This window comes from Balaenoptera acutorostrata, chromosome 1, assembly GCF_949987535.1.
Source record: "Balaenoptera acutorostrata chromosome 1, mBalAcu1.1, whole genome shotgun sequence".
Lineage (NCBI taxonomy): Eukaryota > Metazoa > Chordata > Mammalia > Artiodactyla > Balaenopteridae > Balaenoptera > Balaenoptera acutorostrata.
In genome coordinates this window covers 31827562-31884593 of record NC_080064.1, presented here as the reverse complement: position 1 = coordinate 31884593, position 57032 = coordinate 31827562, and the positions used below count along the sequence as shown (strand labels likewise).

At 41.5% G+C, this 57032-nt stretch overlaps 1 protein-coding gene and 1 pseudogene across 2 annotated transcripts; one reads left to right on the top strand and one right to left on the bottom strand.

Moving 5' to 3' along the window:
- Positions 1–459: 459 nt before the first annotated feature.
- Positions 460–53452, top strand: RHBDL2 (rhomboid like 2). Of its 2 annotated transcripts, XM_007164737.2 has the most exons (8): positions 460–663; positions 25230–25496; positions 30007–30155; positions 33985–34097; positions 46221–46321; positions 47984–48044; positions 52195–52256; positions 53025–53452. In XM_007164737.2, the coding sequence occupies exons 2-8, from the start codon at positions 25251–25253 to the stop codon at positions 53202–53204; spliced, it is 912 nt and encodes a 303-aa protein (XP_007164799.2). In that variant the 5' UTR covers positions 460–663; positions 25230–25250; the 3' UTR covers positions 53205–53452. The 2 variants fall into 2 exon arrangements, with proteins under 2 accessions (XP_007164799.2, XP_057396631.1); XM_057540648.1 differs by lacking the exons at positions 46221–46321; positions 47984–48044 and having other exon boundaries at positions 543–663.
- Positions 28693–29559, bottom strand: LOC103019774 (protein LTO1 homolog; annotated as a pseudogene).
- Positions 53453–57032: the final 3580 nt, after the last annotated feature.

Sequence of the window (57032 nt, the reverse complement as noted above, 5' to 3'; positions counted from 1 at the left end):
TTGTGTGGTAGTCCTATGTGAGTAACGGAGAAACACAGGAGGGAAGACCGTTTTTTTTTTTTTTTTCTTAGTCGCCCTCCCACCATCCATTCTCTCTACCCGGCTCTGCCTTGCTCCGTGTCTTGGGGCGCTGACCCCTGTGGATTGCATCAATAAGCTCTCTTGCCCTCCGGCTTCTTGTTGAGTTGAGCCAGTGAGAAGAATCAGGAAATAGGAAGGCGGGAAAAGAAAGAAGTCCTCCTGCTGAGGTCTTTCCCCAGAGAGCTAAGAACGCCGGGCAGGAGACCCAGGAGGGTAGGACTTGGAAGAGGATCGGAGTTCAGGGCCTCGGCCAACGAGAAAGAGCAAAGGGGCGGTCACAGGCTCTCTGGCTCAGACCCAGGCAGGCGGAGCGAGAGAACTCATTCATCCAGGGCCAGCCCAGGGCTGAGACTGCCGAGCTGGCTGGACCGGCCCAGGCCCGTCTCAGGGCTGGGAGCAGATTTCCTCGGGCTCCCACCCCCGGGGGCTGGGTCGGAGGGAACCTGTGCGGAGGATTTTAGTTTGGGGAGGGACCTAGGAGTGCCTGGCAGGGAGGGAGCTTCAGGGCAGCTGAGGCAGTCCCTTGGCCTGGAACACGGGGAGCAGCTTGTCCTGCCTGGAACGGCCCTTGGCCTCCCCGAGGTAAGCTGTGGGAGCTGGTAGCTGGCGGACCGGGTCCCTCTGTCTGGCGGGTTGGGGGAGAGCCCGAGGCCCAGAGCCAACCGTGGGGTGCCCCCTTGGCAGCCTCCTTCCGCAGTAGCCTTCACGAGTGGCCGCTTGGGATCCTGCCACTTTCATTTTAAAAGTTGGCAGCACGTTGGGCCAGGAGTCAGGGGGCTGGCTCTGACTCACCCCCCCTCGCCCATGGCCGGAGGACCAGGTAATGCCATTGCCCCTCCCAGTGCTGGTCAATCACTGGCCTTCTTTCTCTCCCTTCATCCCATTCTCCTCAGTGACTTGCCTCCCAGTTTTTTCCTCCCTCCAGCTGAGCCAGATGCTAGTCCTCCTGCGCTGCTGGACCTCTGCCCCGGAGACCACAGCCAGGGGAGACATCTCTGGCTTCTTCCTGCACAGCAAGTCTCCAAGGTTATTTGTTTCCTCCTTCCTGGTACGGGTGTCTGAGGGATTCTGTTCACTCCTTCATCTGTTACTATTCATTCGTTTATTCATCGTTCTTTGAGCAAGTGGCTGGATCCTCTCTGGTGGGTAGGGCTGGGGTTGGGTAGGGGTGGGGTTAGTTTGGGGTGGGACACACAATTTCCGCTCTTCCTGGGAATAAGAAAACTGAAATTTATTTCACAAATGTGTAGTGATCATCTATAATCTGGTGGCCAGCGTGGCAGAGTGGAAACTCATTTTGGAGTCATAGACACACTTGGATTTATATCCCACCTCTTCCTGAGTCTCAGTTTCCGTATCTCTAAATAGTATTGTTATGAAGATGACATGAGAAGGTACATGTCAAGCACCAAGCCGAGTGCCAGGCACACGGTGGGGCCTCAAGAAACATCTCTACTCTTTCCTTCTTCTTTGGCCCCCTTCCTGCCATGCCCCTCCCTAACTGCCACCTTCTCTATCTTGTAAAGATGTATCAGACACCCGTGGCCTTGAAGGCACTTGGGCAGACCTGGAAACACTGAGCTGGGAGTGAAGAAGGTGGTGGTGAAGGGAGGGGCTGAATAGGGAAAGCGCCTCCTGCCGGTTTGAGGTAAGAACACCTGCCAGGGCTGGAACCTCTAGTTGGAAGGAAAGGAAGGCTCTCCTGCTGTGTTTCTGAATTTGCATACTCACACCGAGCCAAAGATAGGAACTACCAGTTCCTAAAACCAACTCTGCCTGGCCTCAAGTTACAGGCTTTTAAATGCATAATCTCATTTAATCATAACCCTGTTACATTATTAACAGCCCCATTTTACAGATGAGGAAATGAAGATACAAGCAAACAAAGGGATTTGCCTAAGGTCACACGGCTAATAAGTAGTGCATCCAGAATTCAAATCTAGCTCAGACTCTAGACTCCATGGGCTCTGTGTAACTCCTTGCTGTCCTTCAAGCTTCTGTGTATCAGAAAGAACAAAAGGGCATCAGCATTCCCCCAACTTCCTAGACATTGGCTTCCCACTTCCTGTACATCTCCTGCTCTGGGCTGCTTCATCCAAGTGGGAAAGAGCACACTCCTTCCCTGATTCGTTTATTAATTCACTCATTCATATTTGATTCATTTAGTCAAGTGCTCTGTTAGTCCCAAGAGGGCAGGGACCATGTCTGTGTTCACAGTTTATAACAAGCACCGTATATGTCCCTGATAGAGAAATGTTCAGTGAATCCTTTGTGAGTAAATGAATTCAACAAACATCAATTGATGCATTCTGTGGGCTCCATAATAGGTATTCAAAGATGAAGAATCCCTATTAAGAATCTATCTTCAGGGCTTTCACAGCCTTGTGGAGGAGACAGTGATAATACAAAGAAGACAACTGTACCTTAGACAGGAGCAGAGGTTGCTGAGGGGACTAAGAGCGGCATTTAATTTTACCATGTCTGCTTTGTTCGCTACTGCATCCAGTGCCTAGCACCATGGCATGCACACGGTAGATGCTTAATAAGGCTTTGCAGAGGAGGTTTAGGACAGTCTTGAAGACAGTGTTAGGCCTTTGCCAGAACAAATTAGAGAGAGAAGATATTCTAGCAGAAGGAGATGCTCCTGAAAAGGCCTAGTGGAGGGTGGGAGCTGGAATTGCATGGGGCTTAGTAAGGCTGAAACTAGTGGTTACCAGTGGGGAGAGGGGAGGGGGAGGGGGAGGGGGAAGGGCAAGATAGGGGTAGGAGATTGAGAGGTTCAGGCTACTCTGAAAAATAAGCTGCAAAGATATATTGTATAGCACAGGGAATATAGCCAATATTTTATAATAACTTTAAATGGATATAATCTATAAAAATTTTGAACCACTATATTGTACCCCTGAAACTAACATAATATTGTAAGTCAACTATACCTCAATAAAAAAATTAATTAATTAAAGGCAACAAGAAAAAAAATGAAGGTGGAATCTCTCACAGACAGAAAATTATTCTGGTTTGACTCACTGGCTTGGCAGTGAGGACTGGTTTTGACAATTGGATTGTATGGTAGACATTTTCCATAAACTGAACAGGCTAAATCTGTAGCTCCAAGGCTTGGATGAAGATATATCTAAAGCGTGTCTCTAATAAAGACTATGCCAGAAAATTCTGTCTTGGAACCAATTTTAATTTGTGAGAAATAATTTTAGTTGTTGACTTAAAAATGTATGAGAGTAACATAGCTTGTCCAAAATTCTTATGGGGATTCATGAGCAAAAAACATGAAGACTACAGGCGTATGGCATAAATAGCATCACCGGCCAGGTGCATCATGGTGGGGATCCTGATCAGGTGAGGTGAAGTGGCTTGCCTGGAGGTAAGCAGGGGGCAGAACCGGAGCAAGAACCAGGGTTTTCTGAGTGCGGCAATTGTAGTGCTCTTTCTATGACCCCAAACTTCCTCCTTCCTTCCTTCTTCCACTTACTTGATGGTTTATTCAGCGAACACTTAGTAAGCACCTTTAGATGGAGTAAAAAAAAGAAACATTTCCTACCTTCCTGGAGCTTACAGACAACAAATAAACAAACCAGATATTTTTAGATAGTGGTAAGTACTAGAAGTGAGTTAGCAGGGGGATATGATAGCGAATGTGGGGTGGGCGGAGGTTGGCCTGCCACTTCAGAGAGGCCCGAAAAGGAGCTAGCCTTGAGGAGGGAGAGAGCTTGGTGTGTGCCTGAGACAGGAAGACGGCCGTGGCAGCAGCACAGAGATGTTGGGGGAGTGGTAGAAGGCTACAAAGAAGGCAGGAGCTAGGTCACGCAGCATTTATCAGCCATGGTAAGGATCCTGTATTTATCTTGAAGACAATGGGACACCGCTGAAGGATTTTTAAGCAGAGAGTTGATGTACTCTGATTTATGGTTTGGTTTTGTTTTGGAAGGGGGGCAGGAGCGGAAGCAGAGATGGAGACTAACTGGGAGGTGCTGGCAGGTGAGACACCTGCAGTCTACCCTGCTGAGGGGTATGAAGATGAACAGTGTTAATGGGAAGGCAGAATGGTCTGGGACGTCATGTCGTCTTCTAGTTCTCCTGAGGAGTGCTGGTAGCTATTGCTGTATAACAAATCACCATGAAACGTAGTAGCTTCCAACAACAACCATTTGATTTTGTCATGATTCTGTGGGTCTGGAATTTTTCAGCTGAGCAGTTCTGCTACATGTGGTGTCAGCTGGGGTCATTCCCTTGGCTGTATTCAGTTGGTGGCTGAGCTGGGCTGGAAGGTCCAAGAAGGCTTCACTCATAGGTCTGGCACCTTGGTGCTCTTCTATGTGGCCTCTCTCTCCGTGTGAGTAGCTTGGGCTTCCTCATGGCATGGTGGCCTCAGTGTAGGTTGACCTTCTTATATGGTGTCAGGCTTCAAAGAGGGAGCATTCTAAGAAGAACAAAAGTGGGGCTGCAGATCTCTCCAGGCCTGGCCTTGGGAGGTACCCAGCACTACTTCTGCTGCGCATTATCAGTCAAAACCAGTCACAGGACTGGCCCAGATTCAAAGTGGGGAAACAAACCCACCTTTTACTGGAGGAATGGCAAGTATTATGCTCCGTCTCTAATCTGCCACACTGGGCTTCTGGAAACTGAATAACCACAACTACCCTGATGATGTTGACCCACTTTTAAATCTAAACCACAGTTTAGTAGTCTTGCCCTCTTACCTGTGGTTTTGCTTTCCCCTGGTTTCACTTACCTGAGGTAACCTTGGTTTGAAAATATTAAATGGAAAATTCCAGAAATGAACAATTCATAAGTTTTAAATTGTGCATTGTTCTGAATAGCTTGATGAAATCTCGAGCTGTCCTGCTCCATCTGGCCCGGGATGTGAATCATCTCTTTGTCCAGTGTATCCTGCCCGTTCACCTAGTAGCAGTCTTGGTTATCAGTTGAGGTATCGCAGTGCTTATGCTGAAGTCACCCTTATTTTACTTAATAATGGCCCCAAAGCACAAGAGTAGTAATGCTGGCAATTTGGATCTGCCACAGAGAAGCCATAAAGTGCTTCCTTTAAGTGAAAAGGTGAAAGTTCTCGACTTAATAAGGAAAGAAAAATGGGGACTTCCTTGGCAGTCCAGTGGTTAGGACTCTGCTTCCATTGCAGGGGCACTCTGCATCCCTTGTAGGGGAGCTAAGGTCCCACAAGCTGAATGGAGTGGCCAAAAAAGTAAATAAGGAAAGAAAAAAAATCGTTGCTGAGGTTGCTAAGATCTATGGTAAAAATGAATCTTCTGTCTGTGAAATTGTGAAGAAGGAAAAAGAACTTCGTGCTAGTTTTGCTGTCTCACCTCAAACTGCAAAAGTTACAGCCACAGAGAGTGGTAAGTGCTTAATTAAGGTGGAAAAGGCATTAAATTTGTACAATAAGGTATTTGGAGAGAGACTGCATTCACATAAATTTATTACAATATATTGTTTTAATTATTCTATTTTATTATTAGTTATTATTTTTAATGTCTAATTTATAAATTAAACTTTATCATAGGTATGTACCTATAGGAAAAAAAACATTGTATGTCTAGGATTTGGTGCTATCGGCAGTTTCAGGCAACCACTGAGGGACTTGGAATGTATCTCTGTGGATAAGGGGGGACTACTGTATACTGTGTTGGAACAATTTATAGTCTTTATTCCCCACTGGATAGGGAGGGCCTGGGGAACAGGAAGTGGTTTTGTTTTTGTTTTTTTCTTTGTATTTCCAGAGCCTAACATATACAAGGCACTCAGGGTATGTTGTCCAATGAAGTCACACATCACATAAGAATTCATTGGTTATCAAACCATAGTGTATATGAGAATCCCCTGGGAAGCTGTTAAAGAGACAGGCAGATTCCTGGGCAAGACCCCAGCCCAGAATCCAAATCTCTAGGGCAGGGGGTTTGAGTCTTGGCTGCACATTAAGAAATCCCAGTGCCCAGGCCCTAGCTCCAGAGGCCCTAGCTCCAGAGGCCCTAATTCCACTGATCGGGGTGAGCTCAGACATCAACACTGTTTTACAGTCTCCTCAGACAATTCTGATGCGTATCCAGGGTTAAGAACTACTGCCCTAGGATTAGAACCAGCCATCTTCACCTGACTTCTCCAGATGATTCTGAGGTAGGTGGTGACCAGCTGTCCTTGGTGTGCCCAGGACTATCCTGATTTTAGCACCCTAAGTCCCATATCCCAAGAAATCCCTAGTCCTGTGCAGATCAGCACAGTTGGTCATTATCAATGGACCGTTATTTAAGAAACATTGTAGATGAGGCAGTGAAAGCCTTTTTGAAAAATACCTGGAAATATCTAATGAAAGCAACGATTCTGCCTCCTTACTTAAGGGACTGAAACAGTATCATAATGTCATCAAACAGAGCCAACTCCTTGAATTAAGGAGGATTGTTGCAGAGCGCCGTGCTCTGGTGGGCTAGGTCATTAACCTAGTTAAATAGTGTGTCTGTCTTTGGGAATTCTTCCAGACTCTATTCCTTAGTGTACATGAGGCAGCTCTGAAAGCCTGACCACAATCAATAAGGATGATGTGTTGAGGATAGCATGAGATACAAGATGAAGTTTTTGTCTCTACACCGGTACGTATTATTATTACTATTATTCGTATTATAATAGAGTACACAAATATATGTAATATCTTAAATAGCTCTGTGGGGTGGCAGTGGGGTATAGTAGAGCAGCTCAGGATCTAGCCTCAGAAGAATGGGATTTTGCTCTGGCTTTGCTGTGACTAGGTGTGCAATCATGGGTGCCTTTTTGCCTTAGTTGTTCATCTGTAAAATGGGAATAAAAATGGTGCCTTCTTCACAAGGCAGCTGGGAGGCTTCATCAAAATAACATAAGTGGGACTTCCCTGGCGGTCCAGTGGTTAAGACTTCACTTTCCAACGCAGGGCGTACGGGTTTGATCCCTGCTCGGGGAGCTAGGATCCCACATGCCTCGTGGCCAAAAAACCAAAACATAAAACAGAAGCAATATTGTAACAAATTCGATAAAGACTTTAAAAATGGTCCACATCAAAAAGAAAAATCTTAAAAAACAAACAAACAAACAAGAGATGGGAATTCCCTGGCAGTCCAGTGGTTAGGACTCAGCACTTTCACTGCCGTAGGCCCAAGTTCGATCCCTGGTTGGGGAACTAAGATCCTGCAAACTGCATGGCATGGCCGAAAATTAAAAAAACAAACAAAAAGAAAAAACAAACAAATCCCCACAAGTGAAAGTGGTTCTGTGGATTGGGAAGGGGAGGTATCATGATTGTCTTTGAATGGGAGAGACACAAAAGTTATTCCACTGAGAAGTCTTGTACGTGACCAAGGTCCTGGTGCCCCCTCCCGCGGAACCGCAGCCACAGCTGTGGGATTCCCTACCTTAGCTGCCCTCACAATTGAGGGCAAGTGTGCTTTGCTTCAGAAGGAAAACTTTTGGAAAAGGCGGTTTGCAAAGGCATTTTTTTCTTTTTCTGTTTTAAAATCCTTTGCCTATTTGTTTCAGGTGTATCCTCAGAGATGTAGCAAAAAGAAAACAACCACAACCACAAACCCATACATTTGAAAAGCTGGTTCTTAATTTCTGGAGCTAAAAAAGCACTCTTTCAGGCTATAACCACAGAGTGATTGCTGCAGGCCTCTGGGATGGGGCATAATAATGGTTTGCAGTGTGATGAAGGAGGCTGTTAGTTTCTGTGGCCCCGAGGCCAATGTGGCCTCTCCAATTACCAGGTTGCCTAGCAACACCATCAAAAGTCTCCCCATTAGGCCCAGCTGGGCAGCAATTGGGCACACCCAGCCTAGTCTGTCGCCCAGCCTCCTGGGCACCCTGGCCACATCAAGGCTGGACTCGGCCTCTGCAAGGGCCTCCCTGGTACCAATGAGTGGGTGGGCCAGCTGTTTAAAAAAAACACAATTCAGATGTTTGAAACCTACTTGTTTGAATGCAGCTGGGAAACAGCACAAGTGAATGATCGAAAGCCTCTTCTGCCAAAGGGGAGTTGTCCTAAGATTGGTGCCCTTGGCAGCGCTCTCCTGAGTGAGGTGAAGAAGGGAAGGTGAGCCTGACTTAGTCCTCGTGTTCTCAGAGAATCAAATCCTTTTCCTTTCCTGGACGCCTGTCTCCATCTTGATTCCCTGTGGCAGTAATGGGGGTGGTGGGGATTCCCAGCCCTGCCTGCCAGTTCTTCTGTAGCTCCCATCTGGGAACTCTCAGGGTCTAGTCTGGGCCTGTTTGGGGAGCTGGAAGAAGAAGAGGGAGGTTAGGGAAGAGGGAAGGATGGGATGAAAATAATCAGAATAAATATGCACACTTCTTACCTTGTTACCTAGAGATCACAGGGCAGAGCAACACACGGGGTCTTTGGAGTCAGACCCCTTCAAAGGCTCCTGTCCTAGCCTTCTCCTCACTAGCTGTATGACCTTGAGCAAGTTACTCTGGAAGCCTGAGTTTCCTTATCCATAAAATGGGAATGTTATTATCCCACCTTACAAGGTTGTTGTAAGCAGCAATGAAGTGAGTGCTCGTAAAGTGTTTAGCACAGAACCTGGCACACAGTAGGCGCTCACTATTATGGCAACTATTTCATTTGATTCTTACAATAATTCTGTAAGATATTGAGCGAAGTAGAACTCGGGTCTTCACAGTGCCAAGCACAAGGACTGGTGCTCCTCAAAGACAGGTGACAGTCCCTTTTGTAACCCCTACGGCATGGTGGCTCTGCAGGTCTCCTCTGACAGCTCAGTGATGGCAGAATGATGTTGGAGGGGGAAGGGTGTGTGCAGAGGAAAAGTGTGAGGGGAGGTGCTTTTCAATATAAAGGAACACAAAACTCTTAGTTAACGTGGTGTACGTGGAATTCCTCTCTCCTTCCCGTCTTCCTTCCAGTATTCTTTTAAATAAACTTCATATTTTGGAACAATTTTAGATTTACATAAAAGTTACAGAGAGTTTGTTTACCTTTTACTCAGATATAGGTATTTTCTGAACACCTGTGCACCAGGAACTTTCTGGGCATGAAGAATACAGCAATAAAACTGTGTCTGCCTTCCGTTGGAAGATCACAGAGATTGTGAGATGGAGTGGACCTTGGAGAGCCTTGTCTGTGGTTCTCAAAGGTGCTGAGGCCTCCACTTCACTGGTATAAGTGTCAGAAATTTACTAAATCTATTAAATTAGTTTCTTCAGGACTGGGGCCCAGGAATCTGTATAAAAGCAAATATTGAAAAACAAATGCCTGAGGGGATTCTAAGGCATAGCCAGTGTGGGGAACTGCTGGTCTAGTCCCCAGTGTTCCCTGTGCAGGTGAGAGGACTGTGGCTCAGAGCTGGGAAGGGACTTGCTCCAGGTCACACAGCCCGGAAGTGGCAGAGTGAGACCGAAAAACAGATCCCCTAGTTCTGTGCTGTCCTTACACTGTGTCTCCCAGACACAGAACAAGAAATGAGTTTAGCTTGTAACAGGAAGACCCCAGATAGAGTTTAGAAGAGTTTCTTGGCTATTTAGGTGTAGTAGTTAGGTTCTTGGTTGCAAGGGATTCTGATTCTGATTCTGGCTGATTACACCAGTAAATGAATTTTATTGAATGCCCATTGGGTAGTAAAATTTAAAAAATCTATTTCGCTCATCGTACTCACACTTCTGGCACCAAATGTGTGGGTTTTCCACACCATGCAATTCTGACACTGGCTACCCCACAGATTAAGGGCTCAGTCCCACAAGACTGCTCCCTACTTCAGATACCAACTGCAAGCCTGGGTTTCCGGTGCTTCTGACCAAATGGCTATAAATTCGGGGCTTCTGTGACCTTCCCCCCGCTTGTGTTCTATAATTTGCCAGAATAGCTCACAGAACTCAGGAGAGGGCATTACCTACTATTATCAGTTTAGTATAAAGATTACAACGCAGGAGCAGCCAAATGGAAGAGGTGCATAGGGCAAGGGGAAGGGATGCAAAGCTTCCGCACCCTCTCTGGGTGCATCACCTTCCCAGCACCTTGATCTGTTCTCCAACCTGGAAGCTCTCCAAACCCATTTCTTTAGGATTTTTATGGAGGTTCCATCACATAGGGATGATTGATTAAATTATTGACCGCTGGTCATTAAACTCAATCTCGAGCCCTTTTCCCCGTCCCACAGGTGGGGACTGAAAGTTCCAACCCTCTAATCACATGGTTGTTTCCTCTGGCAACTGGGTCCCACCCTCTAAGAATCACTTCATTAGCATAAACTCAAGTACAGTTGAAAAAAACTTACTATGAATAACAAAAGATACTCCTCTCACCCCTATCACTCAGGAAATTCCAAGGGTTTTAGGAGATCAGTGCCTGGAGCTGGGGATGAAGACCGAATATGTATTTCTTAGTATATCACAATATCATGGTAGATCACAAAATCACTGGAAGGAAGCAAAGTTTGGGAAATAAGCAGAAACACACGGAGACCAGGCACCTACCAGTACACCAAAATCACAGAGCCAGGTAGGCAAAGACAACCCCCTTGTCGCTGCTGCGTGCTCATTGCTTCAGCCTGCATCAAAGACACAGCTGGCATTGGATTCTGGGTGCCACACTGACTCCAATGGCAAGGCTGGATGGACACCAGATACTGCTGCCACCGCTTTAAAGTGCACTGCTGTAAGAATCTTCCCCATCCCCAGCTCCAGTCCCCAAAATTCTAAGCAAATGCAGCTGATTGTTCAAGCCTAGGTCACATAGCTGAGCTCTAGCTGCCTAAGGACCTGGAAAAGTGAGTACTGAGCATTTTTAGCTTTTATACTGGGAAGTGGTCCCTGCTGCCCACCCAGATTCATGAGATGAGGAATTCGCCGAGAAAACTGACAAATGACCATTACATGTGTTATCAAAAGAATACAGTGGAAGTGTTATAGAACCAAACCTGGGTTGACTCGCCTACACGCTAAAGTCAATCTACTGACACCAGGTTTTGGTGAAGGAAAGTGCAGTGTTTACTGCAGGGCACCAAGCAAGGAGTCCAGGGCAGCAAGTGCTCATAACACCTGAATTCCCCGATGAGTTTCAGCAAAGCATTTTTTAAAGGCAAGGTGAAGGAGGGGTGACCCAAGGTATGTGATCAGCTGGTGCACAATTCTCTGATGGTGAGGTAACAGGGTGGAAATCACAGGAGTTAACATTATCAATCCTTAGGCTCCAGTAGGCCTGGGGACTATGTGGTCACGATCATCAGGTAGTTAATGTCTTCCATTTGGTGGGTGTTTTAGCATCTGCAAAACAACTCAGGAAATGTGCATCAGATACTATTATCCAGGTACTTCAGAGAGGAGCTAAAGCAGAGGATATGAGGGAGAGGTCTGTCCCGGGAAGGCCCCATAGGGTCCTGCTCGGTTATGGAAGTCATTGACTTAAAATTTTCTGGCTATAATTTATAACAATTTTGGGAGACACTATGTGGTATTGAAACTGCTAGGTGGCATTTCGGGGGGCTCTGAGGACCTCCAGTCCTTTATGTCTCAGCACATTAAGAATTCAGCAAGAGGCAAAGTGATAGATAAGAAGTGATTTATTAGAATAGGACGCTTGTGATGCTTACAGTCGGGCGGGTGAGAAGGTGCTGTGCCGGAAGGACTCAGTGAGCTACAGTTTTATAATCAAAGGAAAAGTGGGGAGGGGGAAAAGACCACCTTCCTCATTCTTGAGTAGACATCACACTTCCATCATCAGCTCCTCCTCTATGTTGGGGCGGGGAGTTTTCTTGTCCCTACGTGGTCAAGCCGGGACTGTCATGGCACTATGGAAAAATTATTTCAGGTCTCAGTACAATGAGGGTCTTTCACTTTGAAATGTCACCTTTCCATAAATTATTGTTTTTTTATGTGTGCAGAGAGCATGTCCTAAGGGTCGTTAACTTACTGAGCTCACTGGACAGGATGTGGGTCTCATGCCACCATTGTGTTATTGTTTTGGGGCATGTCTCATGCTTCTGTAGCATGGTTTTGCTGCTAAGCAAGCCTACTTGGTTTTATGGTTAAGCAAACCTGCTTTCTTGAGTGATCATTAACTTACAGGGGTCTCCCATAATTTTTTCTTTACTTACAATCCTCTGGTGGAAATAGCTATTTATCTACTTTGTCCCTTTACTCTGTCCATATCAGTATATAGTGAATGAGGGCACCTAAAAGCTCTTTGGAAAAATCCCTTGCCAATGTCGAGTCTCCTGTGTAAATCTTTTTTTGGCCACACCACGTGGCATGCGGGATCTTAGTTCCCCCACCAGGGACCGAACCCACGCCCCCTGCGGTGGAAGTGCAGAGTCTTAACCACTGGACTGCCAGGGGAGTCCTAAATCTTCTTATGGAAATCTCTTTTGCTACAGATTTTTTTTTTTTTTAAAGGCAGATGATTGTTCTGGATAAATGAGCACAGCCTGCTCTTTCCAATCCTTGGCCAACACACTGGCTCCATGACTTGTAACACGAGCAGTGCTTATACCAGTTAAGGTCAGGAAGTAGGAAAGTTCTTTCCACTTTTCCTCTTCTTAAGAATAATTTCTAGCTTGAAGGGAAGGTCTTTGGTTCTTGAACGTCTCCATTTTTCTTTTTTTTTTTTTTAATTAATTAATTAATTAATTAATTTTTGGCTGTGTTGGGTCTTCGTTTCTGTGCGAGGGCTTTCTCTAGTTGTGGCAAGTGGGGGCCACTCTTCATCGCGGTGCGCGGGCCTCTCACTGTCGCGGCCTCTCTTGTCGCGGAGCACAGGCTCCAGACGCGCAGGCTCAGTAGTTGTGGCTCACGGGCCCAGTTGCTCCGCGGCATGTGGGATCTTCCCAGATCAGGGCTCGAACCCATGTCCCCTGCACCGGCAGGCAGACTCCCAACCACTGCGCCACCAGGGAAGCCCTAACGTCTCCATTTTTAACCAGAAGGCTATGAGTCTTTTCTACTCTTCCAACATTCTTTTTAACAATCTACCTCCAGTTGTTCCCTAAGGGTAGGATGAGAACATTTCACATCAGTGCCACCCACTTTTGATCTGAATGTGTGTGTGTGTGTGTGTGTGTGTGTGTGCGCGTGTGTATTTCAACAAAGAGTTGGCAGCCACTTGCTGCAGATAAGAGGTAGGAGGTGAGGCATAATATCAAGTCAACATTAAAGAAAGCTCAAGAAACCTGCATGATCTTTGCTTAATGAGTAAGAAAGCACAGTCAGTGTAGTAAACAATTTCACTCAATGAGTAACACTGTGATGAGAGTGACCAAGTAAATAATTTGATAGCCGTGAATGTTTTTATATCTCTGTGAGACTATAATGTGTTGTAATCATCTCTGGCTTGTTTTGAGGCTCTTGTGCTGTCAAACTGAGCCTCTGAAAATTCTGGTAATCTAGAAAATTCAGATATTCTATCCCAACTATGACCTATAGAACCCATGGAGTATACAGGCCACACCTACACAATTAATGACATGATCTTAGATTAGACTTACTTTGTGAGGCCCTAGAGAGGGAAACCTTGGACCCAGGAGCAGAAGGGCTGGTGAGCAGATTTCAGCACAGTGTAAGGATGAACTACCTAAGAAGTAGAACTATCAGAAAATACAACAACCCGATTAAAGGACATTCAGGTTCTTTGTAATGTTTCACTACTCTGAATAGTTCTGCACTGGACATCTTTGAAAGATAGCCTTGAGTACTCGCTCAAATACATTTGTAGCATAGATTTCTAGAAGTAGAAAGGTTCTGTTGAAAGGTATACACGTTTCATATTTTATAGATACTGCCCAATTGCCTTGTGAAAAGGCTGCATCAATTTACACCTCATAAACTGCACCCATTTCCACACAGCCTTGTAAGTATGAATCAGTCTTTTTCATTGTTGCCAATCTGGTCAGTAATGTTTCCAATGTGGTGAATTGTGCTCAGAAACTCAGGTGTGGATGCAGAAGATAAACAGGAATGGCAGGGATGGGGAATGTCAGACTAGAAGCAGCACCTGTGAACATCAAGCACTAGATGCTGGAGATGAGATGAACCAGAGAGAGGCCTCTTTCCTCAAGGAACAGGCACGCAGACAGGTACGGAAGTCAGAGCGTGACAGTGTCTGACCGAGAAGAGAGGTCAAATCAAAATGCCACGATCACTACCAACATGTTCATCTATTTCTGGAATCTACAGTAGGTAGGTCTAGACGTCAGATCCCTTTACTGCACGTGCCAAGGAAGAAAGCAGACACACAGTGAGTCTTAGCTAAACTGAATGGGTCAGATACCTTTGCAGCACAGGAAACATATTTCACTAAAATACCTAAAATGATGGGCTTAAAGTCGTAACATTTCTGGAAATTTTTTTTTTTTTTTCTGGAAATTTTGAAATCTGGAAAAAAAGAGAAAAATTGCGGGGAAATGTAATCCTTGTTTTTCTAGCTCCTTTTATAGATATAAAGTTGTGTTATTCACAATGTGGAACTTTCCTCATGAAATGATCATGTATGATATTTAAATTTACAATAGGGCTTATTAGCACAATGTTAATCACTCCTAATTGAACTTATTTTTAAAAATGCCTTAATATTTGTGTTTAAGAGCTGCTGATCTTAAATCCATACTCGTTTTGTCATTTATGAGACATGAAAGAAACTATAAATAATCATCAATATGCAAGGAAAATTAATAAAATAGTTATCTCTACAGACTTAATGTCTGTCCCTGGGAGGCTGGGTGAGTGGGAGGTAAGAAGCCTTTATTTTCAGCAAAGTTACTGGGGAAAAATAAATAAAAGGGGAGTTCTCTTCTTCCCTAAATTTATTGGATATAACCTATTGTAATGTGGGACCTTGCCTAATGGAATACATGTGAAAATGAATTGTGACCTGATTCCTAGTAACTTGCAGCATGAAAATAGACCCCAGACTCAGCCCCATCCCTTCCATCTGTCCATCCATCCATCCACATACCCACTCATCCATCCATCCATAGCCAGTAATAACTAATAATTGTGGAGTGTTTACTATGTGCCAGAAACTGTTCTAAGTGCTTTACATGCATTGTCTCAAATAATTTTCCCCATAATGCTATGAGGTAAGTGCTATCATGATTCCGACTTTAAAATGGGATCTGAAGATTTTCCAATAAATTAAACATAGAATTACCATATGACCCAGCGATTCCACTCTTAGGTATATACTCAAAAGAATTGAAAACAGGTATTCAAATAAAAACTTGTATGGGAATGTTCATAGCAGCTCTATTCACAGTAGCCAAAAGGTGGAAACGATCCAAATGCCCTTCAACAGATGACTGGATAAACAATATGGTTTTGTTTGTATATCTATCTATACAATGCAATATTATTCAGCCATAAACAGGAATGATGTACTGATACATGCTACAACACAGATGAACCTTGAAGACTTTTCTAAGTAAAAGAAGCCAGACTCAAAAGGCCACATATTTTATGATTCCATTTATATGAAATATCTAAAATAGGTAAATCCATAGAGACAGAAAACAAATTAGTGGGTGCCAGGGGCTGGAGGGAGGGGGCAATGGGGAGTGACTGCTTAATGGGTATGGGGGTTTTGTCTGGGGTGATGAAAAAGTTCTGGAACTACATAGTCGTGATGGTTGCACAACACTGCAAATGTATTTAATGCTACCGGATTGTACACTTTTAAATGGTTAATTTTATGTTTATTTTACCACAATTCTTTAAAAATGTAATTTGAGGCTCAGAGAATTTAAGTGACTTACTTAAGGTTACTTTACAGCTGATAGGTTGTAGAGCTGTGTTTTAATCCCAGTCATCTGGCTCTATGGCTCATGACTTAAAAAAAAAATTCCAGTGAAAAACTTTATTTTGGGCCATTTAGGAAGTTTAGATACACTGGACTAAGCTGAAAACATCAGTAGCATTGGATACCGTTGATTAAGCCCATGCTGGTGACAAACAGTATAATCTATCTAGTCTTCACAGTGACCTTGAAAATTTAATATTATTGTTTAGTTTGTGTGTGTTTGTGTGTGTGGTAAAATATACACGACATAAAATTTACCATTTTTATCATTTTTAAGTGTACAATTCATGGCATTCACTGCATTTACACTGTTGTACAACCATCACCGTCATCCATCTCCAGAACTTTTTCATCTTCCCAAACTGAAACTCTGTATAGTACCGATTAAACATATAACTCCCCATTCCCCCTGTCTCCCAGCCCCTGGCAACCCCCACTCTATGGCTCATGTTCCCAGGTCCAGGGCTATTGTCTGGGGTTGCACATAAAAATAAGACATGACCACTTTCCAGGTCTGTCTAGCCTGTGTACCTGCCCTCTAGTGACCCTGACACTGTGTCTTTCCCCACCACATTAGGGAAGTCCAGATGCAGCACGACAGAGTCATTAAAGTGTGCAGAAGATCCTCTGTGGCCTGTGGCTGGGGAGCGGGAGAAGGAAGCCAGGCGATGGAATATGGTTGGGATGAAAGGCAGGGATGAAGGGATTGCAACAGGAAGCTCTGTTAGGAAGGGTGAAGATGAGAATTGGGAAGATACTGCTTGTCTTCTTTCTTCCCGGATTGTTAGGAGGAGTACGTGAGAATTTGCATGAGGATGTGCTTTGAAGAGACTGGGGTGCTCTGCACACTTCCTTAGGACTCACATCACGACTGAAGCGGACTTGTTTTAAGGGCATAACTCAGCAGAGCAGTTTCAATGGGGGATGCAGACGATAAGATGTTTAGTGGATACAAACTCCTCCTTCAAGACACTAGGCCACGAGGGGAGGGAAGAAATAGTACAGTGCTTGAGACTTTAGGGTCCAGCAAAGGTCTCATAGATATGACTTTGTTTTTATTCTATCTTATTTTTTTTAAGTTTAAGGTGTACAGCATAATGATTTGACTTACATACATCACGAAATGATTAGACACAACATTAAAGAAATAGAAAATAATTTTTTTCCTTGTGATGAGAACTCTTGGGATTTACTGTCTTAACAACTTTCATTTATAACGTACAGCAGTGTTCATTATCTTTATCATGTTGTACATTACATCCCTTGTACTTGGTTACCTTATAACTAGGAGTTTGTACCCTTTGACTACCTTCGTCTAATTCCCCCTCCCACCCACCCCTTTGGTAGACACAAATCTGAACTCTTTTTGTGTGACTTTGTTTTTGAAGCATAATTGACCTACAACACTGTTAGTTCCTGGTATACAACACAGTGATTCGTTATTTCTGTACATTTCAAAATGATCACCATGAAAAGTCTATTTGTCATCTGTCACCATACAAAGCTATTACATAATTATTGACTGTATTCCCCACACTGTACATTTCATATCTGTGACATTTACTTTGTAACTGAAAGTTTGTACCTCTTAATCTGCCACCTTTTTCTCACCTCCTCCCACCACCACCCCTCTGGCAACCACCTGTTTGTTCTCTGTATCTATGACTCTGTTTCTGTTTGGTTGTGTTTGTTCATTTGTGTTTTTTTTATTTTACTTTTACTTTTTATTTATTATTTATTTATTTTGCTTGCATCAGGTCTTAGTTGCAGCATGAGGGATCTTTAGTTGCGGCATGTGGACTCTTAGCTGCGGCATGCATATGGGATCTAGTTCCCCAACCAGGGATTGAACCTGGGTCCACTGCATTGGGAGCTTGGAGTCTTACCCAGTGGACCACCGGGGAAGTCCCTGTTTTGATTTTTAGATTACACATATAAGTGAAATCATACAGTATTTGTCTTTCTCTGTCTGATTAATTTCTTTTAGCATAATACCCTCTAGGTCCATCCATGTTGCTGCAAATGGCAAGATTTCATTCTTTTTCATGGCTGAGAAATATTCCTGTGTGTGTGTGTATGCACACACACACACCACATCTTCTTTATCCATTAATCTACAGGCTCCAGACGTGCAGGCTCAGCAGCTGCGGCTCACGGGCCTAGTTGCTCCGCGGCATGCGGGATCCTCCCAGACCAGGGCACAAACCCGTGTCCCCTGCATTAGCAGGCAGATTCTCAACCACTGCACCACCAGGGAAGCCCCTGTGCAAAAGCTTTTAATTTTCATTAGGTCCCGTTTGTTTATATTTCCATTTCTCTAGGAGGCAGATCAAAAAGGATCTTGCTGTGATTTATGTCATAGAATGTTCTTCCTATGTTTTCCTCTAAGAGTTTTATAGTGTCTGGTCTTACATTTAGGTCTCTAATCCATTTTGAATTTATTTTTGTATATGGTGTTAGGTAGTGTTCTAATTTCATTCTTTTACATGTAGCTGTCCAGTTTTCCCAGCACCACTTATTGAAGAAACTGTCTTTTCTCCATTGTATATCCTTGCCTCCTTTGTCACAGATTAGTTGATCATAGGTGCGTGGGTTTATCTCTGGGCTTTCTATCCTGTTCCATTGATCTATATTTCTGTTTTTGTGCCAGTACTATATTGTCTTGATTACTGTAGCTTTGTAGTATAGTCTGAAGTCAGGGAGTCTGATTCCTCCAGCTCCATTTTTTTGCCTCAAGACTGCTTTGGCTATTTGGGGTCTTTTGTGTCTCCATACAAATTTTAAGATTTTTTGTTCTAGTTCTGTAAAAAATGCCATTGGTAATTTGATAGAGATTGCATTGAATCTGTAGATTGCTTTGGGTAGTATAGTCATTTTCACAATATTGATTCTTCTAATCCAAGAACATGGTATATCTCTCCATCTGTTTGTATCATCTTTAATTTCTTTCATCAGTGTCTTATAGTTTTCTGCATACAGGTCTTTTGTCTCCCTAGGTAGGTTTATTCCTAGGTATTTTATTCTTTTTGTTGCCATGGTAAATGGGAGTGTTTCCTTAATTTCTCTTTCAGATTTTTCATCATTAGTGTATAGGAATGCAAGAGATTTCTGTGCATTCATTTTGTGTCCTGCAACTTTACCAAATTCATTGATTAGCTCTAGTAGTTTTCTGGTGGCATCTTTAGGATTCTCTATGTATAGTATCATGTCATCTGCAAACAGTGACAGTTTTACTTCTTCGTTTCCAATTTGTATTCCTTTTATTTCTTTTTCTTCTCTGATTGCTGTGGCTAGGACTTCCAAAACTATGTTGAATAACAGTGGTGAGAGTGGACATCCTTGTCTCGTTCCTGATCTTAGAGGAAATGCTTTCAGTTTTTCACCATTGAGAATGATGTTTGCTGTGGGTTTGTCATATACGGCCTTTATTATGTTGAGGTAGGTTCCCTCTATGCCCACTTTCTGGAGAGTTTTTATCATAAATGGGTGTTGAATTTTGTCAAAAGCTTTTTCTGCATCTATTGAGATGATCGTATGGTTTTTCTTCTTCAATTTGTTAATATGGTGTATCACACTGTTTGATTCGTGTATATTGAAGAATCCTTGCATCCCTGGGATAAATCCCACTTGATCATGGTGTATGATCCTTTTAATGTGTTGTTGGAGTCTGTTTACTAGTATTTTGTTGAGGATTTTTGCATCTATATTCAGGAGTGATATTGGTCTGTAATTTTCTTTTTTTGTAGTAACTTTGTCTGGTTTTGGTATCAGGGTGATGGTGGCCTCATAGAATGAGTTTGGGAGTGTTCCTTCCTCTGCAATTCTTTGGAAGAGTTTGAGAAGGATGGTGTTAGCTCTTCTCTAAATGTTTGATAGAATTCGCCTGTGAAGCCATATATTCTTGGACTTTTGTTTGTTGGAAGATTTTTTTCATCACAGTTTCAATTTCATTACTTGTGATTGGTCTGTTCATATTTTCTATTGCTTCCTGGTCAGTCTTGGAAGGTTATATCTTTCTAAGTATTTGTCCATTTCTTCCAGGTTGTCCATTATAGTGGCATAGAGTTGCTTGTAGTAGTCTCTTAGGATGCTTGGTATTTCTGCGGTGTCTGTTGTAACTTCTCCTTTTTCATTTCTAATTTTATTGATTTGAGGCCACTCCCTCTTTTTCTTGATGAGTTTGGCTAATGGTTTATCAATTTTGTTTATCTTCTCAAAGAACCAGCTTTTAGTTTTATTGATCTTTGTTATTGTTTTCTTTGTTTCTATTTCATTTCTTTCTACTCTAATCTTTATGATTTCTTTCCTTCTGCTAACTTTGGGTTTTGTTTGTTCTTCTTTCTTTAGTTCCTTTAGGTGTAATGTTAGATTGTTTATTTGAGATTTTTCTTGTTTCTTGAGGTAGGCTTGTATTGCTGTAAACTTCCCTCTTAGAACTGCTTTTGCTGCATCCCATAGGTTTTGGTTTGTTGTGTTTTCATTGTCATTTGTCTCTAGGTACTTTTTGATTTCCTCTTTGATTTCTTCAGTGATCTCTTGGTTATTTAGTAAAGTATTGTTTAGCCTCCACGTGTTTGTGTTTGTTATGTTTTTTTCCCCCTGTAATTGATTTCTAATCTCATAGTGTTGTGGTCAGAAAAGATGCTTGATATGATTTCAATTTTCTTAAATTTACTGAGGCTTCATTTGTGACCCAAGATGTGATCTATCCTGGAGAATGTTCCATGCGCACTTGAGAAGAAAGTGTAATCTGCTGTTTTTGGATGGAATGTCCTGTAAATATCAATTAAATCTATCTGGTCTATTGTGTCATTTAAAGCTTGTGTTTCCTTATTAATTTTCTGTTTGGATGATCTGTCCATTGGTGTAAGTGAGGTGTTAAAGCCCCCACTATTACTGTGTTACTATCAATTTCCTCTTTTATAGCTGTTAGCAGTTTCCTTATGTATTGAGGTGCTCCTATGTTGGGTGCATATATATTTATAATTGTTATATCTTCTTCTTGGATTGATCCCTTGATCATTATGTAGTGTCCTTCCTTGTCTCTTGTAACAGTCTTTATTTTAAAGTCCATTTTATCTGACATAAGTATTGCCACTCCAGCTTTCTTTTGATTTCCATTTGCATGGAATATCTTTTTCCATCGCCTCATTTTCAGTCTGTATGTGTCCCTAGGTGTGAAGTGGGTCTCTTGTAGGCAGCATATATATGGGTCTTGTTTTTGTATCCATTCAGTGAGCCTGTGTCTTTTGGTTGGAGCATTTAATCCATTCACGTTTAAAGTAATTATCAATATGTATGTTTCTATTACCATTTTCTTAATTGTTTTGGGTTTGTGTTTGTAGGTCCTTTTCTTCTCTTGTGTTTCCCACTTAGAGAAATTCCTTTAGCATTTGTTGTAGAGCTGGTTTGGTGGTGCTGAATTCTCTTAGCTTTTGCTTGTCTGTAAAGCTTTTGATTTCTCCATCAAATCTGAATGAGATCCTTGCCGGGTAGAGTAATCTTGGTTGTAGGTTCTTCCCTTTCATCACTTTAAATATGTCATGCCACTCCATTCTGGCTTGTAGCATTTCCACTGAGAAATCAGCTGTTAACCTTATGGGAGTTCCCTTGTATGTTATTTGACGTTTTTCCCTTGCTGCTTTCAATAATTTTTCTTTGTCTTTAATTTTTGCCAATTTGATTACTATGTGTCTCAGCGTGTTTCTCCTTGGGTTTATCCTGTATAGGACTCTCTGTGCTACCTGGACTTGGGTGGCTATTTCCTTTCCCATGTTAGGGAAGTTTTCGACTATAATCTCTTCAAATATTTTCTCTGGTCCTTTCTCTCTCTCTTCTCCTTCTGGGACCCCTATAATGCAAATGTTGTTGCGTTTAATGTTGTCCCAGAGGTCTCTTAGGCTGTCTTCATTTCTTTTCATTCTTTTTTCTTTAGTCTGTTCCGCAGCAGTGAATTCCACCATTCTGTCTTCCAGGTCACTTATCCGTTCTTCTGCCTCAGTTATTCTGCTATTGATTCCTTCTAGTGTATTTTTCATTTCAGTTATTGTATTGTTCATCTCTGTTTGTTCTTTAATTCTTCTAGGTGTTTGTTCTTTAATTCTTCTAGGTCTTTGTTACACATTTCTTGCATCTTCTTGATCTTTGCCTTCATTCTTTTTCCGAGGTCCTGGATCATCTTCACTATCATTATTCTGAATTCTTTTTCTGGAAGGTTGCCTATCTCCACTTCATTTAGTTGTTTTTCTGGGGTTTTATCTTGTTCCTTCGTCTGGTGCATAGCCATTTGCCTTTTCATCTTGTCTATCTTTCTGTGAATGTGGTTTTTGTTCCACAGGCTTCAGGACTGTAGTTCTTCTTGCTTCTGCTGTCTGCCCTCTGGTGGATGAGGCTATCTAAGAGGCTTGTGAAAGCTTCCTGATGGGAGGGACTGGTGGTGGGTATAGCTGGGTGTTGCTCTGGTGGGCAGAACTCAGTAAAACTTTAATCTGCTTGTTTGCTGATGGGTGGGGCTGGGTTCCCTCCCTCTTGGTTGTTTGACTTGAGGCAACCCAGCACTGGATTGTACCAGGCTCTTTGGTTGGGCTAATGGCAGACTCTGGGAGGGCTCACGCCAAGGAGTACTTCCCAGAACTTCTGCTGCCAGTGTCCTTGTCCTCACAGTGAGACACAGCCACCCACCCCCCGCCTCTGCAGGAGACCCTCCAACACTAGCAGGTAGGTCTGGTTCAGTCTCCTATGGGGACACTGCTCCTTCCCCTGGGTCCCGATATGCACACTACTTTGTGTGTGCCCTCCAAGAGTGGTCTCTGTTTCCCCCAGTCCTGTCTAAGTCCTGTAATCAAATCCTGCTAGCCTTCAAAGTCTGATTCTCTAGGAATTCCTCCTCCCATTGCCGGACCCCCAGGTTGGGAAGCCTGACGTGGGGCTCAGAACCTTCACTCTAGTGGGTGGACTTCTGTGGTATAAGTGTTCTCCAGTTTGTGAGTCACCCACCCAGCAGTTATGGGATTTGATTTTATTGTGATTGTGCACCTTCTACTGTCTCATTGTGGCTTCTCCTTTGTCTTTGGATGTGGGGTATCTTTTTTGTGAGTTCCAGTGTCTTCCTGTCGATGATTGTTCAGAAGTCGGTTTTGATTCCGGTGCTCTCACCAGAGGGAGTGAGAGCATGTCCTTCTACTCTGCCATCTTGAACCAATCTCTCTCTATGGCCGTTTTTCAATTGGGTTGTTTTTGTTTTTTTGATGTTGAATTGTATGAGTTCTTTGTATATTTTGGATATCAACCCCTTGTCAGATATATCATTTGAAAACATCTTTTTCTATTCAGTAGGTGGCCTTTTCCTTTGTTGATAGTTTTCTTTGCTGTGCAAAAGCTTTTTAGTTTGATGTAGTCTCATTTGTTTATTTTTGCTTTTGTTTACCTTGCCTGAGGAGACATATCCAAAAAAATATTGCTAAGACTGATGTTAAATAGCAGACTGCCTGTGTTTTCTTCTAGAAGTTTTATGGTTTCAGGTCTTACATTTTAGGGTTTAATCCATTTTGAGTTTATTTTTGTATGAGGTGTGAGGCCATCTTTTCCCCATTGTATATTCTTGCTTCCTTTGTTGTAGATTAATTGCCTGTATAAGTATGAGTTCATTTCTGGGCTCTATTCAGTTCCATTTATCTATGTGTCTGTCTGTTTCTGTGCCAGTACCATATTGTTTTGATTACTGTGGCTTTTTATATAGTTTGAAATCAGAGAGTGTGATACCTCCTGTTTTGTTCTTCTTTTTTAGGATTGTTTTGGCTGGATTACTTATGAAACTAATAAAGCTTAAGCTTCAGACTTGTACTTGCATGGGCTCCTTCTAAAGCAGTGTACATTTATAATTTTTTTATTTTGTAATTTTAATTTTATATTATTTTTTCCAAAGAAACCCCCCTCCCAAATTGTTTAAGCTTCAGAGTACACAAAATCTGTACCTACTCCTGCACAGAGGGCAAAAATCTAGTGAAATCCTATCATGCAGATATAATCATGGTTAATTCTCCAGATGTTTTCCTGTGTAACAATATATTACTTTTTACAAAAATTGGATTGTACTCTATGTAGTGTCTGGCAATATTATTTTTTCCCCTTAATATATTTGAGCCTCCCCCATCCCTTTTTTTGACCTGAAAACATTTGATTGAAATATTTAAATAGTTCAACCAGAAGTAAAATATTACAGAACTAAACCGAATGGAGAAGGACAGTACAGCTAGCACCATGACACAGGGAGAGGAAAGAGTATGTAGAGCAGGCCTCACTGTTACAGACATGCTGCCTCAGTAACCTATGTATCTGCTTGGTATCACCTAGCACAGCTGTAACTGTACAATTATTTGTGTAATTTTTGTTGACCTCAGCCTCCTGCATGACATTTTAAACACTTTGGGATAGGGATGGTGGCCTGATACAGAGTAGGTGTTCAACAGATATCTGTTGAATAAATCCTTGAGTGTTTGGATGTTGAGGATTGAGTTCAAGGGAATACTGGATGTGGAAATTAGTAGGAACTCAGCCAAGAGTGTCAGATGTCAGAGAATTGTTGGGAAGATGTGTTTTAGCGAGGGTGTTAATGTTGTATCTGGAGAACCAGTAAGGAAGGGTCTACTTAACTCCCAAGTGCTACAGAATGGGCAGGGTGGCATTTTAGAAAGGACACTGATAATTTAGAAGGAGAAGATGTGGGTTTAAATCATTTTTGAGGGGGGAATGGGAAGCGAATTTTTTAACCTATAATGGGGCCCCTAGCATAGTACCTAATATATAGTCAATGCTCAGTAAATTATTTTTGATTCTGAATCAGAAACTAGAGATCTGTGTTTGGCCTGGGAGCAGAAGCAAGATGCAACTAAGAAGGGAAAGGAGATTATTTACTTAAGCTGGACAAAACTGAGTTCAGTTATGCAGTGAGCGTGGTTTGGGCTCTGAGATACATCACCTCGTGGCAAAGCTACTTCTTACACTAATGGTTGCTTTGAGAGTCAGTGGCGGAGGGGAAGGAATTGGTATATGAGGTAGATTTGCCATCCCAAAGTTCCAGTCCGTCCTTTGGGTGGTGTCAGTAGGTGAATCCATAAATGACTTCTGGGGAGTCCTCTCCCTCAATTGGGGAGACTCTAGTACTTTTTCACCATTACACACTGGTGACAAGGGTATGGATATTATGTGTATTTGGGCACCAGATCTTCAGCTGCCTTCTATTAACACACAGGAAAGGCATTGGAAACCAATGGTTGTGCCAGAGACCCCAGGAAAGAGCCATGGCCCAAAAACTATAGGGTCATTTATTTTTCCCTGACATTCATGTCCCTTTCAGGTGGAGGGTGGACCCAGGACAATGGCTGCTGCTCATAATTTGGAGATGGAAGAAGATGTGAATCTGAATAGGGATAGAGAGATGAAAGAAATGCTGGAAGAGGAGAAAATGAGAGAGTACAGGGCAGGTAAAGATCCCTTCAAGCCTAAAAAGGTCCAGAGGATTGTCTCAAAATGGATGCTTCCTGAACCGATGCGAAGAACATACCTGGAAAGAGCTAACTGCCTCCCGCCCCCTGTGTTCATCATCTCCATCAGCATTGCTGAGGTAAGCGTTCGGGGTGGTGGGCACTGGTGCAAGGACCCCTGGGGAGTTGTACACACACACTGGGGCTTTAGATCAGGTCTAGATAAGAGACTGGAAAACGTAAGAGGTGAGCTTGGCGACGGCAAGTACAGCACACACAGAACTCGACCTCACCCTCTCCAGAGTTCCCTTCCCAGGTTTTTCTTATGTTCCCAGTCACTTTTAGCCAAGGGTTGAGTTTTATTTTTCAAACAACTTCCCTGCCCAGCAGTGACCACAGTTTTAGTGGTTTTGCTTCATTTTAGTTTGGGGGACTTTAGAAATCAAATAATTTTGGGGTTGCAAATTGGTTTGATCTCATGAACCAACTTTGATTGATTGGTAAGGTCTATCAGGAGCCATATGTTTAGAAGAATTATAGGTTGCCTCCAGATTTCAGTAGGACAAAAATGGGATCCTCTAATGATGTCTACTATGTGCAGCATGTAGTGGGTTTCAGACTCTGGTCTAGTCAATCCTTCTGTTTTCCAGAAAAGCGTGCAAGGCCTAGAGACGTGGGGCGATTTGCCCAAGGCCACCTACTTAGTTATTTGGCCAGGACTGGGCTTCTCCTGAGCCTCATCTCACCCAGCTTTTTCTCCCACACCATGATGTCTCATAAAGGAATTGACAGAGGATGGCTGCCTGTGGAGTGTGACTTTAGGGCCATTAGGAAGTCCCTAATGTCATCCTCTTAATTCCCACTGATGCCTCAACTTCCTTATCAGTGACGGTATTAGTCAGGATTCTTTAAAGAAACAGAACCAATAGGATGTATACACCCTCATACACACACACATTATCTATCTATCTATCTATCATCTATCTACATACATATGTATATGGAGAGAGAGAGATTGATTTATTTTAAGGAATTGGCTCATGTAATTGTGGAGGCTTGGCAAGTTTAAAATCTACAGGGTAGGCCAGGACTGGAGACCTGGGGGTAAGAATTACAGTTGAAGGCCAAAAGCCATTTTTTAAAAAAATTTTATTTATTTATTTAATTAATTTTTGGGGCTGCGTTGGGTCTTAGTTGCGGCATGCAAGATCTTTTTTTTTTTGTTGCACCGTGCGGGCTTCTCTCTAGTTGTGGCGCACAGGCTTAGTTGCCCCACGGCATGTGGGATCTTAGTTCCTCAACCAGGGATCAAACCCACGTCCCTTGCATTGGAAGGTGGATTCTTTACCACTGGACCGCCAGAGAATTCCCTAATTAAAAAATTTTAAACAAATTTGGGAATTCCCTCACAGTCCAGTGGTTAGGACTCAACACTTTCACTGCCAGGGGCCTGGGTTTGATCCCTGGTTGGGGAAGTAAGATCCCACAAGCCACATGGCATGGCCAAAAAAAAAAAAAAATTCTTTTTTAAAACGAATTTTTTATTTTGGAATAATTTTAGCTTTACAGAAAATTTGCAGAGATAGTGCAGAGAGTTCCTGTATATCCCTCACACAATTTCTCCCATTGCTAATATCTTGTATTTCCATAGTACATTTGTCAAAACTAAGAAACTCATATTAGTATATTAGTATTAACTAAACTCCAGGCTTAATTTGGCTTTTACCAGTTTTTCCATTAGTGTCCTCTTTCTGTCCCTCTTGTACCCTCGAACCTAGGGTATCATGCTGCATTTAGTTTTCATATTCCCCCCAGTTTACTCTGATCTGTGACAGTTTCTCAGTCTTTTTTTTTTTTTTTTTTTGCTTTAAAATATGCTGTTTATTTTTTCTCCAATTATAAAAATAATACATTGTCCAAACAGATAGTTTAGGAAACACAAAAATCCACCCGGGAAAATGACAACAAAAGCCCTTTCATCCCACCAGCCAGAGATGAGCTCTGCTGGTGTCTGTACAAAGGCACATCTGAGGCTGTGCACCCAGCCTTGGGCTCCGCAGAACTGAGGTTGGGACTGCAGGCCAGGAACCTACAGCGAGACACACATAAGACGGCCGAGCAGGATAAAGGCGGAGTCTTGTCCTCCAACAACTAGAAGCCGTTTCTTCCTCCTCGGCACATGGTGAGGGCCAGCGTCCCAGGCCCTGCAGAGACCCCCCCAGCAGCTGCCAGGCGAGCACAGTCTACCCAGACGCTCTGGAATGATTTTGAAATCTGGAGCGGATTCACGGCTACCCGTGTGCTAATTTCACTCACGGCTTCCAGATCTGCTCCCTGGGCCAGTAGCGGGTGGGGAGAGGGCTCTGGCCGGGGTGCCCGAGGGGCCTGGACACGGGCCATCACTTGCAGAGAAACGCCCGGGAGCCACGCATCTCACCGGGGACTGGCCTGCCGGGACCTCACCACGTATAGACGATGCCTTTAAGTCCGGGCAGAAGACAGAGAACTCACACTAAAAGAAAGGCTGCAGTAAGGCTCCAAAGTTTCTGCACATAGAGCGATGGCCTTAAAATCCCCTCCCCTTGACCATTTTTGATGCTGCAGAGCCCCATCCACCCAGGGACACAGGAAGAGCACGTCTGGGCTCCCTGGGGACAGGGCTGGCCTTTCCTCCTCTCAGCCAGACGCCCACGTCCATGGCCACAGACGACACCCCAGGGCTCCACAGGGCACAGTGGGGATCTGCGGGCAGGGACCCCGAGGCTGTGGGTGCGACCGCAGGTTCCAGAGCGGGCACCAGGAGATGGGGGTTGGATTCCCAACTCTGCCGCCTGCTGCCTTTGGACCAGGCAGTCTCTTGGGGCTCCGTTTCCTTGACTATAAAACAGGAATAACGCCCACCTCATGGGCTCCTGAAGGGAGTACCCATCACAGTACCCATCACTCTTTCCCATTAACCTGCTTCGTGTCAACCCTGCGGCTCTCATTTTTAAAAAAACTGTCCCTCTGAGCACTGACCAAAAGCCTGGGGGGATAAATGGGAGGTTTATCCTATCCAGAGCCAACCCGAGTCTATATCCAGCCTGGCCTGCCAGGTGGCGAGAAACTGTGAGCCCACGGCCTGGACCCTGGATCAGAGACAGCAGCCCGGCGAGGGCTCTGCCAGGGCTGTGTTCAGACTGCAGAGCAGACAGGGCCCAACAAAGGACGGGTTTGTGCGGAGGGGCCCTGTGGGGGGCACCGAGGCGATGCAGGCAGACCTCGGGGGAAGGAAGCCCTTTCACCGGCCAAGCTGGAACCCTCCCTGCAAAACACTGAATCCCCCATCATTGTTTTGCCTTTAATCACATTTTTAAACACTTAACATACGAACATCTGTTCCTTGATGTTTTGTCTGTTCGTCTGTCATCAAAATGAAAGTCCAGAACCTTCCGTACTAATTTTAAAGTCGGGCTGAACGTTTAGTAATGAACAAAGCTGCTTAAATTTCCCTCTAATTTCGTCTAAGTTTTCGTGAAGTTTATCATAAGTAGGGTCATCATAAGGGAATTTCTGAATCATTGCAATCAGCGATTCTAAGACCTTCACCTATTTGCTGTCTTTCTCAGTGGAGCAACTGTGCAGGAGACATCTCCGAGCAAAAGCGAAACCTTGGTAGCACCTGATCTCAGATCCGATTTTAGCTCCATGAAACGTGCCATGCTGCCTTCCTTCAATCATACCCAAACTACTTCCTTCTTCATAGCCTTCCTGATACCCCTCCCCGTGAAACCTCTCATCCGCCATCACGATGGCGTCGAATGTGTCTTGACTCCCGGCCGTGGCGGCAGCCGCCCCGCCCCTGCCCCCGCCCCTGCCCCTGCTCCTACCCCTGCCCGTACCCTTACCCCTCGGGCTCCGCCGCCCTGTGCTGCTGCCGCAGAGCCGTGAGGCTCGTGCACGGACGTACCGCTCCTGTGCACGGACGTACCGCTCCTGGGGAGGCGAAGTCCACTTCCCAGTTTCAGTCTTGGCTTTCCATGGCTTTGATAGTCTTGAGGAGTACTGGCCAGGTATCCTGTAGAATGTCCCCCAATCTGGGTTTGTCTGATGTTTTTCTCGTGATTAGACTGAAGTTATGGGTTTGAGGGAGGAAGACCACAGAAGTGAAGTACCCTTCTCATCAGATCACTTCAGGGAGCAGAGGATAGGGGACATCCACATGACATCCCTGTGACATTAACCTTCATCACTTGGTTAAGGTCGTATTTGCCAGGTTTCTCCACTGTAAAGTTACTATTTTTCCCTTTCCCTCCTCTATTCTTCAGAAACCAGCAGTGACTTAATTTCATCTTAAGTTGTAAATGAACGACCAAATAGTGAGTTTGGGAAGATGAGGGCAGTGGGTATTTAAGAGAGGAAAGTGGGTTCGAAAGATTCTTCTTTGCAGTTTGGTCTACAGCTGCTCCTAATCGCTGGAGGAAGTGCCCACAGTTGTATATGGTCAGATATATGGCAGGGAATTGAATTCCTGTCATCTTCTGAGCACATGCTAGGGAGTGGCCCTCTTGAGAGCTAATTGTTTGAAACAGAGGTAGTGCCCGTGGGCTTTAATGGGGCCTCTCTCTGCAGAAGGTGTGGTTAACGTCTGTGTCTGCCCCTCCCTGTCAGCTGGCAGTGTTTATTTACTATGCTGTGTGGAAGCCGCAGGAACAGTGGATCACCTTGGACACAGGCATCTTGGAGAGTCCCTTTATCTACAGTCCTGAGAAGAGGGAGGAAGCCTGGAGGTTTATCTCATACATGCTGGTGCATGCTGGGTAAGGACTGACAGTTAAGTCACTGATGTCAGAGGTGACTATAAGTCATTGTAACCCCGAGCATTTGTTCGGTGCTTTATTATTGATCAGGCACTTTCACGTCCATAATCTTGTTTGATCCTCATGGCAACCCTAGGAGGCATGTATTACTCTTGCTGTTTCGTGTCTGAGGCTTACGGAATGTAGACTCTTGCTCCGTGTCACACAGCTAAGTTGTAGAGTGAGGATCTCAACCCATTAGTGCTAACTCTAGGTCCAGTGTACTTTGTGTTGCATTGTAACTGCCTAATATTGGTATGTCTGTAGGAATATTAATGAGAAGAGAAATCGTTACCAAACCAAAAGTGTGTTCCTCAAGCTGTGTGATGTTGTTAAATGTTCTTTTGAAAATGTGAATCATCAGTGCCATCCTCCCCACCTCTGCCAAACACTTAAAAAATTAATTCATGAGCATTTCGATGAGTGTATAATAACGTTCATTTAGAATAATACAAGCAATAGGTGATGTAGAGCCTGCCATTTTTGCTTACAGTTTTTAAAAAAAATTTATTTATTTATTTTTGGCTGCGTTGGGTCTTTGTTGCTGCCCGTGGGCTTTCTCTAGTTGCAGAGAGTGGGGGCTACTCTTTGTTATGGTGTGCAGGCTTCTCATTGCGGTGGCTTCTCTTGTTGCGGAGCATGGGCTCCAGGTGCACAGGCTTCAGTAGTTGTGGCTCACGGGCTCTAGAGCGCAGGCTCAGTATTTGTGGTGCACGGGCTTAGTTGCTCCGGGGCATGTGGGATCTTCCTGGACCAGGGCTCAAACCCGCGTCCCCTGCATTGGCAGGCCGATTCTTAACCACTGTGCCACCAGGGAAGTCCCTGCTTACAGTTTCTTAAATGCTAATAGCCTTCAGTGACCTTGCTCAGAATCCGTGATTCACCATGCCCACTGCAGACAGTGAGCAGCTTGCTACTGGCCCCTCCTCTCTGGTGGACTCCTGGGGTTTCAGATGATGCCAACTTCATGTATGCAACCTACCCAGCCCTGGACCTTGAAAGATAACTCTGGCCAGTGGCTAAATAGGGATCCATGGCAGGACACAGGGCTCAGAGACTTGACAAGTTAGGGACAAAATCACCAATTGCCCCATTTCTGTGGATACTTCCACACTTTAGTTTTCCATTTAACAAGTATGTTCGAAGCAAATGTGGCTTCTGCACTCAAAGACTTTAAAATTATAAGGGGTAACAGTCAGTTAAATAGTAATGCAAGGCAGTATAGTATTACAGTATACTGTAATTATTTAACCTCTTTGTGCCTCAGTTTCCACATCTCTAAAATGGGGTAATAGTACCTACCTCATAAGGTTGCTGTGATTAAATGAGACAATGCTTTTAACAATTTTTACAGCGTCTGACACATATAGTAAGACACTCAAAAAGAATTTGCAAGGCTGTGTAGGACATGTCACATATGGGTTGTATAAATTAGGGATTCTTTTGGATGCAAGTGACAAGAAAATATAACAGGGGCTTAAACAAATGTAGGTAAATCTTTTGCCCATATAAGAAGCCCAGCGGTAGCTGGTTGGTTCATCTGTTTAACGAAGCCAAGACTCGATCCTGTGCTGACATTTCTGCTTTTCCCTTCGCCTTTCTGTCATGGTTGCAAGTTGGCTGCTGTAGCTCTGCATTCAAAGCAGGAAGGGGGAAGAGGTAGTACCAGGTACTGGTGACATCTATCCCTTTTGTTTCGATAGAGGCTCTCTTAAAAGTCTCCTAGCAGTGTTCCTACCTAAGTCTCATTGGCCAGGACTATGTGACCTGGCTACCCCTAGCTAAGAGAGATTGGGAAAATCAATACCAGCCCTTCTACCCTCACTAGAGGAGGTAGACAAGGGATAAAGAAATGGATGTTGGATTAACTACAGAAATATAAACAGAAAAAGGGGATGATCAGGATGGGGATGGCTTCACAGATGACATGGATTCAAGTTGGACCTTGAAGGGTGCATAGAATTTGGATGACAAAAATTAGTATTTCTCTTCTGGGTATATGATAGGATCTCAGCATTATGCCACTTCTACTCTAGCTGTTGAGCAGCGGAAAGAGTGCTTGGGGTGATTCTTTGCGGTTTTGTGCTATTAGTCACTTTGTCCTCACACTGTTCCCAGAGGACAGGATGGGATAGCTTTCTTTGAACTTCTTGTTCCAATTCACAAGGTGCACATATTTCAAAAACCTGTTTATGTATGAGGCCTCCATAAGATTGGTATAACTGTCCTGGCTAGACTGTTCTGTGCTGAATTACGTGTTACCTCTCACATGTCTTTGAAGATGGCTTGTACAGTGATAGTTGTGGCTGGATGCACATGTCGCCTAAAGGTAAGTAATCTGTTCTGTAGGGTTTGCCCAGAGAACCTCTTCAATGGTCTGCTGGATATCTGTTAAGTAAATTAGAATGCAAAAACACAATCCCTAAAACTAATATGAAAGCGGCTGCACTTTGTGGAAGATTCAACACCTGTGTTATTTTTTAACTTTTTGGTTTAACCCAAAATCTCTTAAAAAAAAATAAAGCATTGTGTTACATGGCAAGTAAATTAAGGATTACTGTAATGTGGGAATTTGCTAAATTACATTCAGAGATTCTCCAGAGATGCTTGTGGGGTTTGACAAGTAAAATAATGTGAATTTCACTTAAAAATATTTTTCCCTATTTAAAAAGTATAATAAAAAACATCTGTACTCAAAAATGTTATATGCCAAATTATAGTACATGGGCGATACCAACTTTAGCTATTGTTACTAGGTAAACTTTTTGTTTTCATTCTGGTAAACTTAAAAAAAAAAACCTTTTTAATGTAGAACTGGGAATGAGGTTTCTCTTCCCATCTCTGTTTCATTAAAGACTATCCTGAAGGTTGTTTTCAGGATTTTTAAACATCCTGAAGGTTGTTTAAAAATCTATTGAAATTTCGGGGCTTCCCTGGTGGTGCAGTGGTTAAGAATCCACCTGCAAATGCAGGGAACACGGGTTCGAGCCCTGGTCTGGGAAGATCCCACCTGCCGCGGAGCAACTAAGGCCATGCACCACAACTACTTTGCCTGCGCTCTAGAGCCCGCGAGCCACAACTACTGAAGCCTGGGAACCTAGAGCCCGTGCTCCGCAACAAGAGAAGCCACCACAATGAGAAGCTCACGCACCGCAAGGAAGAGTAGCCCCCGCTCCCCGCAACTAGAGAAAGCCTGCGCTCAGCAACAAAGACCCAACGCAGCCAAAAAAAAAAATCTATTGAAATTTAGACTCAACATGAGTGAATTAGTATTTTCTCAGTACTACTGTGCAACCAAAACAAAAGCAGATGTTGAAGCTGACATATGATGGTAGTTGTCATCTAAACCCCGTAACTGCAAGCTTATTTTCCTTAAAGAAGCCTCATTGCTCTTTGTTTGACATTATCAGTAATTGTTGTAAAACAGAGCTTATAAAATAAATGTATACTTCTGGGGCTTCCCTGGCGGTGCAGCGGTTGAGACTCCGCACTTCCACTGCAGGGGGCACGGGTTCGATCCCTAATCCGGGCACTAAGATCCCACGTGCCTCACAGTGCGGCCAAAACAAAAAACAAAAGTGTACTTCTAAAATATCCTTTTATCTGCTTTACATATTGAAGCTTCATGTAAGATTTTATTTTTTTAAAAAGTCGCCTAAAAAAACTGGAAAGTGGAATTCAAGTTAAGCAAGTTCTTAACTAGAAACAACACATCAATGCCTGTTAATCTCCCAAGGAAATAACTGCCTGGGCTAGTCATAATGTTTGACAACTGTGTTTGTCTCTGCAGAGTTCAGCACATCCTGGGGAATCTTGTTATGCAGCTCGTTTTGGGTATTCCCTTGGAAATGGTCCACAAAGGCCTCCGCGTGGGGCTGGTGTACCTGGCAGGAGTGATCGCAGGTTAGTGCTCTGAATGCAACACAGAATCAACACCTCTGGACTCTTAGGAGGTAATAAACAAAGGTAATAAACATTTAAATCAAGATTTGTTGCATTCCTCATATGTGCTAGGGTACCTGATAAGTTAGGAAATACGTTAATTAGAGATAAGATAAGCGTATAGAGAGGTCTTTGTGCCCATTCTCAGGTATGTCACAGTCACACAGGGTTTTGCACCATTGGAAACTGAGTAGTTTGGTGTTCAGGTGTATATATTGGATAAAGGACTAAAGCCAGAAGGTCCTTATTTGTCAAGACTAATGATTTGGGGAAATAAGGTGATCAAGATTGCATTTAAGAAAGATAACTTCAAGAGAATGTTGAGAACAGCTAAAGGGACCCAAAGACTGGGTAGGGACTATCCCCCTGGGCCTAGCAGCATATGCCAATGATCTCTCATGCTGGGTGTGCCAAAGATGATTCATTAGGGTGTGGGCAGAAAATATCAGAACTCCTATCTATCCATTTATTTATTAGAAACTTTAAAAAATTAAACTTTTTATTTTGAGATAATTATAGATTTACACTGTAAGAAATTAAGTACCTAGAGGTCCCATGTACCCTTTAACCAGTTACCCACAATGGTAACAGCTTGCAAAACTATAGTACAGTATCCTAATCAGGATATCTACACTGATACAAAGTACAAAATATTTCCAACACCACAAAGATTCCTCACAGTTGCATTTTTACAGCCATACCCTCTTCTCTCCCACCCCTTACATGTTCCTTTACCCCTGGCAACCACTAATCTGTTCTGTTTCTATCATTTTCTCACTTCAAGAATGTTATATAAATAGCATAATACAGTATATAGCCATTTAGGATTAGCCTTCTTCGCTCAGCATAACTCTCTGGAAATTCATGTAGGTTGTTGCATGTTTCAATAGTTCATTTTTATTGCTGAGTAGTATTCCATGGTGTGGATGGAAAACCACCACAAGTTTAATCCTTCACTCACTGGAGGACATTCCAGTTTTGGGCTATTACAAATAAAGTTGCTATAAACATTTGTGTACAGGTTTTTGCAAACATAAGTACAGTTTTGTGAACATGAGTTTTCATTTCTCTAGGTTAAACATCCAAGAGCAAGTTGGTTGCGTTGTATGGTAGTTGTATATTCAGTTTTTTAAGAACCAGCCAAAATGTTTTCCAGAATGGCTGTTTCATTTTACTTTCCTCCCAGGTTTGTATAAGTGATTCAGTTTTCTGCATCCTCACCACCATTTGTCACTATTTTAAATTAATTAATTAATTAATTAATTAATTAATATTTTTGGCTGTGTTGGGTCTTCGCTGCTGCTCGCGGGCTTTCTCTAGTTGCCACGAGCAGGGCTACTCTTTGTTGTGGTGCACAGGCTTGTCATTGCGGTGGCTTCTCTTGTTGCAGAGCATGGGCTGTAGGCACGCGGGCTTCAGTAGTTGCGGCACACGGACTCAGTAGTTGTGGTGCACGGGCTTAGTTGTTCCGTGGCATGTGGGATCTTCCCGGACCATGGCTCGAACCCGTGTCCGCTGCATTGGCAGGCGGATTCTTAACCACTGCACCACCAGGGAAGTCCCTGTCACTATTTTTAATTTTAGCTGTGCTCGCACGTGTGTGATCTCATCATGGTCTTAATTTGCATTTCTCTAATGGCTAATGATGTTGAACATCTCTTCATGGGCTTATTTGCCATCTGTGTATCCTCTTCAGTGAAATGTCTGTTCATGTCTTTTGCCCACTATCTAAATAATTAGATTTTTTTTAACTGTTGAATTTTGAGAGCTCTTCATATATTCCAGATCCCAGTCCTTTATCAAATATGTAGTTTATAGATATTCTCTTTCAGTCTGTAGCTTGTGTTTTCATTGTCTTAACAGGGTCTTTCACAGAGCAAAAGTTTTTAATTTTGATGAAGTCCAGTTTATCAAGTTTTCCTTTTATGAATCGAGCTTTTGGTTTCATGTCTAAGAACTCCTCACCGAGCCCTAAGTTTTGAATATTTTCTCCTATCTTATCTTCTGAAGTTATGTTTTGCACTTTACATTTAAGTATGTGATCCGTTTGAGTTGGTTAGTTTTTGTATAAAGTGTGATGTTTAGATTTTCTTTTTGTTTGTTTATTTGCCTATGGATATCCAAATACTCTGGAATAACCTGTTGAAAAGACTATTCTTCCTTCACTGAGTTGCTTTTATACCTTTGTCAAAAATCGGTTGGCTGTAGTTTTGTGGAACAATTTCTGGGTTATCCTTTTTGTTTCATTGATCAATGTGTCTACCCCTCCACCAATACCACATAGTCAGTACCACTGTAGCTATATAATAAGTCCTGAAATCAGTGAGAGGGAATCCTCTCACTTTTTGCTCATTTTAAAGATTACTTTATGCATTTTTCTTTTACATAAAGATTGGTGTCTAATTTTCTTTTTCTTCTGCGATAACAAAAAGCTTTCAGTAGTAAGCTACTTAACAGATGTTGCTGAAAAGACAAACACAAAATATGTCTCTTCAAAGACATAACAGTATATTTCTCTTAAGGAGTGATAATGTAACTACTTTTCCAAAAATACTCATGCTATGAAAGGGGCATTTTGAAAACTGGTCAATGGAAATCATTCCATCATTATGTGATTTTGCTCCTGAAGAAGATGCAATAACTCTCACAAGTTCACACTTAAAAAGCCAGGAAACAATTTTCTCAATTGATTTAAAATTTCTCAGTGAAGAGTTCTAGTGGGTTTTTAAACTTATTGACTGTAACACTTTCTGATTAGTTTGCAAGAACAAATGACTGATGTTAGGGAAGGTGGGAATTAATCGCCACATGACAACAAAAGTTTTGCATAATTGGAATAAGTATAGGCAATGATGCAATTCTTCCATTTGAAACTGGACATTGTTTTTAAATTTTATATTTTGGTAATGACAGTGATTAAGAGAAAACTTCCATGGAAAATAATTGAACTTAGAAGTATATCTTTGCATTTCTGTCATGATATTTAACCAGGATTTTTAAAAATAATGAAGCTTATTTAATAACACTGCTCACTGAAAGATCTTCTTTTTAAAGACTATTTTTTAGAGCAGTTTGGGGTTCACAGCAAAACTGAGAGGATGCTATCGAGATTTCCCATTCATCCCCTGCCCCCCCACAGGCACAGCCCCCTCCATTATCAACAGAATGGTACACTCTTTACAACTGATTAACCTGCATTGATGTATCACAATCAACCAAAGTCCATGAAAACTAGGGTTCACCCTTGGTATTGTACAGTCTATGGTTTTGGACAAATGTATACTGACATGTATCCATCATCACAGTATCATACAGAGTAACTGCACTATCCTAAAAATCATCTATGATCCACCCATTCATCCTTCCCCATCCCCCAACCCCTGGCAACCACTGATCTTTTTACTGTCTCCATCGTTTTCCTTTTCCAGAATGTCATATAATTGGAATGTCATATAATTGGAATCATACAGTATGTAGCCTTTTCAGATTGGTTTCACTTAGTAATATGCATTTAAGTTTCCTCCATGTCTTTTTATTGCTTGATAAGAATTTTTTATATCATTAATGAAGTAAAAATAATTTTAAAATATTGTGTAACCAATATATCCCATCCTTTAAAATTCTGTTTTTGTGTTTTTAAACACATATACATGTAGTGGTACATATACATGTAATTTATAAGTGAATATATCTATACTGCAGTGGTACATATACATGTAATTTGTAAGCGAATTTACCTATACTGCAGTGGGTAGTTGTATTAGTTTCCTAGGGCTGCCACAGACTGGATGGCTTAAAACAGTAGAACTGCATTATCTCACAGTTCTGGAGGCTAGAAGTCTGAATCCAGGTGTCAAGGGCCATGCTCCCTCCGGAACCTATGTGGGAGACTCTGTCCTTGCCTCTGCCTGGCTTCTGGTGGTGGCCATCAGTCTTTGGAGTCCCTTGCCTTGCAGCTGCAGCATTTCAACCTCTGCCTCCATTGTCATATGGCGTTCTCCCTTCATGTGTCCCTGTCTCCTCCTCTTGTAAGGACACAGTCATGTTGGTTTAGGGGCCCACCATACTCCAATATGACCTTGTCTTAACCAGTCACATCTGCAACAATCCTATTTCTACATAAGGTCACATTCCGAGGTGCTGGGGGGTTAGGACTTCAACATATTTGGCGGGGGGGGGGGACACACACCATCTGACCCATGGTGGTGCTCAAAATTTTACCCATCACAACTGTACCTGCTTCCCAGAGCAGCGGGGACAGAGAGCAGGAAACCATCATGAGACATGGTAAAGAGATAGGCTTGGCCAGGCTTAGCGATGCAGCTCCCCATCCTACTTCCCTCCTACCTTTGTGGATCTTGTTCTTCCACCTCCTCCTTCTGTTCCTGCACACACCCGTATTTCCTGGCTCCAGCATCTATACCTGTTTCTCCCACAGCTTGATTTCAACCTGTGGAATCAGCTTTGCCCCAGTTTCAGAGTAGAGAGAGAGGAGAGAACGTGAATAACCTGTTCCCATCCTCTGCCTATTTTTGCAATAACTTTTGGCAGGTATCTCTTTGCCATGCCAGTCTCTCCTTCACCTGCTGCTGGTCACCTTCCTCAAACACAGATTAGATCATATTACACCCTTCCTAAAACATTTACAGTGGCTGATAGAAAGCTGAAATGTCCAAGATTGCTCTGCGTTACCCTCCACTGTCTGGCTCCACTGCCTTTCATTCTTTTCTTCTTCTTCTTCTTCTCCTCCTTCTCCTTCTTCTTTTTTAAGGAAGAATAAACTTTTTTATTATGTTTTAAAAAAAGAAATTATATATGAAGAGGTTAGAGGGAGACGACGTAAAACTTTTTTAAAATCGCTTTTGAGGTGTGATTGACATACAAAATTTTGTACATATTTAATGTATACAACTTGATGAATTTGGACATAAATATACACCCGTGAACTCATCACCACATTCTATGCTGTAAACGTATCTATCACCTCTGAAAGTTTCTTCCTGCTCAGTGTCTTTCTTGTTTTGCTTTTTTTTTTTTTAAATGAGGGAAGCGGTAATACTTTATTTTTACCTTTTGACCGCTTTCATCCATTTCTCCCATTGCTTTGCTTTTTTCCTAGATTCCTTCATATGTAACATCATTTTAGTTTCCCTACCCTTGCTCCTGGCAAAGCGTGGTCTTGAATTAGCAGTATTGGTATCAACTGGGACCTTGTTAAAACGCAGAATTTTGAGCCCCACACCAGACCTACTAACTTGCATTTGAACAAATCCACAGGTGACTAGTAAAGATTGAGGAGCGCCGGCCTGCACTCCGCTCAGGGTCCCCCAACCTGACTGACGGTCAGAAGCACCTGGAGAGCTTGTTAAAGCTAAAGTTATTCAGATCCCACCCAGATCTACTGAATCAGAATCTCTGAGAGCATGGCCCTAGGATCTGTGTTCTTTTGTTTTTCTGTTTAGTGAGGTATAATTGACGTATAATAACTGTTGATGTTTTGATATGTGTATATAACCATGAAACTATCACCACAGTCAAGGTAATGAACGTTACTCCCGCCCCCCCCGCCCCCCCCCCCCCCCCCCCCAGTTTCCAGTAACCTGTTGGAATCTCATCTTCCTGCCTCTCTCTGTCCCTCCCTCACCTTCCCCTGGCAACCACTGATTATCATAGGTTCAGGTGTATTTTCTAGAATTTTATATAAATGGAATCATGGAGTATTCTTTTTTTTTTTTTTTGTCACTTCTGTTATTCAGCATAATTATTCTGAGGTTTGTCCATGTTGTTGTGTGTATGAATAGTTGATTCCTTTTTGTTGCTGAGTAGTAGTTCATGGTGGGAATATACAGCAATTTGTTTATCCATTCTCCTGTTGTTGGACAAACAACAGGGTTGTTTGTTGTTTGTTGTTTGTTTGGGTTGTTTCCAGTTTGGGACTATTACAGATGAAGCTGCTATGAACACTGGTGTACAGTCTTCGTGTGGACAAATGTTTTCAGTTCTCTTGGGTAAATACCTAGGAATAGAATGGCTGGATTCTATCATGGGGTTACTTTTAACTTTTAAGAAACTACCAAATTTTAAAATAGCTTTACTGAGATATAATTCATATGCCATACAGTTCACCCATTTAAACTGTATAATTCAATGTTTTTTAATTAATTTACAGGGTTATGCACCCTTTATCACAATCTAAATTTAGAATATTTTTGTGCCCCAAAGAAACCCTGTGCCCATTAGCAGTCACTCCCCACTCCTCACCCCAAATCCCTTCCCCAGCCTTAGACAACCACTAATCTACTTTCTGTCTCTTTAGATTTACCCATTCTGCACATTTCATATAAACGGAATCATAAAATGTGATCTTTTTTGACTTTTTTTTCCACTTAGCATAATGTTTTCATCCTTCATCCATGTTGGAGTGTGTATAAGTACTTCATTCCTTTTTATTGCTGGACCACATTCCATTGTATGGATATACCACATTTTCTTTATCCATTCACCATTTGGTGGACATTTGGGTTGTTTACACTTTTTGGCTCTTATTAATAATACTGTTATAAACATTTGTGTACAAGTTTTTGTGTGGATCTCTTGTGTATATACCGATGAGTGGAATTATTAGGTCGCATGGTAACAAAGTGGTACCATTTTACATCCCCACCATAAGTTCCAGTTCCTCCATATACTCATCAACACTTGGTATGGTCAGTCTTTTAATTTTAGCCAGTCTGTTGGGTATATAAAGGTATCTCATTGGGTTTAAATTTGCATTTCCTAATGAGAATGATGGTGAACATCTTTTAATGTACTCAGTTGCTATCCATATATCTTCTTCAGTAAAGTATCTGTTTAAATCTTTTGCCCATTTAAAAATTGAGTTACGGGGACTTCCTGGTGGTGCAGTGGTTAAGACTCTGCGCTCCCAATGCAGGGGGCCTGGGTTCGATCCCTGGTCAGAGAACTAGGTCCCACATGCATGCCACAACTAAGGGTTTGCCTGCCACAACTAAGGAAGCCCACATGCTGCAACTAAGGAGCCTGCCTGCCGCAACTAAGACCCAGCGCAACCAAATTAAAAAAAAATTGAATTGCATTCTTTTACATTCCTTATTATATATTATTATTACAATTTCTTTTTTTTTTCTTTTGGCTGCGTTGGGTCTTCATTGCTGCATGTGGGCTTTCTCTAGTTGCGGCGAGTGGGGTCTACTCTTCATTGCAGTACGTGGGCTTCTCATTGTGGTAGCTTCTCTTCTTGCAGAGCATGGGCTCTAGGCACTTGGTCTTCAGTAGTTGCAGCATGCGGGCTCAGTAGTTGTGGCATGCAGGCCCTAGAGTACGTGGGCTTCAGTAGTTGTGGCACATGGGCTCGTGGGCTCTAGAGCACAGGCTCAGTAGTTGTGGCACACGGGCTTAGTTGCTTTGCGGCATGTGGGATCTTCCTGGACCAGGGATTGAACCCTTGTCCCCTGCATTGTCAGGTGGATTCTTAGCCACTGTGCCACCAGGGAAGTCCCTATTACAAGTTCTTTATCACATATGTGACTTACAAATATTGCCTTCTAGTCTGTTGCTTGCCTTTTCATTCTCTTAACAGTATCTTCTGAAGAGTCAAATTTTTGAATTTTGATTAAGTATAATTTATCAGTTTTTAAATTTTAGGAATTATGCTTTTAGTGTCATATTTAAGAAATTTTGCCTAGCCCAAGGTCACAAAGATTTTCTCTGTGTTTTGTTCTAGAAGTTTTATAATCTTAGGCTTTACATCTAGGTATACGATCCATTTTTATACATGGTGCAAGATATGGATTGAAGTGTCACTTTTTTGAATGTAAATGTCTAACTGTTCCAGCATCATTGGTTGAGAAGACAATCCTTTCTTTACTGAATTGCCTTTGCATCTTGTCAAAATCAGTTGTCCATATATATGTGAGTTTATTTCTGGACTTTCTGTTGTGTTTCCCTCATATATTTGTATATCTTTACACCAATACCATACTGTCTTGATTACTGTAGTTTTCTATTAAGTCTTGAAATTGGGATGTGCCAGTGCTCCAACTCTGCTCTTTTTCAAAGTTGGTTTGGTTATTCTAGGTCCTTTGCATTTCCATGTGAACTTTAGAATCAGTTTGTCAGTTTCTACAAAAAAGTCTACTGGGATTTTGATTTGGATTGCAATGAATCTTTAGATCAACTTGGGGAGAATTGACATTTTAACAATATCGGAGTCTTCCAACCCATGAACAAGGTATGGACTTCTATTTATTTAGGTCTTTCAAAATTCATTTCAACATCTTTTTTAGTTTTCAGTGTTTAGGTCTTGTACATTTTTGGGGTCAGATTTATTTCTATATTTCATATTTTTGATGTACTGTAAATGGTACTATTTTTAAAATTTCTACTTCTAATTTTTCATTGCTATTACATAGAAATACAGTTGATTTTTTGTATATTGATCTTGTATCCTCCAACCTTGATAAATTCACTTATTATTCCTAGTAGTTAGTCTAATAGTTTAACTGTTAAACAATGAACTTCTAAAGAGATTTAAATAATAACAAAATCTTGTATATTTGCCCACGTCCTTACCATTTCTAATGCTCTTCATTCCTTTGTGTAGCTCCATATTTCCATCTGATATCTTTTTTTGTCTTCCTGAGGATTTCCTTTAACATTTCTTTTAGCATGAGTCTGTTCGTCATCAATTCTTCCAGCCTCTGTATGTCTGAAAAAAAAATCTTTACTTTGCCTTCATTTTTGTAATATATTTTATTAGGTTTGGAATTCTAGCTTGACAGTATTTTTCTTTCAGTACTTTAAAATGTTGCTCTAGTGTTGTTTTCTCATTTGCATTGTTTCCAATGAGAAATCTGTTGTCATCCTTATCTTTGTTTCTCAGTATGAAGCATGTCTTTTTGTTCTGGATGCTTTTAAGACTTTTAACTGTTTTGAGAATGTGATTTTGTTATGCCTTGGTGTGCTTTTCTTCACGTCTCTTGTGTTCGGGATTTGTTGAGGTTCTTGGATCTGTGGGTTTATAGTTTTCATAAAACTTTGGAAAAACTTTGGCCATAATTTCTTCAAGTATTTTTTTCTGTATCTGCTTTCATTCCTCTTTTCTGGGGACTCCAATTATGTGTTTATTATTATACATATCAGAAGACTGCTTGAAATTGACCTATAGCTCATTAATGCTCTATGCATTTTAAAAAATATTCTTCTCTGTGTGTTTTATTTTGGATAGTTTTATTGCCATGTCTTCATGTTCACTAATCTTTTCTTCTGAAATGTCTAATCAGCCAATCAACTGAACAAGTTTATGTTTTCATTTTAGACATTATAGTTTTCATCTTTAGAAGTTTGATTTGAGCCTGTTTCATTTCTTATATAGTGCTATTTAACTTTTGAACATATAGAATATAGTTGTAATAATTATTTATTGCCCTTACTTGCTAAATCTTACACATGTGTCAGTTTTGGTAGTTTTTATTTTTATTTTTTAAATTGAAGTATAGTTGATTAACAATATTGTGTTAGTTTCAGGTGTACAGCAAAGTGATTCAGATATATACATATATACATATATTTTTATTTTTTCCAGATTCTTTTCCCTTATAGGTTGCTACTAGATATTGAGTATATTTCCCTGTGCTATATAGTAGGTCCTTGTTGGTTACCTATTTTATATATAATAGTGTGTATATGTTAATCTCAAACTCCTAATTTATCCCTCCCCCCTTCCCTTTTGATAACCATAAATTTGTTTTCTATGCCTGTGTGTCTATTTCTCTATTGAAAATAAGTTCACTTGTATCATTTTTTAAAGATTCCATATAAAGCAGAAACTAACACACCATTGTAAAGCAATTATACTCCAATAAAGATGTTAAAAAAAAGATTCCACATATAAGTGATATCATATTATATTTGTCTTTCTCTGTCTGGCTTACTTCACTTAGTGTGATAATCTCTATGTCCATCCATGTTGCTGTAAGTGGCATTGTTTTCATTCTTTTTTTATGGCTGAGTACTATTCCACTGTGTATGTATACCACTTCTTTTTTTTTAAATTTTTTACCTCATCTTCTTTATCCATTCATCTGTTGATGGACATTTAGGTTGCTTCCATGTCTTGGCTATTGTAACTAGTGCTGCAGTGAACATTGCAGTGCAGGTATGTTTTCAAGTTGTAGTTTTCTCCGGATATTTGCCTAGGAATGGGATTGCTGTATCATATATGGTAACTCTTTTTTTAGTTTTGGTAGGTTTCTTTGTCTGTTTGTTTTTGTTTTTTGTTCTCTGGCTGTGCCACATGGCTTGTGGGATCTTAGTTCCCCAACCAGGGATTGAACCCAGGCCCTCAGCAGTGAGAGCCTGGAGTTCTAACCACTGGACCGCTAGGGAATTCCCAGTTTTGTTAGGTTTTAATTGAATTTTTTTCTCTTCATTATGTGTCTTATTTTCCTGCTTCTTTGCATGTCTGACAATTTTTGTCTGGATGCTAGACATTTTATCTTTGGATAGTGGATATTATTATATTCCTATAAACATTCCTTAGATTTGTTCTGTAACTCAGTTAAGTTACTTGGAAGCAGTCTGAACTCTAGCTGCCTGGATCTATATGGACCTAGACTCTAGACTCTGTCTCATCAACTTAAAGCTTACTGTGATCTGCCTATGTTCCCCCTTCATGTACTGCAGCCTACAGTCTCGCTCAAGGCAGTAAGCTGGGCAATTAGTCAACTCATCTTATTTATTTCTTGTTTCTCAGGATTCACTGTCCTTTGTTATCTGATGTCCAGTATCTTGAAGACCATTGTTTTGTGTATTTTGTCCACTGCTTTCAGCTGTTTCAAGCAGGAGGAAAAATTTTATCCTTGTTACTTCACTGTGGCCAGAAGGGGACATCTGTATTTTAAAAATAAATTTCTCATGATTAAGACACAACCACCCTAGCCCTAGTTTGTAGGTTAACATTTGAAAACCACTGCTTTAATCCTAATGGACTACTTCTCACTGATCTTCAGTCATCCATATAACTTTGTTTCTATGTCTTTGCTATTCTAGATCCCCAAGTCCTGACCTTCTTCCCCCTTGTTTTCCCTGTCCAATCTTAAAGGGTCTCCAGAGTTTAATCAAAATGCTGTCTCCCTCCTCTCAGAGTAGCAGGGCTTCCACCTCTCTGCTGAGAAAGTCATTCTTCCCTAAATGCTTCCATGGCAAATTTATTACATTAAAAAAAATCATAGTAGTTGTTATATTCTGCATTTTATGATAACCGTTTGCTCATCCATTTGTAAAATTCCTAAGGTCAGACACTTTGTCTTTTTTGCATAAAGTAGGTATTGTATTGTATTGTATCCTAAGGAATGAAGGAGGGCCTTGAAGGCAAGAGAATGAGTAATAGAACTAAGCAGTACAGAGAGAACACCTCAGAGTTTCATAAGGTGGTTCTGAAGTCTTGTTTTGGTTCAGGCAATATAAGATTGGGTTAGCAAATAGGTTTCATCTTGCCTGGTGAATGTGACTGAATAGTATGTTAAGAAGGATTCTGAGACCACATCTTGACTCCATGAGAAAGCTAGCCTTTAGATAGTAAAATGTTGGAATGTCTCAGGTATTTTGATAGTTTTGGCTGAACATGTAGGATATTTTGAAACAATGGCTAACAAGTATAAAATACATGTCACAGAATGTTCTAAGCATGATGCACATATAAACTCATTTACTTCTCCTGACAACCCATTGAGGTAAGTTCTATTAGTACCCCCATTTTGTAGACAGGGAAACTAAGGCACAGAGACATTAAGAAACTTGCTCAAGTCACAGTTGGTTATTCTGGCTCCAGAGCCTGTGTTTTTGTCACCGTTATACTGTCTTCATATTGAACATTTAATGTTTCATAAAAATTGAGGGAGTTAGCCCACATAGCTATACTTTTCTAGTATGGAAGGGACAAAGTGAATTTGTTGTTTGTTAATATAATTGTCCAAGCTTCCCCAACTTTTACCTTAGATTAGAAAGATTTATCCTTCATGATTTTTATAGTCATATCTGATTCTTTGTGTTTTATTTCTTTAGGATCTCTTGCCAGCTCCATCTTTGACCCACTCAAATCTCTTGTGGGTGCTTCAGGAGGAGTCTATGCTCTGATGGGAGGCTATTTCATGAATGTTCTAGTGGTAAGAACTTTGGGAGTGGAATCTATGGACCTTAAATTTTTTTTTTAAAAAACAATTACTTGTATTTGGTTCAGGGGATCTTCATTTATCAATATTTACTAAGAACACATCTTCCATTTGGCCACAAGAGTTTTCCTTTCATATTTTATCTTTATTTTTTCCCCCGATCTCAAAAATAATGAATATTAAATAAAATTCAAAATTAAAAAATAGGAAGTCAAAGTTGCCAATTTAGTATCTGTTAACAGTTTCATATACATCCTTTCAGACATTTTCTATGTGTATTCAAAATTCTACCAATAGTAATGCTACAAAAATGGAACTACCCTTATATTGTTCTGCATCTTAACATAAAGTATCCTATCTACTCATGGCAGTACACAGAAATCCAGCTCAGTCTTTTCAGGTGCTCCACATCACGCTCTATATAGCTGTATCCCGACATTTAATCCTTAATTGAAAAGAAATCTCGGGTGATTACAGCTTTTCACATTTCAAAATAATGCTGTAAGGGATGTTCTTTCACACCTATCTTTTTGCATTTGTGTGATTCTTTTTGCAGGTAAATTCCTAGAAGTGGATTTACTGGGTGAAGGTTTTACATTTTCATTGATAAATGCCTCCAAAGTTGCATACCATTTTACACGCCCATGATATAGTATGTGAGATGCCAATCACTTTTTCAAACAGGCTAAAATCCTGACTAAATTAACCCTTTAATCACATAGGTGTGCTTTAAAGATACTCTAGGAGGAAGAAATATGAATCAATTAAAAAACTGCTCAAAAAATAGAAGTCATTTAGAAAAATGTTTTTCAAACTTTGGATTGCAACCCATTAGTGGTTGTGAACGCAGCTGAAGGGATTGTGAAATCCCTTTACAAACAAAATTTTCAGTACACATCACATGTAATAAGGATAAGTACTATTTGATTTATGTGTGTTATGTAAATTATTTCTTACTGTAGGTCATGGTCACAACAATTTGAAAATAATTGATTTAGAATAAACACAGCTATTTCAGCATCTCTACTCTCTGGGAAGAGAGTTAACTTGAAAGGGAAGGGAGAGGTAACTCGGGCTGAAGTGGGAGTGTCTTTCTGAGTCTGCTCTGTCCTCTAGTAACACACGAGGGTACTGCAAGCTGGTGTGAGATTTTTCAAAGCTAAAATCCAACTGGGTTGTTTTTGGACCGACATTTAAAATTTTTTGAAATTATCTAAAAAAATAAAGGTAATACTTAAATTTTAGTTGTCTTTGCTAACTCCTACTTAGAAAGAGGGTAAAGATGTATCAAATGAATATTAACCAAAAAACTTGGAAATATTTCATCAGATTTAGTTTGACAGCATGCATTAACTATCTATCTATGACATATTAAGTGTTGATTTTTTATTACTTATATTTAGATTATTTCCTGCTAATAAAATTGTGCCTACTTTATATCAAGGAATTTAATATCATGTTTCATTTTCACTCCAAAGTGCACCAGCACTGTGCTTCCCAAATACATTTGAAAACTGGGCTGTTACACCGATGCTTTGTTTTGCAAATATTTGACACTCACACTTTATTTTAAATGATAAAGCAGATGAAGGGGGAGGACAGTTGAAGTTTCATTTGCCAATAGATAGCTTATATTATTATTTATCTCTTTGCAAGAATTTTCGAGAAATGATTCCTGCCTTTGGAATTATCAGACTACTCATCATCGTCCTTATAAGTAAGTGTGTTTTGTGAACACTTCACACCTTCAATTTTATGGGTTCAACCTTCAGAAAGCCTTCTCACATTTCCCAAACACTAACAAGTAGGATGACCATCAGCCTAGAGTCAGAAAGAATGGTTCGGCTTCATAGCCCTAAGCAGAAAGGTGTGAATGGAGTTTTCACAGACCCTGGTGGGTGGTTCTTAGAAGTGCCTCTGTTTCTTTCTGGAGTGCAGGGAGTCAAGAGAGCAGGGCTCGAGGCACTCTGTCCACTTCAACCACAATACCATCGTTTATGGATTTAAAAAAATATATATATATTTTAAAATATTTATTTACTTATTTATCTTTGGCTGCGTTGGGTCTTCGTTGCTGCACGCAGGCTTTTCTCTAGGTGCAGCGAGCGGGGACTACTCTTCGCTGCAGTGCGCGGGCTTCTCATTGTGGTGGCTTCTCTTGTTGTGGAGCACGGGCTCTAGGTGCGCGGGCTTCAGTAGTTGTGGTGCACGGGCTTAGTTGCTCTGTGGCATGTGGGATCTTCCTGGACCAGGGCTCGAACCCGTGTTCCCTGCATTGGCAGGCAGATTCTTAACCACTGCGGTGCCAGGGAAGCCCCTGGATTTTTAAAATTTTTTATTAAAAAATTTTTTTATTGGAGTATAGTTGATTTAAAATGTTGTGTTACTTTCTGCTGTCATTTATGTTTTATATACTGGATTTTTCTTGTTCACACGTTAGATTCTGCGTATGATTTTGTCAGAAAGGGAAAGCTTGAAAACCATTCATATAATCCATTTTCTTCCTCAATTTCAGATAAAAAAAAAAACTGATCTAGGATATAAGCATGGAGTGGTGGCTGAGGATTGAGGATGAGAGCAGAGGTGAAGGAAGAGAGGGGTCAGGGAACTAGGAGCATGACTGATGTGGCTTTGGAAATCTCCAAGAATGATAGTCTAGAATTACATGCTGAAAGAGCTTAGGGAGTACGTTCAATCTGGAGAAGAGGTGGAATTTTAGGCGGGTCTGAAAGTCAGGATTTTGGATGGGTGGCAGGCCATACAGAGTAGAAGCAAACAAGAGTGAAGGCAGGGCTGGTAACTTGTATTTCTGGATCTGCTCCTGCTGAAGCTGTATCTGCATGGAGGGTGCGGGGAGAAGGCTGACCCTGGGGCCAGACTGTCGGCTCAGACTTGAAGGCCAAGACAGAAGTGACACTTGATACAGGCTAAGCTTTTGGCTGTCCACATAGTAGGAAAAAATGATTCTGCAAATTGGTATCAAGAGTTCAAAAAAGAGACTAAATTAAGTTTATGAACAATTTAACTGTAAAAACAATATTTCATCCTGAGAGAAAAGAAGTGACTTGTTTCTAGTTTATACCATACCATATATACTGTTTTTCTCCATAAGAAATCCAAAAAGTGAGGGAAACTAGTCAGCACAGAAGGGAGGACAGGTGCCTGGGAGTTAGTTAGGAGAGTTGCCGTGCAGGCAGAGCCGTCTGAGTCACAACCAGAACCAAGGGACAAGTCCTTAGACAGAAAAATATTCTTACACAAGTTACCTGGGTCATCAGTCAATCTGTTTCTTTCAGGTAATTATGAATGACTTTTGTAAAATAAGCCTCAAACCCTCAATGAGAAAAAGGTTTTAATACTCTAATGCCCTTTAATGTTGGAGTAAAAGCCCTTTCCTCATGCACAGGGTTATCTCCAAATACAGTTTATGTAACATTCTGTCATTCTTTCTTTTCTTTTTTTAATTGGGGTATAGTTGCTTTAAACATTCTGTCGTTCTTGAGGTAAGTAATACAATCACTGAATGATGTGCTTTTATTATATCCTACAAACATAGGTAGGACACACTAACATCAACCTTCCCCACAGGCCATTTCTAAAAGTTCTTTGGCCTGGTTTACCTACTACTGAAAATGAGAGAAGTTAGAACAAACTGCGGATTAATGAAATACAAGTACATTTTAATTTTAAACATGTTTCCTTGGGAAAATGTATAGTTTTTTTTTTTTAATGGTAAATATTATTCCTAATTGTGAAGGGCAATTGGCCCTAGGACCTTCCTTCATTAAGCATTATTTGTTGGATCTGTTTTCTAACAAAGCAACTGAGCTTCCCTGGAAAAAGTTCAGGAAATCTCACATTTTCATCCTTCAAAAAATCCATATAAAGGCAGCTCCCTTAAAATGAGTGTCAAATTTTACTGAAGACAATGATTTGGTTTATTGGAATGAGGGCTTCTTTTCAGGTGGGAAGACAGGTCTCAGTTTAGAGACTGCAGCAGCTTAGAAGTAAACTCCCCTGGGAAGCAGAAAGGGCCAGGCAGATATAAGTCAGAAGGTGCCAAAACAAGAGAGAAATTGAATTGCTAAGGGTTACAAAGAGTTTTTGAAAGGAGGTCTCCAACTGTGGAAGACTAGACCAAAGTAACTGTCTCCAGTAAGTCAACCCTGTTTTCCAGCAGTGGTTTTCTTATACTTTCCTCGTCCTATCTCGTTATTAAACTGGATCAGGAATTGCAAATGATCGAAAAAACAATATAGCCACATTTATCCAGCATTTTGTGTGATAGTCATTTACAATTAAATTAACATTGAGTACTTCTCCTCGACCTCAATTTCTATCCAGTGACTTCAGTGTCAATACTGTATTGAAAGGGAAACTAGCCAGAACACATGGTCCTGATGCTGTTTTCCCAAAGGCAAGGACTAGGTCTTTCTCTCTCCTAGGACATTCACTAAGTAGAGCACAGGGAATTGGGGGATGGGTGTGGAATGTGACAGCTGCAGGAGATGTTTCCAAGTACACATGTAGGGCAGAGTTCTTCTAAGCCAAGAAACCTGGAAGCTCTTTTAGCATCAGAGGTCTGACTTATTTGAGGAATGTCTAAGTTCTGGCTCTCACTGTTCCATTAGAAGATGTGGACTTATTTCCTTTTTTGGCCCATCTTCTGTACTCCTGATGGTAATCAGAGGCGATTAGTGTGGTGGGTGAGAGTGAAGCCTCCCACAGTCAGACTGCTTAAGGTTCAAATCCCACTACTGCCTCTGAGATGGGCGGCCTTGGGCAAGTACTTAACCTCTGTTTTGGTTTATGTATAAAACACCACCGTCATTCCTCACTTGGGTTGCTGCAGTAGTAGTAATTAGCTTGTCTGCTTGCTCCTGTCTTTGCTTCCTCAGAGTATGTTTCCTATACAGCAGCCAGAATCATCTTTTAAAAACATAAATCAGACATGTCACTCCTGTGCTCAAAAGCTTCAAAGCGTAAAAGTCAAAGTCCTTACAATGGTCCATAAGGGCCCTACATGATCTGCATCTGCTTCTGTTTGATCTCATCACCTACTACTTTATCCCTAACTTTAGTCCAGAATCACCTGAAGGTCTTGTTAAAACACAGACTGCTGAGCCCTACCTTTAGAGTTTCTGGTTCAGTAAGTCTGGGGTGGGCCTGAGAATTTTCATTTCTAGTAAGTTCCCGGTGATGCTGGGATCCCCAGTGGGGCAGGGAACCATCCTTTGAAAACCACCTATGCAACCAGATCAACTGCTTTGGTATTCCTCAAACACACCAGGTACGGATGGTCCTGCCTTAGGGACTTTGCACTGCCCTCTGCCTAGAGGACTCTTACTTCAAAGGTCAGCATGGCTTGCTCCCTTATCTCTATCAAATGCCATATTCTCCTTGAGCTCCTCCCTGACTCTCCAGTTAAAAATCACACCCTACTCCCAGCATTCCCAATTCTCCTTCTTCTCTTTGTGTGTTCTCCATAGCACTAAGCACCATTTGACAATACTGTATTTTTTTACTTATTCACTTGCCTTCCCCAACTAGACTTTCAGTTCCATGAGGCAGTCTGATCTGTTCACGGCAGTATCTCCACCATCTAGAATAGTGCCTGGCACATGGGAGATAATCAATAAATACTTGTTGGATCAATACATCTATAAAATGGGATAATGATAGTACCTATTTCATGGGGTTGTTGTGAGGATTAATGATGGAGGCTAGTACATGTAAAACTCTTAGAACAGTACCTAGCACAGAGTAAGTCTCAATAAACGTTGCTACCATTGCTAGAGGGGAACCAAAAAAAACTGGCGCACTATTTTGGAGATCGTGGGGCTTCACTGGGCTGTTTTCCCTTCTAGTTGTGTCGGACATGGGATTTGCTCTCTACAGAAGGTTCTTTGTCCCTGCAAATGGGTCCCCGGTGAGTTCAACTTATTATTTTTTATATTACCTATCATATCAATAGCTAAAAAGGGTCACCAAATAGGGGCAACAATTCTGAGATTTAGGGCAGTCAGTTTTACAATTGGAAGTTAAGAAAATTCCTGAGGAAATCAGCCTTTTGGATTGTCCTTTTCACTTCTCTCTCTCATAGCCCTGACAACTGGCTCTAGTTCTCTGCACCTGCTATACTGGTAGCTATTTCAAAAAACAGGAGTGAAGGGACTTCACAGAGAATAAAATGCAGATTGGAAAGCAGCAATAATTTGGGTCCAGATGAATTTACAATAAAAAGAAAACTGACAAAGATTTCCGGTTTTATTGAAATTGGTCTTTGAATTTGGTAGTTTCCGTTTGACTATCTGTGTGTATTTTTTAATTTAGACATTCCATTTATGTGCGATCAGATTATGCTCCTATAGAGATCCCTCATGGCACCTCAACTCTTACTCTCTTGGTTGGCCTTATATAGAACCATCCTAAACGCAATGATGACCAAGATTAAAGAGAAATGATGGCTCTGTCTTGTGTACTCAGAGTCAGTGAACTGATATTTTTTTTAGCTTTGCATGATTTGGAATATCTCCTCTCTGTGCACATGGAGTTTTTTTGTCTCTTTTGTCTCACCACCTTGCCGTTCAGACTTTTAAGACTCTTTGACTGGGATGGTATTTGTTTTTTAAACAGCTGAAATATGCAATTAACATTTTCTTCACTTATTCCCGTTTTTTCCCCCTTTTTTCTCAAGGTGTCTTTTGCAGCTCACATTGCAGGTGGATTTGCTGGAATGTCCATTGGTTATACCGTGTTCAGCTGCTTTGATAAGGCACTGCTGAAAGATCCAAGGTTTTGGATAGCAATTGCAGCTTATTTAGCTTGCGTCTTATTTGCTGTGTTTTTCAACATTTTCCTATCCCCAGCGAACTGACTTGCCCCTAACACAAACCAATTAATAAAAGGAGGCATCTGGGAAAAAACTGGAGAACTCTCTATGAAGAAACAGAGAAGTCCCAGCAAATGCTAACAATTTTATAAACAGGACAAAACACCCTTGAAGTCGTCAGTTTCAAAGACTGCTTACAAAAGGAGTTAGGGTTTAAGGAAGGGGCTCTTCTGAGTGCATGAGGGGGAAGAGGAAGAAAGAAAAGGGAAGGGAAGTGAGAACTAAAGATTGGCTCTTTCCCAGGTGTGCTGCGTGAGGGTATGTATCCTCTAAAAGAGACTTGCTCTCCTACGAGGGTATACTATAGAGATTGCTTGATAGAATCCACAAATAATGTTCTATGCTGAAAATAAAAACTTTTCACATCTGTCAGACTATTGATTATCACTTTCCATCACTGTTCGAGTCGATAAGTCACTGTTTGGGGTGCTTTATATGCATTATTGCTCATCTTTTTAACAACCCAGAAAGGCAGCTATTACTCTGTATCTTAGAGAGGAGGATATGGGAACTCTTAAAAAAAATCAAGTAACTTGTCTAAGAGGGGGCAGGATTTAAAGGTTGGTCATGACTTGACAGCCCATATTCTCCTGCCCTCCTGGTCTATCAGTGCTGTGTTCCCCAAATACCAAAAGTTTATTGTATCATGGTGGGGTTTCCCTGGTGGCGCAGTGGTTAAGAATCTGCCTGCCAATGCAGGGGACATGGGTTCGAGCCCTGGTCCAGGAAGATCCCACATGCCTCAGAGCAACTAAGCCTGTGCGCCACAACTACTGAGCCTGATGCTCTAGAGCCTGCGAGCCACAACTACTGAGTCCACGCACCACAACTATTGAAGCCCGCACGCCTAGAGCCCGTGCTCCACAACAAAAGAAGCCACCGCAATGAGAAGCCCGCGCACCGCAATGAAGAGTAGCCCCCGCTCGCCGCAACTAGAGAAAGCCCGTGCACAGCAACAAAGACCCAACACAGCCAAAATTAATAAATAAACAAATAAATAAATTTATTTTTAAAAAATATCATGGGAGTATGGGAAGAAACATTTCTAAGGGTGTACCAAGAATGGTAGAAATACCTTATAGAAGAATTCTCTGGATTGCTAGTTTAAGATTCAAATAGTGTGGGCAACTAAGCCCTTGCGCCACAACTACTGAGCCCGTGTGCTGCGACTACTGAAGCCCGCTTGCCTAGAGCCCGTGCTCTGCAACAACTGCAATGAGTAGTCCCACTCGCTGCAACTAGAGAAAGCCCATGTGCAGCAACAAAGACCCAACTCAGCCAAACAAAACAAAAAAGATTTGAACAGTGTGTCTAGGATCCCAAGGAACCTGGAACTATCTTTCTCGTGCACACTATGTACCTGGACTCTTTTTGGAGTCTCATCTATGATAAGATTCTCATCCTTTACGTGGCTAGTGGCTCTTCTATGAGTGGGTATTTACAAAAGGTAAAATGTCATCTGAAAGCTGGGATGCCTGTGTCCTTTTCTTGTATGGAACCCAGATTGCTGGCCATTCTTTTTCCAAAATAGTAGTTTTAGGTCACCTGAACGCAGGAAATACAATTTTTTCTTCTTTTACCATAAGCATGTTTTATTTAAAACCCACCTAAACATGTTGCTGTATTCTGAAAGGAGGATACATGCTTAATTAGATATAGTGAGAAAAGTAGTATTTTAGCATTTTGAGAAAAGCTGATCTGGGATTTGTTTCAGAATTCTTTAAAATTTGAGTATGAGAATACAGTTATGTTCTTGGTTAAACAAAGAACTTAAAAGAAACTCTTTTACCTTTCCATCCCAAACCTGCTCTTTTCCCTTGTGATGACCTTTGTCAACAGTTGGGTGTATATTCTCCTAGACCTTTTTCGACTCAGGATGAGCAGAAAGGGAAATGGCTTTCAGTTGACGGCTGACTCACTCATTGCATTGAACTGCACTGAATCTGCTCTATACCCACCAAGGGATAAATTCAGAGAACAAGTTGAAGATGACTTTGGTATAACTTCTCAAAGCATGATTTGCTTCTCAGATTTACCTAAACTAAGAAAGGTTTGGGTTAATCTCGCTGTTTTAGCTATTTAAATGTACATATGAAATGAAGGTTTTTAACAAGATAAATGAGATCATACTACATGTATTGTTCTGTAACTTGTTTTATAATATGACTTAGGGATCTTTCTGTTAGTTCCTAGAGATCTTTATTCTCTGAATTGTTAATGATAAAGATGTACTATAGTTTATTTAACCATTCCTCTATTGAACACTTAAGTTGTGCTGATTTTGTATTATTACCAACAGTGCTATGTGAACATCCTAGTATGTGCAGTGTGTCTTTGAGAATGAATCAATGAATGGATATTTCAAGCATCCAGAAGCAGAAATGCTATGTTTATTTTGATAGATTTAAACTACCTTTTTGTTTTTTGGCCGTGCCTCATGGCTTGTGGGATCTTAGTTCCCCGACCAAGGATTGAACACGGGCCATGGCAGTGAAAGCTCCAAGTCCTAACCACTGGACCACCAGAGAATTCCCTAAATTACCTTTTTAAAAAATAATTAATTAATTAATTAATTTTTGGCTCAGTTGGGTCTTTGTTGCTGGGGCTTTCTCTAGTTGTGGCGAGCGGGGACTACTCTTCGTTGCGGTGTGCGGGATTCTCACTGCGGTGGCTTCTCTTGTCGCGGAGCACGGGCTCTAGGCGTGCGGGCTTCAGTAGTTGTGGCACGCGGGCTCAGTAGTTGTGGCTCGCGGGCTCAGTAGTTGTGGCTCGCAGGCTCTAGAGCGCAGGCTCAGTAGTTGTGGTGCACGGGCTTAGTTGCTCTGCGGCACGTGGGATCTTCCCGGACCAGGGCTGGAACCCGTGTCCTCTGCATTGGTAGGCGGATTCTTAACCACTGCGCCACCAGGGAAGACTCTGAATTACCTTTTAAACAGCTGTATCCATTTATATTCTTACTGATAGCATATGAGAGTAACAGTTTCCTCATACTTTTGCCAAAAGCAGGTATTATAAATCTTGAAAAAATTTACATTTTGATAGTTAAAAAATAATACTTTATTTTAATTTGTATTTCTCTGACTACTAATGAGGCTTAGTGTTTTTTAAGTTTACTAATAATTTATAATTTATATATTACACATAATATATAATTTATATAATACATAATATACAAATATGAATATATATATATATTTTCCTGATGAAAGGGTTGCATTTAATTTGAAAATTAGCTATAGTTGGCAAAGAAGCCCAGGGAAGAAATATTTATCTGCCATCACCAACCCACTAGGTCACTAGCTCTGAAGAGAGATCTTTAATGACCTAAAGTGCAATGTAATTGTTAATAATAGAAAACTAGACAGAGAAACAGGATTCATCTAACTATGAAATCGGACATGACCCATTGATTATTAAGACTGATGACTAAGAAGTTGTTATCTAGTTAGATTATTTTGGTACTAGAAACATCGTTCACATTACCAAAAACAGTGATGTCTTTCTGGGTTCCCCGGGGCGTAAAGTTACCATTAAAAAAGCACACAAACATCTGGTGTTTTAAATGTGACATCTCTGAATTATAGAGGAGCCATTTATTCAGCTTAATTTGGGGCTCATAATTTTAGTCTCCTAAACTGTGCTGTAGTATTAGAAATGTTGGAAATATTCTTTATGTGTGCTGCCCAATAAGGTAGCCACTAGGCACATGTAGCTATTTACATTTAATTAAAATTAAATAAAATTAAAAACTCAGTGCCTCTGTTACACAAGCCACGTTGCAAGTGCTCAATAGCTATGTGTTTCTAGTGGCCA

Excerpts from the sequence above, each read along its gene's own strand:
- RHBDL2 (XM_007164737.2), top strand. The coding sequence starts at position 25,251 with ATGGCTGCTGCTCATAATTTGGAGATGGAAGAAGATGTGAATCTGAAT. Across the intron at positions 30,156-33,984 it reads TACATGCTGGTGCATGCTGG|AGTTCAGCACATCCTGGGGA; the intron begins GTAAGGACTGAC and ends TTGTCTCTGCAG. Across the intron at positions 34,098-46,220 it reads CCTGGCAGGAGTGATCGCAG|GATCTCTTGCCAGCTCCATC; the intron begins GTTAGTGCTCTG and ends TTATTTCTTTAG.